This window comes from Lygodium microphyllum, chromosome 30 (genome assembly GCF_053477565.2).
Source record: "Lygodium microphyllum isolate KBCC chromosome 30, Lygodium_microphyllum_v1.1.10, whole genome shotgun sequence".
Classification (NCBI taxonomy): Eukaryota; Viridiplantae; Streptophyta; class Polypodiopsida; order Schizaeales; family Lygodiaceae; genus Lygodium; species Lygodium microphyllum.
In genome coordinates this window covers 93,704,493-93,776,581 of record NC_141164.1, presented here as the reverse complement: position 1 = coordinate 93,776,581, position 72,089 = coordinate 93,704,493, and the positions used below count along the sequence as shown (strand labels likewise).

Genomic DNA, 72,089 nt, shown 5'->3' with positions numbered 1-72,089 from the left:
GAATATTGATGAAGATGAAGCAATAGCCATACTGCTTGTAAATGTAAATAAGGATCCATATGAGAATCTTGTGTCCACCCTAAGTAATGTTCCAAGTCTCTCACTTAAAGATATTGAGCACTCACTACTTGATGGAGAAAGTAAAATTAAAAGCAAGGATACAAAGGAACACACCACCAAATATAGTCTCTTGTACACCAAGGGCACTTATGGAGCAAAAGGTTGTCATCGAGGACTTGGCACCACAACAACAAGGATCAGATTATATGTCATTACTCTGGGAATACTGGCCATACAACTACTGAATGTTTCCACAAGAAAGGAGCAAAGCAGATGCATAATGATCACCGCCCAGAACCAATTCATGAATGAAGAAGAAGAAGAATAAGAAGATGTTTCCGCTACTATCAACAACTCTGATAGATTGTTCTAAAGAATTTTCATTGTATCTTTCATATGTTTTTCCCATAGTGAATCTCTATTTTTCCCTTAGTAGATTTGATTTGTAAAAACCCTTGCCAAAGATGTAAAGTTTCAAGCTTTAACTTGACTAGGCTGCATATGAGCTAGTCTCCCCAGCCATGTCACCATGTAGGGGGGCAAAAGCCAGCAAATGTAGGGACTCATCATTTGAGGGGGGGTGTTGAGAAATAGACAAATGATGTATGCTGCAAGAAAAGGTGCTTTGTATCCCATAAGCACAGTGAGGAGAGTGGAACAGCTGGAAAGCTATATAAGCTTGTACTTGGTCCTTATTTCAATGAAAAATATCATGATACCTTTCTCTTTCAGTTATGTTATTGTCCATTATACAAGATTATGTTTATGAGTCCAAGATTCCATCTTGGAACCTAATTCACTTGTGTAACAATCAATCTAATCATTGTCTATGTCATCATTAATCTAGTCTTCATCTTTCAACCTCCATAGCTGCCATGCTCTAGATCCATGTTTTTCACATAAAGTAGTCTATCGCTACAATAATATAACACTTTCAAGTAGTCAATGAAGGGTATATTGATCCAACAAAATCGATAACCCATTTTTCAAAGGGTAACGTAACTAAAATAGGGTTTAACGTTCGCTTACAATTCTCCCTAGCATCGTATCTTTGACAGACATCATAGTTCTTAACATAGTTGAAAGCATCCTGGAGAATCGATGGCCACCAATATCCAACATAGAGAGCTTTTTGGGCGGTAATCCGTCCACCAAAATGTCCCCCACATGTTGAATCATGGCATTCCTCAAGCATGAATGGCACCCCATCAGGTACTATGCATCGGTGATAAATCTTGTCCACACCTTTCTGATACAAGACACTTGCTATAATAAAAAAGCGTAGTGCTTGCTGCTTAATCTTTTTCTTCTTAGACTTTGATAGAGCATTCCCAAATCCCCCTATAGATAGATAATGTGTTATAGCTATATACCATGAAGAGATGGAAGCTGTATCGATTTTGAATAAACCTTCAATGTTACTTTCTTCAACCAGAATTTCCTTTGGCTCCCTGAAATCAACAAGACATTCCACAATACCTTGTAGGTTCGGTGGCTTACTCCTAATCTCATAATCAAACTCCTGCAAAGTGATTAACCACTTTGCTAAACCGTCAGGCGGTTGTAACTTTTTCATCAATAGTCTAAGTCATTCTACCTTCGTAAAAAATACCAGCTTCTCTTAAAGAATATAGTGCCTAAATTTTTTTGTCTCAAAAACCATTCCAAGGCACAATTTCTCCATACAAGTATAGTTGACTTCAGATATTCCCAATTTACGATTACCAAAGGCTATTGGATGATACCACTTCTCTTCCCAAATTTGTGCTAAATAGCATTGATGCTATACATTGTTGCTACTGAAAATATATAAAAGACTTCACCTCTTTGCCTTTAAGATTGGCACTTTTGCTAATTCTTGCTTCACATCCTCAAAGGATACTTGACAAGCTTCACTCCAATTAAATAGACATTTGAAATATAACAAGTTTGTCAAGGGCAACATTCTTTCTACCAATGCATTGATAAATCTTCAATAATATCCCACTGATGATAGAAAGTTGTGTACCTCTTTTGGAGTGCATGGAGGGCTCATAGCGACAATAACCTTTATCTTTTTAGGGTCAGTCGTAATGCCAACTGAGCTAACCACATGGCCCAATAACAACCCATAGGGCACTCTAAAGACACACTTCTATGGATTAAGAGCAATGCAGAATTGCTTGTGTCGAGACCTAAAATAGGCTGACACTGGCTATAGGCACTAGCCGGGCCTCTCTAACACTCACAAGAAAACCCCACATAGCCTCACGGCCAGGAGCATCCAAGGGACACTCTACCCTAATTGCTAAAGTAGATATTGTGTTTGTAGTAGAACGTAGTCCAACAATTGCCCTTCCTTACTCCTCAGAGGGAGATCCCACACATCTTGCTGTAGTGAACCAACGTGATATAAACATAAAGGAGGTACCCCTATGAATGCCATGGGCCCACTACAGCTCTCCTACAGCCTCAAGGATTGGCCCCAAGATGCACTACTCTAACATAAAGCACATACAAACACACTCCACTCTTATATATTTCAAACATTATATGATATAAATTTCCTCACTTAACAATTTTCCAAAGATTCGATCATCTAGCCTACAGCTCGGGTTTCCTTACAACTCATCGTAGGTCGCATGTCTGGCAATCAATTGCTATGCATCTAGAAGTTACCATGTGATATGCACAATGCAATTGTGGATGGCATACCTTACAGCTTGGGTTTCCTTACAACTCATCATAGATCGCGTGTCTGGCAATCAATTGCTATGCATCTAGAAGTTACCATGTGATATGCACAATGAAATTGTGGATGGCATACCTCGTGCTCCAACATTTTATGATAAAAAATCAGCAATGTGAGATGCAAAAACAATCCTTTAATTATTTCCAAACTACTCATGATTGCGGCGTTGCTAGAGACTAGCACCGAGTTTACTCGTGATACTAGTCTCTCTTAAATTTAAACAGTGATCGACCTATATGCTATGCATAATTAAACAAATTATAATTTAAAACTATTCAGCAACCACTCATTTTTACAACCCCTTTCCCTCCTACTGTTTAGGTTTTGCATTCATTGGATAGGTGTGGTGTTCATTTTTATGTAGTTTTCCATGTAAAAATCGATAAAAACCATACTCTAACATAGAAACAAGGTTGAATTGAGGCTTATCCCTCATGATCCAGCCTTGTTATGTGTTCATGAACATAAAATTTATATTTTCCTAAAATTTTGGGTGCAAAAACTAAACTTTTTCATATTTTCCCTCATTTATTTGTTCATAAAAATGTGATATTTTCTTATTTATGTGTCTTGACTGAGCACATTGATTGAACACTAGTTTTTATCAATTTGTTATTCTATATTAACTTCATTCCCCAACCCAAAACGGAAAAAATCCTCATTTTTTCTTTTAAAAGACGCATTTCGAGTTTTAAATTATTAATTACGACCATGTATGACTACAGGTTCTACATTTTATCATATGCATCCCTCAAACATACTCCAAAAATGATTCATACAAATTTTCTTTCCATGCGCACATCATTAAAGACATCAAACATCAAAACAATAAAAGTTTCTTTGTAAAAATTGAGCATACCGCTTATTTGCATGTTGCGTGTAATAAAAAATGGTTTCGGGGCAGCCCACGGACTCATCATCAATTCCCCAATAGTGCTGGACATTGCCTCTCAGCATCCTTTTGATCTTGTAGCAATTCACGGACAAACATCCTTCATCCTCTCTTCTTCTTGATTCTCTGCATGTGATCAGCCTCTTAGAGGAGAGAGGAGGAGGAGGAGGAGAGAGAGAGAGAGAGAGAGAGAGAGAGAGAGAGAGAGAGAGAGAGAGAGAGAGAGAGAGAGATTGATTTATGTTCTTTGCAATTGGGCGGCCATTACACGAACAGAGACGAGCATTGGAGAGCGAATAAATGCAGAAGTTCATGGCTGATGTCTGATCTATGTGTTGCTTATGACTTCTCATCTCCCTCTCCTAAAAAATCGGCACCATGGGGGTAGCGCATTCTCCCTTGTGCCGATTCAAAACAGTGCCCCCCCCCCCCCCTAATCAGGTTTTGTTTTTTTTAAACTAGGGGGCCCAAGGCCTCCCCAAAAGGCCCATTTCCAAAGTTTTAAAACTTTGGCCCTTTTTTCCTTCAGCTTTCAAATCTTGCTTGTCCGTTGTTCAAATCGAGTGCCAAAAATTTCTACCAATTCGTCTTAAGGTCCTAAACTACTAATTACTTGCTCTAGCTCAATCTGACATTTGGAACAATTATGAAAAATCCACAATCGCTCTTTGAAATCACTTTCAAATCCTGTCTTTTGTAGCTCGTAAAAATTGGTAAATCCATATCTGTTGCTTCCACAACAAGGTTTAATTCCCACATTGAATTTGCACTTCTCCACTTCTTTTCTACACTTTAATAGGCTTTAAAATTTGCTCTCATTGGTGACCGTAGGATAGGGTGACTCAGCCTATCGAATCCCACGAACTTGGAATGGCCACAAGAAGCTCCCACGAAGCAAAGGCTCCCACCAGGCACAGCATCCAACCTGTGTGATGCAACCACTAAAACAGAAAACCATTAAACGTACCTGCACCAAATAGACATATGGCCCTCTTAGCCTAAAGAAATATAACATTTCTCAACCAACAAAACATGCCCTCTTGTCCTAAAGAAATATAACATGTCACAATCAATAAAACCGTCTCTCTTGGCCTAAAGAAATATAACATTTCAACTCATATACAACCCGTCTTAGAGGGGCACTGATATACAGCCAAACGCTCCATTCCAAGGAGAAATTAGGGCTCCAAGCCCTGATTTGAATGCATTAAATTGTGACCCATACCTCCTGCATATATAGCAACAGGTGTACGCATAACGTGTTGTCTGACTAGCCTATGGATCCAAGATAACAAAGGAAAATGGGTCTCAACTACTTTTTGCATTAACCATACTAACCATCGCCTACTATATAGGGCATGTTTTGATAAAAGCCCCCACAATCGACCGGGTCCTATCTCATCGTTAATAGAGATATCCACACTGGGACCACAATTGAAAAAAATGTCTTCTTCATAAGCAAAAGGTTGCTAACGAGTCCACAAACTGATTCCAAGAACGTGGAGCCACCTGAAGAGACACTCTCTCAAACCCATTGAGCAAGGTTATAGCAGTGCGATAGTACATAGAAACAATGGGATTTCATACTGTGTATGTCCCGTTTAGTTGGTTCAATACCGATTGGGAATCCCCTTTTACTAATAACTAACGGATACCATCTCTCTTAGTAGCAATGTTTAGTCCCATGATCAAAGCTTTATACTCTACCATGTTATTGGTAAATCTTACCCCGAGATAAACAGCTAATTTCATCATGACATGATGTCGAGAGTCTCTAATAACTACCCCTATACTCCCTTTCTTAGGTGGGATCCTAGTCGATGATCTGTCGAAGTACAATGTGTATGTCCACAATGGGTTCACACAACCAGCCATCGTCAACTCCTCTACTCGTAATTATGATAATCAAAATTCAACATGTTTAGAGGATGAATTGTAGGCTCCATCCCACCATCATCATTAAATGCTAGAGGGATACTCGTTAGGATCCGTAAGCAGTGGTGGCAGAAAACTTTGATCTCCCAAACGAATGATCTGTCCTCTTGCTCAATCACTTTATATCCTTTGCTCCAACAGATAAGCTTCCCCTGATGGTATCTTTGCTCTAGGTATGGATGTTCTAAATAAGGAATTAGCCGTCCCATCAACCACTTTCATCTCTTGTAGGTTTCTAATCGACCTAACATTGACCTGCAAGGCATTTATGTCCTTGGTATATTTAGAGATAGTAAGGTTTAATCTTCATACTGTGGACTTATTTTTCCCTATCTTAACGATCTTGTAGGACCCCGTCCCATTTGGGCTCAAGTTTTCCTGGAAACAACTCCCTACGCATATCATAATATAGAACTAATTGCCCTTTCTTGAAGGTATATTTCTTCGCTTTTAAATCATGCAACTGCTTCATTTGGCCGCTTCTTGATATAACAAACTCTGCAATTTGAGCTCATCCAGGTGTGCCAAAGTCATAAAGTGCTCAAAGGGTGCCTCTCCATCCCCCAAAGAATGGTTGATTGCAAATCTTAAGGTTGGAAACTTAATCTCGAGGGGTAAAACGCACTCCTCCCCGTATACTAACTTGAATGGGGTGTGGCATGTAGCTCGCTTAAAGGTCATATGATACACCCACACAGCCACATAGAGCTTCTTATCCTAGTCTTGTTTCTTCTCTGATATTATCTTTGATAGGATACCCACAAGCTTTTTATTAGTGCTTTCAACCTGCCCATTCACCTATGGATTATAAGGAGTTGTCTTATTGTGCTTAAATCACCTTGTTTAGAAAATGGGTTCCTCAGTCCGATACTAATTCCTTTGGTGGACCAAATCGACAGATGATCTGCTTAAGTAGGAAGCTAGCATCTCCTTTGCATCATCCTTCTTCGTCGCTCATGCTTCTGACCACTTTGCAAAGCAGTCAGTTGCCACTATGATATATCTCTTCTGTGTAGAAGACAATGAGGTAATAGGACCCACAAAATCAATGCTCACTTCTCAAATGGTAGTATAGCAATAATAGGAGTTAGTGGCCACTTTCTATTCTCCCTACTCTCATGTCTTTGACATATATCACATCTCTTAACATATTCAAATGAATCTTGGAGAATGGACAGCCACCAATATCCAGCTCTTAAAGCTTTTTGTGTGGTCAACCGCCCAGCAAATTGCCCTTCACAAGCGGAGTCATGGCACTCTTCCAAGATAAACGGAACCTTGTCAGGCATAACACATCAGTGATAAACATCATCAACCCCTTTCCGATATAATTTCCTTGCGATCAAGGCAAATTTCAAAGTCTGCTGTCTAATTTTCCTCTTCTCAGACTTTGGTAAAGTGGCTCCAGTCTCTCGTATAGATAAACAGTGCGTTATGGTAGCATACAAGGATGTGATGGAGGCTATATCAATTTTAAATAATGTCTCCATATCGCTTCCTTTAGCCAAAGTCTCCTTTGGCTCCTCGAAATCCACAAGACATTCAACGATGCCCTACAACTTTGATGGATTACTTCTAATCTCATAATCAAACTCCTGCAAAGTGATTAACCACTTTGCTAAATAATCAGGTGGTTGTAGCTTGTTCATCAACAATCTAAGACCTTCCACCTTCGTATAAAATACTTATTTTCAATATGCCCAACTTTCAATAGTAAAGGCAATCGGATGGTACCATTTTTCCTCCTAGATTTGGGCTAAACAGCAGCTAATACTATGCATTGTGGCAGCTAAAAATATATAAAAGGTATCACCCCTTTTTGGTGCTTTTAAAATTTGTGCTTTTACTAGCTCCTATTTTACATCATCAAAAGCTACCTTACAAGGGTCGCTCCATACAAATAGACAGCTAAAGGATAACAGATTCGTTACTCGCAACATTCTTTCTACTAGGACATGTATGAACCTCCGACAATACCCTACCGATGATGACAGAAAGTTGTGTACTTCATTTGGATGCGCGATGGACTCATAGCGACTATGACCTTGATCTTTTCAAGGTCAATCGTGATCCCTACACTGAACTAACCACGTGGCCTAGCAATAGCCCATAAGGCACCCCAAAGATGCACTTTCGTGGGTTAAGAGCTATGCAAAATTATCTGCAATGCTTAAAACACTTTCTCAGAATAATCAACTGCCTCTCTTATGGTGGTTGCCCCTAGGTCATCGATAAATACTCTCAACTCCTCTAGGGAGATGTCACCAAAGGTCTTGTCTGTTGTTCATTGCCATGAACCAGGTACATTGTATAAACCAAAGGCCATCACATGTATGCAAAGGTACCAAAGACAATATTGAAAGTTGTTTTCAGCTTATCTTCTTCTGCAATTGCCATCAAGTTGTATCCCGCAAAGTAATCCATAAATGAATATATTTATATATATATTTTCCTACCCGCTAATTGGTCCAAAATCTGATCAACTATCTGTTTATTAAGCTCTCTAAAGTTTATGCAAAGCTAGATTTCATTATTTTTCTTTTTCCTGATAACAACAGGTGAACATCATTCAGTGTACTGAACTGGGACGATTAAACCAGCTTTTCACAATACTCCTCGAATAGCTAGTCCCTCAGTTCAAAAGGCATATGCCTTACTTTTTGACACACAAGATAGCTACCTTCCTTTAGAGGAATGGTATGGACAGCCAAGCTAGGAAGAATACCTCTCAACTCATCATAACTCCAGGCAAAGATATCGTGGAATTCTTGGATTAGGGACACATAGTCCCTCCTCTCTTCTAGACTGAGCATAGCCCCTAATTTAATAGGTCGTGGATCATTCAACGTACCAAGATCTAGCTCAATCACATCCGTGTCTCTTATTCTATCTTGAGCTTCAATCGGCTCATTGAGAGTCATCTAGTATATATCCTCTGTAGTAGACCCCTCTTTTGATTCATCACTTGATGGAGTCTCATTGCCAGGTGGTTCCTCTAATACATTTAATTCTGATGAGGATAAAGGAGCTCTCTCACTTCGACGAGACTCACGATATGCATCTACTACCACACGACTGGCACCTCTTCCAAAAATCAAATGATCCGCAAAGGTATATCCACTTGACAGTCGGATCGCAAGATCCATGGCCTTTCTAACAATACTTGATAACTTGGCCGCCCTACAAATCTAATGACTCTAAAGTCCACAGTGCATTCCACACTAGCAATGGTCACATGGACTTTGGCAATACAACCTTCAGGTTGTCTTAGACTGTCATCAACCATTTGCAAAATTGTGGAGGCATCCTTTCGTATTTCCAGTCTCCCAGCCTTTCCATCAATTCCAAACTCATGATGTTGATAGAGGATCCTGTGTCTATAATAGCATGATCCACTAAAATATCCATCAACATATGTTGCTACCCTTGGACAATGCTTTTTACCATGCTCAAACCAATCTTCTCCTACTTGAGCTATTGCCAAGGGCTCAACGATATACTCAGTGCATAGAATCTTCTTAAATTCCTTGTGTACTCCTGGAGATAGCTTGATCAACTACAGGAGGTTCACATTAGGCTTTACGTTGCAAAAAGAACTCGCTAAATCAAACTCATGATAATTAGCAATAGTTCTCTTCTCCTGCCAAACCATTCTCTCCTTTGGCCTTTGAACTAACTTTGGCAACTCCTTCTTGGCTTTTACCTTCTTCTTTGGCAACTTGTTTTGAGGTTTTACTTTGCCATCAGCCGTTTTTAAAGGACCAGCTTCTACATTAGGGTTAAGAACCTGTGTTCCTTTATCATCCTATTTAGGGCTTAGCTCAACAGGTTCTACTTTATCCCTATTGCCTTCTTTAGCCTTTTTCCCTCTTGTAATGGCTCGTAAATTAGAAGCTTCAATGTTATTGACACACACAGCTTCGATAAGGCTGACACCACTACCACTATCTCCTCTACCACAACTTTCCCTCTTTGTAATATTTGCTTCGGTCCTTCATCTCGCTGGAAGTTATTCCCTTGCACTCGATGGTTCACTGGACCTGGCTATTTACTTCCTTGTTGGAGAGAACTAATCTTACTCCAACAGATACTGGCTAAATGGCCATACTTCCCACATATGTCGCATTTGACGTTTGGACAATTCCTAGGGAAAATGTTGACCACCACACCACTTACAACTAAATCTTGATGGGCCACCCTCTTCACGGCGTCAACTCCTTATAAAGTTTTGCTGCTTCTTAAGGAAATTAACATCAATGACTATTTGTCTATATTGTTCGCTAATCATATTAGTATAATGCTTCTCATCATATCCTTAACTTCGCCAAGGGCATTCAAGGCACTTGACTCATATAGCCGCAATCATCTACCTGTTGTTCCATTGGCCTAACCACTTGATTAGGGGATTGGCTGTTGATTCCGTAGAACAACAATAGGATTTATCGTTGGGGTTCCAATAGTCAGTGTAGCCATTTGTCTCAACATCGGCATGGTCCAGACTAAGAGGAGCTGGCAACATGGGCACATTTGAATTTATGCTTCCTCTCCCATTAGGGGAACTCATGGGCATCCCTTAACCTCCCTTCGTTAGCGCTGAAGCATCAAACCCTAAACTTGAATTCCAATTTGACCTAGAGGCATAAGCTGCTTGTAATCATGATTCTACCTCTTCTGCTTGTGTAATGGCCGTATCAATGTTAGCAATAGCGACACTACTCAACTATACTTGAATGTTAAAGTCTAATCCATTTAGAAAATATTGCAGTTGAGCAGCAACTGGAATGGGAATATAGGTTTGCAATTTCCAAAATACCTCCTTCAGTTTCTTCGCATACTAATGAACATTCTCACGGGATTCTTATAGCAATAGGTTGTGCCACCATGGTGACACCAGATTTGCTACAAGAGTTCAAACAACTGGAACTATAGCTCCACTTGAAGTGGACAGAGTGGTTGGAGGGGGAAGTACTAGAGCTTCCTCCCCCCTAGCGGACTATGCGCTGAGCTAGGGTTATTAAGACCCCGCCCTTGCAAAGATATTGGGCCACTCCTTTTCAGAGAATATCTTCTATTTATTTTGGCCCGCTGTCTAGCTTGCTCAGCTCTTTCTTGCTTTTGAAGCTCAGCTTGATGGTCTTGTGAGTCTAGCTCACTAATTTTTGGCATACACTATAATGAATAGGTCCCAATTGACCAAGATACAAAAATTGCCACTTATCAGTAGCTCCTGGTAAATGCACCACATGTCGGGACCTAAAATGGGCCTAACACCGGCTATAGGCACTAGCCAGGCCTCTCTAACACTCACAAGACAACCCCACACGGCCTCACCACCAAGAGCGCCCAAGGGATATATTGCCCTAATTGCTAATGTAGATATTGTGTTTGTAGTAGAACATAGTCCAACGATTGCCCTTCCTTACTCCTCAGAGGGAGATCCCACACATCTTGGTGTAGTACACCAACATGATACAAATATAAAGGAGGCGCCCCTCTAACTGAATGTTGTGGGCCCACTGCAGCTCTTCTACACCTCGGGGATTGGCCCTAAGATGCACTACTCTAACATAAAGCACATACGAACACACTCCACTCTTATATATTTCAAATGTTCTAGGATATAAATTTCCTCACTTGATAATTTTCCAAAGATTCAATCGTTTAGCCTATAGCTTGGGTTTCCTCACAACTCAGCGTAGATCACGTGTTTGGCAATCAATTGCTATGCATCCAGGAGTTACCATGTAATATGCACAATGCAATTTGGATGATACACCTCGTGCTCAAAAATTTTATGATAAAAAAATAGAAATGTGAGGTGCAAAAAAATCCTTTAATGATTTCCAAACTACTCATGATTGCGGCATTGCTAGAGACTAGCACCAAGTTTACTTGTGCTACTAGTCTCTCTTAAATTTAAACGGCGATCAACCTATATGCTATGCATAATCAAATAAATCAAAATTTAAAACATTTTCAGCAACCACTCACTTTTACAAGCTCTCTTTCCTCCTAGCATTTAGGTTTTGCATTTATTGGTAGGTGTGGCATTCATTTTTATGTAGTTTTCCATGTAAAATTCGATAAAAACCATACTCTAACATAGAAACAAGGTTGAAATGAGGCTTATCCCTCATGCTCTAGTCTTGTAATATGTTCATGAATATAATATATATTTTTTCTAAATCTTGTAGGTGCAAAAATATGTTTTTTTCTATTTTCTCTATTTTCCTCGTTTATTTATTCATAAAAATACAATATTTTCTAATATATGTGTATTGGCTGCACATATTGACTAAACGCTAGTTTTTATCAAATTTTTATCCCATACGAACTTCATTCCCCAACCCGAAACAAAAGAAAATCATTTTTCCCTTTAAAATACACATTTCGGATTTTAAATTATTAATTACGACCATGTACGCCTATGGATTCTACATTTTATCATGTGTAACCCTCAAACATACTTCAAACATGATTCATACAAATTTTCTTTCCATGCACACATCATTAAAGCCATCAAACATCAAACAATGAAATTTTCTTTGTAAAATTTGAGCATACCGCTTATTTGCATGTTGCGAGCAATTAAAAATGGTCCACAAACCCGTCATCAATTCCACAGCAGTGTTGGACATTGCCTCTCAGCATCCTTTTGATCTTGTAGCAATTCAGTCCATGCCGGAGACAAGCATCATTCATCCCCTCTTCTTCTTGATTCTCTGTGTGTGATCAACCTCTTAGAGGAGAGAGAAATACTGATTTCTATTCTCTACAACCGGGCAGCCATTACGCAAACGAAGATGGGCATTGGAGAGCGAATAAATGTAGAAGTTCATGGCTGATGTCGAATCTGTGTGTTGCTTATGACCTCTCATCTCCCTCTCCTCAAAAATTGGCCCCATGGGGGCAACACGTTCTTCCTGCTAGCGCTGATTCAAAATGGCACCCCCCCCTTAATCACAGTTTTTTTTTGTTTAAACTAGGGGGCTCAAGGGCCCCCCAAAAGGCCCATGCCCAAAGTTTTAAAACTTTGGTCCTTTTTTCCTTCTTTTGTTCGGCTTTCAAATCTTGCCCGTCCATCGTTCAAATCGAGTGCCGGAAATTTTTGCCAGATCATCTTGAGGTCCCAAACTACTAATCACTTGCTCTAGCTCGATTTGGCATCTAAAAAATTTATGAAAAATCTGCAACTACTCTTCAAAACCGCTTTAAAATCGTATTAATAGCAGCTTGTAAAAATTGGCAAATCCGTCTGTGCTACTTCCAATGAGGTTCAATTCCCGCCTTGAATTTGCACTTCTCTACTTCTTTTCCGCACTTCAACAGGCTTTAAAATCCGCTATTGGTTTGCAATGCTCAAAACATTTCCTTAAAATAATTAGTCGTCTTTCACATGTGGTGGTTGCCCCAGATCATCAATGAATACTTTTAACTCCTCTAGGGAGATGCCACCAAAGTCTTATAAGTTATATGTTGCCAAGAACGAGGTACATTGCATAACCCAAAGCCCATCACATGATACACAAAGGTACCGAATTTGCGTATACTCATGTGATAACAACTTTTTGCTATGAGAAGGCATTGTATGACCATGATCTCAAACCACCTATACCCCACAACCTAGCTCACCCCTCACGACCACAATGCATGTGACACAAGCACACCAAAAACTCTTGTTAGCTACCATCACAATGCTGTGGAGGTTGAAAGCCTATCTGCATGCTTCTTAGCATCCATCCCTTGGAGAGCCAAGTGAAGATAATCATGCCAATGCCACAAGCCATGCCACAATCTACACATCCACACATCATTGGGTCCCTAAAACCTTGCTACAGGCACAAGGCTAGTATGAGGGATGTTGTATTCTTTGGCTACCTAAACTACACATGTGCACACCTAGAGAAATAGCTCTTACACCATCCATAGTCCCCTCTAGATTGGTCCCATCTACTGCATCCTCAAATCCAATTCAAGTAGAATCCTTGTACCACACTCCTACCATAAAGCAGAGTTCCCCCTCTATCTCTTCTCTTCCTCGCCTTCCTCCATCCTCACAATCCCCCCAAAAGGCCCCAAACCATCAATCCTTGGAGTTGCCAAAACATGCCCCTCATATAAGCTTGCAAAACGATCCACTACCTTCAAAAGATGATGTCCTTTCCAACATCTATACATCTACCCCATATAGGATAAGCCATTTTGGACCTCCTCCACCACCCAACATCAAGAGACCATAACATGGCTACCGGATCACTCTACAAAATGGGTGAGGACTTGGCAATACTCTCGCTAAAAAGCCAATCACATATTGCTTTGTGCAATTGGACTAAATATTCGACACCTTTACCAAACTTTTTGCACTCACGTTGGCCAACCCTGACATGCTTTTGCTTGCATTTCGATCGCATCATACATGTGAAGGATATGAGCAGCTCTTTCACAAAAGTCTTATAATCTTGGATCAATTAGCACAAGATATCCCACAAAATAAATTAGAATATATGTCGAATACTTCCTTGCTATGTGAAAAATATAATCCTCAATGACTCTTACACTATTGAGAACTTACACCAACTACGCAACTTTACTACTCGCTTGCTAAACAAATGGTACACACTTCATCGTAAAGCTGCAACCCTCGGATACAGAATTGTCACCATAGTCAAACATCTAAAAATAATTTGTTAGATATGCTCAATAGCCCACCTTTATAAGGTACCACACCAATGATCCATGGTGCTCTAAGTTGTAAGGTCCCCATTATGAGGAGAAGCCATGTGTGAGTATGGCCAATGACCTTTTTGGATTTAGCCTTTGGGTTAGATAGATTAGTTATGTTGGTGGCAACTCAAGGCACAATGCATCAAGTTGCAAAATGTGGGACTTATCAAGGATCCCTATTTTGGGGTTTGGAAAAGATAAAGGGAGTACTCCCTAGAATATTCCTTGGCCAACTAGGGAAGGTTCATAATATAGTCAAACATGGAAACTAGACTACCTTTTCGAGCTATAAAAGGAAGACCTCTCCAAAGCCATCATTAATCTATCTTTCACCTAGTCTATGCGAAGCCATCCAAGCTTCATTGTGGAAGCTCATGGTGGACAGAGCCATCGTATCAATTTGTTTGAGATTAAAGCAATTTTTGTTCTTCTCATATTTTTTGTATATTCTCTACTCCTTGCTTAGATTCTATCTATTATGCTATGTAATTTCTACATCATTAATATCTTGAAGTATGACCTAACTCATTGCAAGACCACATCCCTCCATGCAATCATTGAGTCTCATGCACATTGACTCCACCAAAAGAGTCGCTTCACCACCCCCCCTCATTCATAAACTACTAATTGAGGAAGAACTCCACATCACAATATGTTTCAATGGACCGTCTCTCCTAGACAACCTCACATCATACCTCTGAGAGCTACTTGTCTTGCTTTGCTGACTTGGACTCTCTTTGTTGAACTAGAGTACAACCCAAACTTCTATGACTATGGACCCTTCTCCTACTGTACATAAATAAAACCACCCATTCTTTTGTATATAGCAATAACACTGTAACAATAAATTACTTTTAAAAAATATTGTTGACACTTGAGCACCTCTCCCAAACTAGGAAGCTAAACTCAATATTCCAAGAAGGAGGGAGACTAATATCAATGACCATGTTGACAAACAACCAACAAACAACTTACCAAAACCAACCAGCAAAGGCTGCTAAACAATTAACAGGATTTGTAATAAGATGGTGAGAGAGGTGGGTAAGTTATGACTTTTAATTGCACAATAATACACAAGTATAGAGTATTGGTACAAAATTATTTGACATGAAAATATGTAAGCATGCTTTGAGATTTTATAATGTAACTCATGAATACTTTCATGATTTTGCAAGAATTAGAATAGCCAAGAATCAGAAACAAGCCCATCCTCATCAAGGGCCCTCTCAATGAAGACAATAATATATTCTCAATCTTACAACATACCAAATTTAGCATTAAAGTGAGCACGTATGAAGTGGGATACTTTTGATTTTGGAGTACAAGCATTCTAGACAACCTAATAACACATCAGCAAAGCACTTCAAAAATTGATAGCAAAATGTAAATTAGGCACCTATGTCAAAGCCTCATCCAATCCCATCTATTTCACAATATGTGAATCCATAATCTACTACTACTACCTAGAAAATAAATCCTTCAAGTTGAAATTTAACACAATCTACTATTACTATCCCAAAAAGAAAGCCTTCGAGCTAAAATTTAACACAACGAACGAAGACCACTGGGAGACTTGAGAGACCATCTTCAAACTTACCCCAGAAGTAGTAGAAAAAACATTGGGCGCATAAAGAGAATTAGAAAAACATGTAACTTTACAGAAGTTGGTAGCAATACCCCAACAATGGGAGGACCAAGTTGTAACCCAAAAGGGGTGCTCCTATCTGGTGTACAATATGAGAAGTTGAAAGTCATAACATAGGTGCTCCACCACCTCTTCACATACAACAAGACCATAATCAACTAGCTCAAGATTCCCAAGTGGTTCATGGAGGACATCATGATAGAGAATATTGCAAATCAGGAATTGAATGCATTATGGCTAGAATGCATCATTGAGTCTCTTGCCAAAGCCCACAAGATATATGAGTGAGATACAACCTCTAAACTGAACTCCATGGAAGCAAAGAACACCATCATGAATTATGGTTGTGCCTTTTCTCATCTCATAGCAACCCACCTTGGCATCATTAAGCAAGAGACAACAATGGATGAGGACAAACAAGACAAGAGACTAGTAGAGAAGATCTCAAAACTCTCTAAGTTGGAATTTAACAAGTGGAAAGCTAAAAAAGAACAAGTTTCAATATAGAAGAAAGAAGATTATATGAGGACTATCAGGGAGTCTATTGAATCCTCGATGTATCAATAGATAGGCACAATCTTGGATGAAAGAGGGGAGCACAACTCTAGGAAAGAGAAGGAAAAGGTAGGGGAAGAGCATGTTACTCCAACTCTCCTACTTGATATATTAAAGTAGATGAAGCAAATACAGGCCTAGATAAAGTAAATGAGCAGCTACATGCACAGGTTTCTGAGCTTGCAAAGTGCCAATCTTCATAAGAGACCACCATTAACATGTAGAAAGAAAAGCAATAGTAAGTCGAGTCTAGCAAGACCACTCACTACTACCATCCAAAGCAACATAGTAAAGAGGGTGGATTAGAGGGCTTGTAGAAGATGTATGAGGAGCTTAAAATAGGCAAAGTCAAGGTGCTCAAAGAGAAGCAAGAGTTACATAAGAAGCTTAAAGAGACACATGAGGAGTTTAAAAACTTCATTATTCGAGTAGAGAAGTAGGCTTCAAATTTTTGGACAAAGTTAGAAGATAAGGAAATTGCACTTTAGGGAAAGGCTAAGGAACTTGACAAGAAGGAAGGAATGCTAAGAGAAGAATTTCAAAAGACGCTACAAAACAAGAAGAACTCCTTATAGGAAGAATTTCAAAGGGCATTACGGGAAAATGAGAGTGTCTAGAGGGAAGAACTCTAAAAAGAGTTGCAGAACAAGGAGAAGACTCTATGGGATCAAATCCAAGAGGCCAGCAGGAAAGATGCAACACTAATAAAAGAGCTCTAGAAGAAACTGGAAAGGAAGGAGACTACCCTATAGTAAATCATCATTAAGCCTCAAGAAGTAAGGATAGACTTGAAGAAATGTAAAATGGACAATGATATGTTGAGCAAGCAAACAATTGAGCTGAATTACTTTTTGACACACAAAGCAACCTTAAGCTTTCTCAAGAGAAGACTAAAGTACAACATAAGGAGAGAGAACATGAGCAACACCGACAAAAGAGAGAACAATAGTGTTGGGGATAAAGGCACATGTGCCTAGCCGCCTGTGTATTACTACACTGACAGTACCCGCACACCTATACACAATAGGTGGTGAGTGTCCATCATTATTACTTCAATCTTTATTCTCTCACTGGCATTTGAATAAAGAGAAGACCGATCACACATTATGATTGTTGGAATTCCCCCATCTTCTCTCTCTCTCTCTCTCTCTCTCTCTCTCTCTCTCTCTCTCTCTCTCTCTCTCTCTCTCTCTCTCTCTCTCTCTCTCTCTCTCTCTCTCTCTCTCTCTCTCTCTCTCTCTTCCCTTTCACCATAGCTCTTACTTCCTCTCATGTCCTTCCACTCCGAGCTCACTCCCTTCAACTGATACCATAGCTAACCATTCGAGGAGCTTATGCATCCTTTGCTTCGGTCTAGATTCAAAGCTTAACTTTGAGTATTTCCTTCTTCTAACTTGTTCCAAATTGCTTTGTGCTTATCGAGGAACTTCCCAAGGCTTAGTGAGCTTTATTGAGTAATTATTAAGATGAGGAGTAGCCATTTTATCCATTTTTGAGTGGATAGAAAGTATGCTATAAAAGTCATGGATAGTTATGACAACTTGACAGCATAATTGTATTTTGCCCATAACTTTTACATACAATATCAAATTTAGGCATTCTATAGCAAGAGATGGAGAGTGTGATGAGATCTACAAATTTGGGCACCCACAAAGTTGATCTTGTGTAGTTTTCATATATTTGTTTCACATAGAACATAACTATTCTAGTTTGGACAGCAAACAATAAATTTCATAATGCATGTTTGATACTTTGGGGATGCTACTTTGGTGCCCGGATGGTATGGTTATGATTTTGGGCTGATTTGAAAATACATTTGGCTCAAATTTCTCAAAGATTTCATTGTTATAATAATAGCGCTGAATGTCATTTATCTAGAAAAAGCAATATACGTATTGTCATTTGATGCTTTTGAGGCTTGGTATTGATGCTCGAATGTTAGCCTAACAGTGTGGGAGGTTGTTGGGGGTAAAGGCACATATGCCTAGGCACCCGTGTATTACTACAATAACAGTACTCCCACACCTATACATTATAGGTGGCGGCCACCCATCACTATCACTTCATTCTTTATTCTTTTAATGACATTTGAATAAAGGAAAGGCCAATCACACATTGTGACTATTGGAGTTCCCATATATTGTCTCTCTCTCTCTCTCTCTCTCTCTCTCTCTCTCTCTCTCTCTCTCTCTCTCTCTCTCTCTCTCTCTCTCTCTCTCTCTCTCTCTCTCTCTCTCTCTCTCTCTCTCTCTCTCTCTCGCTCCTTCCACTATAACTCTTGCTTCTACTCGCATCCTTCAACTTTGGGCTCACTCCCTTCAAATGGAAGAATACATTTTATACTTTGTAATAGATATTGACTATCTAATTGGCCCAAACTATGAACTCAATGGAGGGGAAAGCACAATGACTGCATAGGGAGACCCTCTTGAAGCTATCCACAATTATATAGGCATTACTCTGTATGGGGACTCCCTCTAAAAGATACAATTGGAAACTTATAAGTATATCCTCATTAAGTAGCAAGAAATCTACAGAGAGAAGAAACCCTCATAGCCTACACACCTCAGATAGAAGATCCTAATGAGCTCAAGGCACAACATGGAACCATACATAGCATCCTAAGTAGCATGGAACAACTTAAGAAAGTCAATTTAATGACAGTTGAGCCAACCAATCAGGACCTCATATGAAACCTATAGCAGAAGGGATATGAGGATCACAAGTTTGAAGCAATGGGGCACTTGTAGTAGAAGGGGTATGCGGATCACAAGTTTGTTTGAAGCAATGGGGCTTCTAGAAGATGAGTCTTCTCCTTCCAGGTCCCTATTGCTTAGGAACTACCTACTGTCATGACACTCACAATAAATATTCCTGATCTACTACCTTTTGATGATGTCACAATAAGACCCACTGTAGAGTAGATTGTCGAATAAAAAGAGGCCTACAATGCTATGATAGAAGAGCTTAAGGCACAACCCCAAAAGATATCAAATCACCCCATTTTGCTAGATCTCATAAAGAATGAAGAGGAGGGCAATACAATAGAGAAACTAGAGGAGAAAATTTAGAGTTACATGGCATAAGAAGAATCAAGCGAGGCATTAATTTTTATTTTAGGATCAATGAGATCAATAAGTTCAAGAAGTCCTTACCCCGTCGAATAGTTTGAGTACTTATCCAAGCAGTTAGAAGCATAGCAGAGAAGTGGGCCCACCAAGTGGACAATGATGCCTTCAAAGCATCCCATTAGATCAAGAGGGGCACAAGCAAATATCTCGCTATGAATTCTTGGGAAGTCTGGCTAAGCTAGCCAAAATGAAAGTATCCATTCTTGGAGTATGAGAAAGTAGCATGGAATGCATTGTCCTACTCTAGTGAGCTAAAACAAGCAATTCTACTTCTATGTTCTTATCCCCATTGGCATGGTAGGGAGTATGACAAAAAAGAGCACGAGAGGTATAACTTACCAACAAATATTCTAAACATAAGGGCCCTAGAGAAGAAGAAGATCTACCTATTCCAGTCGTTCGACCTCATTTCCTCTTTCATACATTGTGTGAAGAAATTCACAAAATCCAATTGCTCGAATCCTTCCTTCATCATGGCATACAATGATCTTTGCCTCATCATCATCTTACTCTGACTACCCATCACACCCTACAAGGAAAGGCTACCGACACTTTCTTTGACATAAATACTAGAATCAATCGAGTGGCCATGACACAACTCTGCCTCCAAACCATACTGTTGCCTAGCTATTGTATTGAGTGCTTAACATACATGGTAGACAATAGGTTTATATGTGCATAAATCTTCTCTATCCAAAGTTGTGCCTACAACTATATAGCTCACTCAAAATATATATGCTCAATAAAGAATGCCTCTAGCCAATCCTTGAGTAGAGAAAATGCCTACTATCAAAATTATCCACCAAAAAAAGAGAAAAAAAAAAGATAAGCACAATATCAACTCATAGCACCTAAGGGCTACCCTAGCCCACTCCCTTACATCACAATCTGAAGGCCCATTAAGGGTAGGATATCCCAATCTTGCTTGATAGACATGTCACCTTGGGGATAACATAGCACACTAACCTCTTGCAAATTGGGTTCTCAAGTGTGGAACAACGTTCCAAGTTTACTTAGAACTTGACCCATCTCCCAATTACACTGCACAAGTACCTCACATTACTGAGATAAGTAGTCACACCCTCAGGGAGAGCACTGTGACAAGTACACTACACAAGTACCTCACATCACCAAGATAAGTAGTCACACCCTCAAGGAGAGCACCATGACAAGTACACATAGTGCATAAAGAACCATCAACGCATCAATGGCCCATACTTCCTACGACTTCTTTTGGCTCTAGCAACCACCATTTTCCTCTTCACCACACATTGCATCTTTTTCTTATGCTGTTATAGAAACTTGGCCCTCATGGATCTCTTCATTGATTAACCCAGCATTTCTTGCCATGGGACAAGAACTACACTAGGAGGGGGCCAAGTTTGAAGACACAAAGACATGAAGAAAGAGAAGATGATGGAAGCCTCGATTTTTTTGGAAATTTTTATGCTTTGAGAAAAGAAATCATTTGTTCTAAATGAGAGCCAATGCAAGTTGTATAAAAAAAACAATTGGAAATTTTGTAATCCTACTTTTTTGTATAAAAATGTTGAAAAATAATTGAAAAGGCTATTCATGTATCTGCCAACTTTTGTTCTTGCCTTCCCTGCTTTTTCTATATATATATATATATAGATAGATAGAGAGAGAGAGAGAGAGAGAGAGAGAGAGAGAGAGAGAGAGAGAGAGAGAGAGAGAGAGAGAGAGAGAGAGAGAGAGAGAGAGAGAGAGAGAGAGAGTGTGTGTGTGTGTGTGTGTGTGTGTGTGTGTGTGTGTGTGTGCAAGATTGAGAAAGAGACTTTAAAACACACACACACACACACACACACACACACACACACAGAGTTTGCCAAGAGAGTGTGTTATCTCTCTATCTCTCCTTTCATTTCTATTTCAACACTTATTTTCTTTAAAAAATGTTGTCTTTATTTTTTAAATTAAAATACTTTCTATTAATGTATAAACAAAACAGATGTTCAAAGAAATTTGTGAGCCATACTTCTAGGTTTGAGCCAAAGGACGGAGTTTAAATGGGTTGGTTAGGGGGACTACTGAGCAAACCTTTACTATATATTATTTAAATCTTTAGTTTGGTGGTTAGTTTAGTGTCCCCAAAGTAAGGAAAAGAAACATGAGCCTCTATGGTGTAAGCATAAGAGGTATGGGCTATAAAGTTAAGTGGAGATGTTTCTCCTAAACCTAGAGAGGGCTCTCTTGATAATGCAAAGCATTAGGATGTTGCTTCTTCTTCGTCCCCCACCCGTGACGTATCTTCTCTCTCTCTCTCTCTCTCTCTCTCTCTCTCACATACACAAAGCAAGCACCATTGGATCTAGATGCGTAGTAGAAAGCTATGTTTTCAAAGTAGTAAGCGGCCAAATTTGTTGATTAAGAGCCATAGAAGCAAATATCCGATGCTGTCAAACTAGATGGGATTAACGCTTAGGAGGAGGAGGAAGGGAGGTGGCTAAGGAAAGATCATGATCACCAATAGACATCAAAATAATTACACATGTAGCAATGATTGCAAGAGGATGAACAATTTCTATCGGGACAATGGTTGACATGGCAGTGCACATCAAAGGAGCTGCATAGGCACAACCACATGGGAAGGCCGATAATGGCCATGAAGATGTTCTGCGTTACATGGTTCCTAGCATTGACATCGTTTTTGGGGCACTTAGGAGGGATTTAGCAAGGAGAGATGTAGCACTTAGGAGAGAGAGAGAGTGTGTGTGTGTAGCACTTAGGAGAGAGACAGAGAGAGTGTAGCATTGACATCGTAGGGGAGAGAGAGAGAGAGAGAGAGAGAGAGAGAGAGAGAGAGAGAGTGTGTGTGTGTGTGCGTGCGTGCGTGTGTGCGCATGTGTGTGTGTTTTCAAGGTTTAGGGTTTATTGGTGAGGTGCACAAACATATCATAGCAAGAGAGTGAGGCACTACTAGTAGTAAATTTCATGTCCCCTAGTCTCCTTATTGGTGCTATCACCAACTATGCTAACAACACCAATGTCAAGTTCCTGTACATCATCTCTATCAAGGGTGTTTTTAGCCAACAGTATCTCTGACTTGGTAAGTTTGAGAGCTTGTGCATGAAAGTCACTATTTGGAAGAGGGGCTTTGCCACTATGGGTGAAACTCCCATCTCTACTCTTTGACAATCTTATTTGGTACCAAGGGCTTACTCCAAATCATCTGTCAAATCATCAGTCCTAGGGATATCTCCATCTGCTCCCATCCCTCATATATCTCCACTCCCCTAGGTAGTGTTGATCTTGTGGCTCTCCTTGTATGATAGAGGTTCAATCCCCCTATGGGGATCCTATATAGAAGAGTTAATGTGACTAAAGTGTTGAAGAGCCATAGCTTTGTCTAAGGATCTTGAAATTATGTGCATGCGCACTAGCTCTCCATCAACCCTAGAGTTGCATAATCTCATGTCAATCTATCCTCAATTGCCCTCCTCAAAGTGAATCTCGACCCTAAAAATACAATCCCTATGTTAAAATATGCGAGATCTAGAGCATGGTAGATGCGGAAGCTATGGAGGTTGGAAGAGAAAGAGTGAGTTCATGAAGACACTGACATGACTGACTGTTACACATGCAAATTAGGTTCCAAGATGGAAGCTTAGACTGACAATGACACAAAGACTTTACTAAAGGACAAAAGTACTATGACATTGCATTATAAAAGAGAGCAAGTACAATGCTTTATAGAAAACTGGATGGTAGTACTTCTCCTACTGTGCATATGGGATTCTAGTCCTGAGCCCTCACCTGCTCCTTCCAAAGAGACTGAAGTAGGTGTGATTGCAAACATCTCAACACCCTAGGTAAACATATATTTGGACAATATCTACTGTCTCCTCTCCATACCTAAAATGGGGTACTAATTGCAAATCCACTATGTGAATGTATTAAACACCATAATTTTGGTTTTCCTAAGAATGTAGTGTATCTAGGTGGTGTTGCAATCCCTCTTATGTGTGTTGGAGATGAGGATATATCATCTACGTATAATAATATTGGTATCAATACCCCTCTTGGATTAGATCCCTCCCCTCCAAGTCTATTAATATAATCTAATATATCATCAATATAATGCCCAAGCATCGTAGGTGAAAGTGAGCATCCATGTTTCACTCCAATGGTACTGGTGATCTCCTCCCACAACCCTCTTGGTGCTCGTACCTAACTCGTATAATGCTAGTACCCCCATCTCATCTTAGTTGAAATCTCTAACTCCTGTAGCCTCTGCATGAGGCGGGAAAATCCACAAAGCAACAATATACTTGCCTCCCCTATGCCTTTGCTCTCCTCAATGATGGCTTGGAGTGTGAGGATGTGGTAAAGTGTAAAGTATCCTCTCTCGAACCTTGTTTGTCCACATGCCTTATTTTGGTGCTTCTTAGCCCATTTGGTTAGCTCGTGCTCTCAATAATGCTTGGCTAGCACACACACATCACCATTTGATAGTTCATATGAATCATGGGCTCTCCAACTTTAGGATTGGCACTGTAGTATTAGCTAATCAATTGGCCTTCATGTAGGGTGTTATTGAATAGGTGGACTAGAAGGAACGTGAGTGTTTCTCTAGCATGTGTTAGGTGCTTGGCTACTAGTCCATCATGGTCTTGGGCCTAGCTGTTCTAGAATTGGTTTGTGGGATCACAAACCAATGCGAATCATGTGGGCCCCTTCCACACCTCTTTGCTATCCTGACCTTAGGAATAGTTGGTAAGAATCATGCTTCAATCTAGATAGGTATGCCCTCTTCTTTTGGCACACTAGCTAGTGAAAGATCGTGCATGCATGGGTGCGTATGTAGGTCCTCCATGCTTTACCTTGTTGATTGTGTATGTAGGTTCCTCGTGCTTGTCCTTTTTGGAGACGAATACGGGTTTCCTTACATTCATTGTTGTACTAGCTGTGCTCAAGGACATTCTTGCTAGGAGGTGTGGAATGTGGACATGCGCAGGGGGATAATACATGGCAACTTAGGTGTGAAATGCTCTAGCAAGCTGTATCATGAACTCCTCCAAGGGTATGTGAGAATCCATCTCCTAGAGGCTCCAATAGAGATGATTTGAGTAGGCACTTGCTGTCAATTTGGTGAAGTGATATCTAGGGAATCTCTGATGGCTACTTAGTGGAGGGATTGCATTAGGTTTGTAGGTATTGGTAAATTATAGGTGAGCATCGATTGCGAGTGCCAGTGGACAAGGGGAGATTATGAAGGAGTATATGCCAAGGATGAGAGATAAGGGCCCTAGAAGATAGTCCATCCTGCTCACTCTTAGCCTTTGTATAGATATTGCAAAAGGGTCTCTTGATGTACATTTAGATGCATGTACTATTTCATAAAACAAAAAAGTCAAAGATTGTGGCTACTCCATGACCTACACAAATGGCAATTAATGGCTTGCTCCTTGAGAGAGGGAGAGATCTATAGAAGAAAATTCAAAGTTGATGGTTAAATTTTATAGCCCAAACCTTGTTCTACTTATGCCACATAGGCTCAAAGTTATTTTCCTTGCTTCAAGGTCATTGAACTAACCACCGAACTAAAGCTTGAAATAATATATAGTAAAGAGAGAATTTGAAGTCTCCCTCCCTTGGAACCAAAGCATGAGAGAGAGAGAGAGAGAGAGAGAGAGAGAGAGAGAGAGAGAGAGAGAGAGAGAGAATATTCAAAGTTCATGGCTACTCCATGACATCCACAAATTAGTGGTTGGCAAAGACTTGTTTCTTGCACACAACATATAGATAGAGTGTGAGGGATCGTCGCAATTCATCGATCATGGGTTCCTCTTTGTTACCATGCATCATAGGTTCCTCTACTTTGTTCTAGAGTATGCCCTTTGGTCAATTGACCATTAAAGCATGATGGGCTCCTCCTTGCAAACCACAGTGTGTGCCCCATAGGGATAAGAAAATAGGTAGATCAAAGAGAGAGAGAGAGAGAGAGAGAGAGGCGGTGGGGGGGGGAGAAGCAACATCCCAACCCTATGCATTATCAAGAAAGCCCTCGCTAGATTTGGCAAAAACATATCCACTTAACTTTATAGCCCAAACCTCTTCTACTCACAACACATAGGCTTAGGTTTCTTTTCCTTACTACAAGGTCAATAAATTAACCATCGAACCAAAGCTTTAAATAATATATACTAAATAGTGAATTTTTAAATAATATTAGGAAATAGAGAAGCGCGCCCCCCCCCCCCCCCCGGGCCACATGCCTCAGCCTTGGGGCGGGCAAAGAGGAGGCCTTCAACCTTGTTTTGTCCGGGGTGACAAAGGCCCCGAGACCAACATGGAAAAGGATAGTCGTCTCATGAAATGCAGCCTTCTCTGCAGGTGCCCGCTTCGAGTTATACTCTGAGGTTGGCGGGAAAGTCAAATTCAGTTGTTACTCTGAGAGCCTCCCCTCTTCGTCGTCTCCGGCTGAATCCTGTCGCCATGGGAATCAAGGTACAGAACGATAGATTGCACCGGCAGTGCGGAGATGTCTTTCAATCGTCTTATCCCTAATCCCCTCCTCTCTTTCTAACCCTTTGTTTTTGCAGGGTCTGACCAAGCTTTTGTCTGATAATGCCCCCGGATGCATGAACGAGCAGAAGTTCGAAAGCTATTTTGGTCGCAAAGTCGCCATTGACGCTAGCATGAGCATATACCAGTTTCTGGTACGGATGCATATGATTGTACAATTCTAGCTCTTATTGTGGGAATTGAACACGAGTGACTGGCAACAGGAAAAAGACCTAACCTGATCAATCACTAATAATCAAATCATCCTTTTTCATGTTTAAAATATGTGCTGGCTTCCTGACACATGAGGTTGCCTAAAAAGGGTAAGTTTGTTAGTTGTTGGGATGACTCAAACCAGTCCTGTCAAGCCATTGGCTAAGAATTCTCGCGTTATTAACTGTAAGCCATCTAACAAACATCGCAAAAACGAATTTGACCAGCCTAATCAGCCTACTCATCATTTCCCTGTGAATAAACTTGACCTTTGTTATGTCAGAAGCAGTATGACTTGTACAAAATTGCAAGCTCATTCAAGGACAGTTAGTTATTTTGAGTAACCAGAAGCAAGTACCTTTGTTTTCCTTTTTTGCAACCTAATGGCTGCTATACATAAATCTCTTCCCAAAGAACATCATTGTCTTCTCTTTTGCTTCCCAAAGAACACCATTGTGTTCTCTTTTGAAGACCCTGAAATAAGCAATAGATTGCTTATGCACAAACATAGCCTTTCAAGGAGTCATATTTGGATTAAAGGAACACCAATCTATTTCGGAGAGAACCTGATGATGATACTGATCATACTAGAACTTGAAAATAGAGAAGAATCATAGTAGCTCTCTATGTCCGTCAACAATGTTGTGTTGTAGCATAAATGACCATCTTGCCAAAAATGTTGTTGAATATATGTGACCATGGATTTCTTGCCTTTGGCCAGATTGCTAAAGTGCCCTCTCTTGTGAGATTGGACTAGGAGCTAGTCCTACTCTTTGTCAAGTAATAGTCGAAAGGTCACAATTGTCGAGTAGACACTCCATGCAATACGACCATAGAGGGTAGTTTGTCCCATCTAGCTTGTCGGATGCAGTGCAGGAGGGTAGGATTGGCACCTGTTTAGGAGGTGCCATTAATGCCAAGCGGGGACTAGAAGTCCTGGAAGAATATAACGGGAAAGAGCAATAAGATAGTGTTTGATCTTGAACCACGCGATCCCCCATAGCACACATGTCGGCCATAGATGTCCTTCAAGAAATACTTGTAAGAAAACAAAGAAGATGTTGCAATTGGAAGGTCCTCCACACGTACGGGGTCCGTCAATTTGTAAATAAAAAAAGATTGACGGAGATTGGGAGTATCTGAGATAGGAGGGATGACTCGATATGGTTGTAGTAAATACAGTTAAAGTAGGTCAATAACTTGTCGCCTAGCCAAGAATGAGGCCACCTGGCAAAGAGAGAGTGCCTAGTAAGAATTGCAGCATAAAAAATCGAGCCAGTTTGATTGTCTAGTGTGCGAATGTGTCGGTAGGCGGAAGAAGACAACCTTGTTACTGAAAACATTGACTCTGTTTGCTTGCAAATTGGCTGCCCAACACACAATAGGTTGCGCCTAGCTAAGAAAGGGACTGATTTCTTGGAAAAGCTTGCATGAGTGTTACAAATAAGGTTGCCCAGACTTGTAATAGGCTACCCAACACAATAGATTGCCCGTAAGCTAGAAACACAAAGCTGAGGTTGGTAAACTCAAGTCAGAATTTGCAGACAAAGCTGCCCAATAGTAGTAAATTGTTGCCTAGGTTGCAATGGGCTTCCCAATTGGAAAACGTAGGGTTGTTGGTGTAGATGCTCGAGAAACAAACCGTCGAGGGTGTTAGAATGCTGCCTAAGACAGAGAAAAACAGCTGGCTGTTAAATGCAAGTGTTGACACGTACTTGTTCGCTTGATGATGAGCCGTTGCACCTGAGATGAGTGTTAGACATTGGGGTTGTCTCATAGAAACAAGGGATGGGGGATGGGGGGTTGGCCAAAACCAGGGAACGGGGACCGGGGGGGAAACGACATTAAAAAAATGCATTTTCACATATAAAACAATTTTCAGCTCATCACATTGGACTCTACTGCAATGAAATGTTATGCCATGTGGCAATAGGTCATGACATCATATAGGCAGCTGGCAATTGGATACCGGGAATCATCATCATCTCTAGCAAAATGCGCATTTGCAACTCTTGAAGTGCTAGCCTCATGATCATGGGTGTTATGCATAGTCTCCATAAAACAACTATGCTTCTCCTTCTGCTCCATCTCCCACTGGGTAAATGGATCAGCTTGTGATGTAACACTTCTGCAAAGCATTCTCAAGTTGGCACTAATAAAGACCAAATCATTTGCTTTTTCTACTCCCAAGGTGATTCCTCTTCTTTGAAGCAATATGACTATAGGTGCTCCATAATTACTCCAAGCACGAGGAGCTTACTGCTTGACTTAAGATACGAACAACCAAATTCTGCAACTCTGGCCCATCTGATTCAAAATCCTCCCACCACAAAGGTACCCCAACCCTGCATTGGTCATGTAGAGCATCCGTACAGCCACAAGAGTTTTTTACTCTCCTATAGAGAGCAAGCTGATCTCTAATTTTGCGCCTAGGGTCAACATCAGGCACCATGAGCCCAAGAATTCTCTCCCAATGGAGATCGATCTCAGCATAATTTTCTTGATCCTTACCGTGAAACTCAGGGTTTAAAACAAATGCAGTTGAATGCAGAGGTGAGCTATAGGCATTCCACCTCTCAATACACAAAATCATGTATCTCCTCATATTGCTCAGCATCAAGCACCAAATCTTTTAACTTTTCAATCATCCTATCCATTGCCCCGTACACTTTGCCAATACATGGCTGCATACCATCAATGAGTCTCAACAACTGTACAATAGGCACAACCATTGCATCAATTTTTTGTACATTATCCTAAAATTCATTGCTCTTTGCATTTTCTCTACATGTTATGCCCACAGGAGTGACTGCCAATGAAGGAGTATTAAACTCATCATTGACAAACAACTGTCTCACTGCACCCATACACTCTTTGAGGTGTCCCAACATCAAAAAGTTGTAGGCAAACCGTGTATTTGAATACTTCAACATCTTTTTTGAACTTTTTGTAAACTCATAGCGAAGGTATTGGTAATTTAAAATAAAAGTAACCATTTGATTTGCATCATGTATCACAGGATGGATCCATGATAACTCACCAATATCCTTCAAAAGGTTATTCAAACAATGCGCCATGCAATAAGAAAATGTGATATGCTTATACACTCCCTGAACAATGGCACCTGTTGCTCTATTTGTGGGCTCACCATCAGCCACAAAACCAATCACCAAATGTGGCCCAACAATCTCAATGGCAGAGATCCACTCTGTTGCAGGTTGATCTGCGGACTTTCGAGTCCCTGAAGCATCATGGATGACATAAAATACATCTCCTCTCGAGAATAAGCTACAATGCCATGGATAGACCTCTTTCTCTTGACTCCACCCATCAGCGATAAGTGTGACACTATTTTTCTCCCAATCTCTCTTTATGTTTGCTGCAGCTTGCTCCACAACATGCTTTTCCTTATCGAGTAAGGTAGTGCGTAAAGTCTCAGAAGAGGGGGACACATAGTTAGGCCCATACTCTCCAACCTTCTTCAACATGACTCTAAAGTACTCCGATGACCTAGGGATATAAAATAATAAACACAATAATTATCACGATGACATGATTTTAGAACAAGTTATAAGTTTATATTATATAAGTTATAACCAAGTTATAAATTTAAAAATTATATTATTTAAGGGAAAAAAATGTAAATAGTAAAGATTCAAGTATATCAATTTGTCAAGACTCAAAACCTGTCTGTATGAAAGGCAATATGGCCGTGGTAGAAGAAACGAGCCATTGTTGAATATGTCTCCTCTTTTTTGATTGGGTCCCAACTTCCCTCGAGAGTAGTCTAGCGTTTAATGGTGGAGGATGAAGGCACTGATGGTGAATATGGACTCAATCAAACGACTCCATGTGGTGTGGATGCCACACTCGCTACTGTAGATGAAGCTCTAGGCCTATCAGCTGTTGCTGCTACCGTTGCCGCAAGTGTAGCTAGATCGACCGTCACTCCTGCATGTCTCAATGCAAATAGAGCCTCTTGTCTAGCCACATGATCTAGAAGCTCCCTTCTCTTCTCCGGCGTGACATTGGGACAAAATTGCGCTTCCAATCTTGGCTCATGCAATAAATGGGCCCTTACTTTATTTGCACCACTCGTATGCCGGTATGGACACAGCTTGTGAAACCAGCCTTCCTTCTTGGAATGGGTGGTGATAACCTGATTTAAGAGTTAATTATAGCAATAAATAAATGCACATAAAATGAAATACACACTCTACCATAATATTCTTGGACAGTAGACTCCTTGCTAGCCCCAAAACCGGCATCCCTTGTGGTATTTCTTTAGCTTTCATGCAATTGGAAGGGGTACAACTTGAGATTCTTCAATCTTCTCTTGCTAACCAATTGCTCTTGCTGTCATAAATGACCAGCAAGCCTTTTGGGTCATTTACCCCTTGATTCACCTAGGACTTCTTATCCAATTTGACCCTTGGCTGGCCAAATGCTGCCCCAAATCAATTCGGGATGGGCTGGCTCTTGAAATCCCTTGATAATCTTCAATTATTAGCTACTGATTTCAGTCCTTGAGTTTTCAATCTCTGGCACGGATCCCAAGGTGGTTGCTAAACCCTAATTTTTGTTGTAAATTAGGGTTTACTGCAAAAATTACAGATCAGCCTACCAAAAATGGCTGAGATCTCCTCTGAATGGCTAAGAATTGCTAAGAATGGCTGAGCATAGATTGAAGGAGATGAGAGAATGCTGTAGAGAGAGAAAATTTTGAGATTTGTCGCGAAGAACTGATCAAAATCAGTTGCTGCCCTGCTGTACCAGCCCCAAACGGATGCACCAACAACAATAGGAGCATCAGAGACTGTGATCTTCAGGAGAAAGTGCATCAGCAGTAATTGCCAGCTTCCCAAGGTCAAGAATATGCAATCTCCATCACCAAAATGGTCTCCAATGGCTGGGAAATGGCCCCAGAAGCTGGCAGCAACAGTCCAACACCTCTTTCCAACAACTCCAAAATGAAAAACGAGATTTTCCTCTCCTTTCAGCCCTATTTAGCCTTTCCCCCACTTGCATGGGAAAGTTTTGCCAAGTGGCAGCTTTCTTAATCCATTTTCAGCAATTTCCAGCCATTTAATTAATTTTCAGAATTAATTAATTCTGAAAATTAATTCAGCCCTTAATCCATGCCCAGAAAATTGACCTTGCCCATCCAAAAATTAATTGGCTAGGCCATTTGCAACCCAAAGTGGTCCCATGCATTAATTGACCCTTGGACAAGCATTAATTCATTAATTAATTCCTAGCCCCTAGTGTCACCACTGACACTTAATGGCCAATTAATGGTCCTAGGGACAAACTGACACCAAAATTCACCTAGAATCTAACAAGTGTAACTTGTTACAACTTTTGCCTTTGACACCCATCTTTTTCATAGGGTCCTTGGGCCTTCAATTGTAAAAAAAAAAGTAGCTTGTATCTCACATGTGCATCTTTTAATTGCACATTCGATTAATCCTTTAATCAAATGTCAATTAAACATAAGCAAAGCATCAAATTTTCACGTTCTCGTGACAGCTTGTATGACCAAGGGCGCGATTTGCCTCCACTTGATGGGCGTTCAGCATTTACCTCATTCCACCACGACCATGTGTCGGAGCGTTTGTCTCTCTCCTCGACCCGACAAGCCGGTCGTGAAGAAGCCATGTTGGTTGCTCAGGTGCTCGATGTAGGGAGGCTAGGAGCCCAAACTGCAAGGAGCAAGAAGGAAGAGAGGATGATAATGATGATAATGAAGAAGAAGAGATGGAGGAGGAGACAAGAGAGAAAGAAGAAGAAGAAGAAGACAAAGAAGACGAAGAAGGGCTCCGGGGCGGGCTGTAGGGCGGGCAGTAAGACGGGCTGTTGGGCGGGTTGCATGGCAGGCAGCAAGACGGGCTGTCGGGGGGGGGGGGGCCTGGAGCACTGAGCAAGTGTAAGAGTGGGAGCGCGAGTTATAGATGCGGGAGTTGCGCAAGAAGCAAGGAACGGTGATTGTGCGTCTCTCGAGAGTCTTGTCCCTGACAGGTAAGACGTCTCGGGGACGTGGGGACAGCCATTCCCTTGTGATGAATCTGAACGGGGACGTCCCCATTCTACCTTCGTGTCTTGCACAGGTGTCCCATTTCAGAATGGCGTCCTGGCGTCTCGGGGGCCCAAGATGGGTGTTCCCTATTACTATGGGTTGCCTTGAACAGTGTGCTTCTCTTCAAGGTCTCTAGCTTCCATGTGTGGCTTTGATACCATGTGACAATGCATAGTGGAAAGAGGAAAGTGAACATGGAGAGGAGAGAAAGAGAACGTAGGAGAGAGAAGGAACAATGTGATTGTAATGGCTGAAGGTATAAGGCTGCAATAGTTAGCCCCAACACAGCTCTATGTGTCAGTGTGGACACTAGACAGTTGTAAGGGGATGAGAGAATAAAGAGGGTTGGCTGTAAAGAAATACTCTGACACAGAAATACAAATAACAATGGTACAACAAAGCACAGACTGATAAAATAACTTAGTTAGGGTTAGGGTAACTCAGAGACAATGAACATAGAAAATAACTGGAGTGATATAATTGCTGAATATACAATGCTCATGCAGCAAATACACTATGCAATGATTGAATACTGAGTCTTGAACTCCTGTATCTCAAGGATTAGGGTAAAGGTAATGAGCTGGAGAGTGTGTCATACTTTGAATGGATCCCGAATTGCAGCAAGGCAGCCTCTGGTTGTCGAAGACCAGTAAACGCAGCAGTGAGAAGTTGGATCTGATGCAGACAGCAGTGAGGAGAGAGAAAGACTAAAAACGCAGGCAATAAGAGAGAGAAAGACTAAAAACTAAGCTTTACAGTTTGTAGGAGAGAGAAAGACTAAAAACGCAGGCAGGACAGCTTGCAAGAGAGAGAAAATTGCCAAATGCAGGCTGGATAGCCTGGCGATAGCTTGTAGAAGTCGAGCAACAGCTGGAGGAGAGAGAAAACTGCCAAATGCTGGCTGTAGATGACGTGCCAAGCAGTGCGGCAGCAGGTTTGTGCAGGAACAGCAGTCGCTTGGCTGGGATCAGCTCCAAACTGCGAGAATAAGATTGGAAATCAAGCGCCAACTAATGTAGACAGCAATGGATAGCTTTGGCTGAGATATCCTTCGCGAACAGGATATGGGTAGCAAGTTGAAACACTTGAAATGTGCAAAAACGAGATTGAGGGCTGAATGGAGGGCAATGTATGTATTTATAGAAAGTTTGGGCTCTCCTAAGTGGGTTCGTGCTTGTGGGACACAAAAACTCTCTAGGATCGCGTTTCTTTTAAATAAACTAGGTTTCTTCATTAATTAAGCAAGTTTTGGGGTTGTTTAAGTAAAGCTAATGCATTTTTAGCTCAACACCCCTCTCAGGCCCAACAAAGATGCAACGAGAAAGATCTTTTATCCAAGGCGTCCCACCCCAAAGGAGCCAGAGCATCGGACAAAGGTGCGCGTCGGCTGCCCAATGGTCTACTAAGACTACAAAGGCGATGGTAATCTTACCAAGGGAGCCCAAGTGATCACCCAGAGAGGACATGGCATTGGACAAAGGGTGCACGTCAGCTGCCCAATGGCCTACCAAGCCCTACAAAGGCTTATGGAATCAACTATCGATTGTGTTTGGTTTTTTTGTTTTTAAAGGTTTTTTTTTTTGAATTTGAATTTGATAAATTTAGCATTAAGTGTGGGTTCAAATCAGTTTTCGTCCTATCGAGTATTCATGCTCCAAATGGAAGAATGATAAAGGCTGGTCAGACCCAAGACCTTCACAAAACAAGCATACTATCCCTACCATTACTAGGTGTCAATGAAGAAGAATAAGGCTAATGTGTGGATATAGCAATCATGTGAAGTTCATTTTTACCATTTTATGATTGAAAATGAAATGATGATGATGATAATGATGCACAATGCAATGTAGAAATAGGAACTCTAAATTCATTCTGATTTTGAGAAGTAAACTGAAAAGAAGGAAGGTTAGAAAAAGAGGTACTTGGTTTTCTCTTATAATCCCTACGATGTGTGTTAGCATACAAGAATTGGTCCTCAAGAGAACCTTTTCCGTAGTCAACGGATTGTACTTTATCTTTCTCATGATTTCTATCAGTATATTGCAAAGCAGAAGAAGTAAAAGACGAAGGAACAAAAGACGAATCTAAAGTATCTTGCATCGGAGTGGATGGAAGAGGACGAAAGAATGGAACATACTCCGGATCTCTTTCTCCAACAGGGGGGCCCATCCCTGAGCGAGGTCTTAGCGGTCCTGCAATATCATCAGATTTATGTACAACATCTGAAGAGAGAAATTCATGCATACCTTCATTGAGTAGATTCTCCTGAAGGGAAATCCTTCGATTAAGCTTCTTAATCTTCTTTTGTCTGAAGTTCATGATCACATGATATTCTTCAGTGGAAAGGTTGTATAGCCTTTCTTCCGTGTTGTCAAAAGTGTCTTCCACCTCTCTCGGTTCTTGGCATAGGTTGTTTTGGAGATTGAATTGGTGTTGATGTGTTCAAAGTCATTTGAACCTACTGTTGTTCTTGCTTCTTGCGGAGAGCTTTCAGATGAAAGGCCTAGGTTTCTCAGAGAGTACTAGGCTCTGATACTATGTAAAGAAATACTCTGATAAACACAAATAACAATCATAGGATAAAGCACAGATTGATAAAAGAACTCAGTTAGGGTTAGGGTAACTCAGAGACAATGAACACAGAAAATAATTGAAGTGATATAATTGTTGAATATACAATGCTCATGTAGTAAACACAGTATGTAGTGAATGAATACTGAACCTCGAACTCCTGTATCTCAAGGATCAAGGCAGGGATAATGAGTTGGAGAGTGTGTCGTACTCTGAATGGATCCCGAATCGTGGCAAGGCAACCTTCGGATATCGAACACCAGTAAACGCAACAGTGAGAAGTTGGATTTGATGTAGACAATAGTGAGGAGAGAGAAAGACTATAAATGTATGCAACAAGAGAGGCTAAAAACACAGGCTTTATAGCTTGCAAGAGGGAGAAAGACCAAAAACACAGGTAAGACAGTCTATAGGAGAGAGAAAACTGCTAAATGCAGGCTGGACAGCCTGGCGACAACCTGCAGAAGCTGGGCAACAGGTGGAGGAGAGGGAAAACTGCCAAACGCTGGCTATAGATGACGTGCCGGGCAATACGGCAATAGATTTGTGCAAGAACAGCAGTTGCTTGGCTGGGATTAGCTCCAAACTACGAGGAGGAGGTTGGAAATAAGGCGCCAATTGATGTAGACAGCAATGGACAGCTTCGGTTGAGATGTCCTCCGCGAACGGGGTGTGTGGGCAGCAAGTTGAAACACTTGAAATCTGCAAAAACGAGATTGAGGGTTGAATGGAGGGCAATGCACGTATTTATAGAAAGTTTGGGCCCTCTCAAGTGGATTCGTGCTTGTGGGACACAGAAGCTCTCTAGGATGGTGTTTCTTTTAAATAAACTAGGTTTCTTTATTAATTAAGCAAGTTTTGGGGTTGTTTAAGTAAAACTAATGCATTTTTATCTCAACACTGGTTGGTCACGAGGGATCAATAATGGATAATGAGAGTGAGAGGGCAGGTTGCATATATATAGGTAAAAAAGAGAAAAAACCCTAAATGTGGTCCAACCACTAAAAGATAGCCAAAAGTGCACATAAAGAAATGCACTAATGTGCCCTCCATCACTACTCATGAGCTGACTAAACTGCTAACAATAGCATCACAAATTTTTGCATACTCACATAGGTCATGTGAAAGGGGTAGAGCATAGATTTTTAACAATTGTTCACTTTTTTAGAAAATTTAAGGGTGGTTGCTATACTATTGGCCCTTCATCATGAATACAAAGAAGTTCAAAATCCAATTTGGAACATAAAGGGTCTAAGAAACTTGCTTGTTGGTTTGGAAGATGTATGGTGCCCATGCCATGGACTTGCATTGTAAACTTATCATGGATGGTAATGGATCCCCCTTTGTCTTGCAAATAGTGTTACCAATCCTTGTGTAGAGTCATATAACTAGTGACTCCATTATCCACCAAGTGCTTAAGGCTTTGACGATACCAAAGGAATCTCCTCCCATTTCAAAAAACCCATGGCAGCTATGCCCCTCACTCATGCTTGTGGTTGGGCATTTGAATCAATATTGGCAGGTACTTAATTGGTTCTTTAGAGTTGCTCTTTAGTGCTGCCTATAGTGTGTATGTCTCATTTTTGCATGCATTGTGCTTTTATTGCATCAAGTTTTTCTTTACCTTGGTGACTATTTGCACCACCTTATCAAATGCCTTTCTTTTGAGATGCACTTCAAAAAGTGATGCTTCTCTTTTCAAGCCATTGTTTTATTCATCCACTGTGTTCATCTCCATCCCAATGCTGTTAGTAAGCTCTCAATTACAACTTACTGATTAGAACTTGCGTTTGGACCATAAGGATGTACAACACTTAAGGTTGATCTATGTGCTAGCAATCGTCAGCTCCCTTGCCGCATCAGCAGTGCCACGTGGTAGGAGTCGGACTGTCCGACTCCGATTGTAGTCGGCTGGATTAAATGCAGTCGACCTGCCTATTTTGGGCATTTTTCGAGGCATTATTTTCAGCCTTTTTAAAGGCTGAGTTCTAGCAGTTTTGATCACTTGTATTTGACAGATTATAGCTTGCTGGTGACAGAGAGAGCACTCGGGCTGACGGAGATCGAGGTCCTCAAGGAAGAGACATACGCAGATATTCTCTCTGCACCCTTGTATAATTTTACATTCTTATATAGCATTCTTCATTGCAGATTTTTTGCGTTTCACTCTCTTTCTCTCTCTCTCTCTCTCTCTCTCTCTCTCTCCTCTCTCCGTTCACTCTTTGTCATGGTCATTCGCTTCCGTATTGCTTCACTTTGACATGGTATCAGAGCATTGAAGGATTGGTGGACCTATTTGAAGAAGAGTTTTCAGGGTGACACAAGGCTGCGTTTTCAGCGTTCAGGTGCGAGTAGGTGGGCTGGGCATTAGAACAAGGCTTAGGTGAGCGTGGGCATGCGAGAAAATAGAAGATTTGCTGAAGCTGTTGCTGTTTTTTGCTGTTAGAGAAGGAAGAAGGCTGTGTTTTTGGCCTTCAATTGCAGATTTTACCTTTTCATCGTCTTTGGCAACTGAAGAAGGTTCAGGAATCAGAGACAAGAGCCCTAGCAGGCTGTGTTTTCACAGTCAAAGGGGGCTTCTTTTGCGTTTGTGCAGGAATTGCAGGTGAAGATATCTACAGAGACTGACGTGGAGTTCCAGGCGATCATGGACCGGAAGGTGCCTGTCCTACCAGCTCTTTCATCACATCAGAAGCTTAACGGCGACAATTACCGTATTTGGTGAGTGATGATGTTGGCCATATTGGAGTCTTATGATTTGGCAGAGCTTGTGATGGAGGAGATAACCGGCCCTCGGTGAGAGATGAGTCCAAACTCTCTTCTTGTGCTTGTGCGGAGTTGACCAAAGCCCAGTCTCATTGGGACAAATTGAATGCTAGGATTCGTTCTTTTCTTTTTGTCTTGTACTACAGCCATGATAGCTCACATCGAGCACTTGACGGTGGCTCGCGAGATATGGCTGGAGCTCGACGAGATTTACAATCGGATGACCTTGATGAAGAGGGTTTCTTTGGAGGTGCAGATGCGGACCTTGCCCGTGACTAAGTCTTCTTTGCTTCGGGAACACATCAATAAGCTTCAGCAGCTTTAGACGTTGGTTCAAAATGCGGGGAAGCCCATTTCCTCCGAAGACATGGCGATCACTTTACTGTCCCAGTTGCCGCCACGATTCGGTACTTTTTATTCCGCTCTTATTGCATCAAGGCGGGAGTTGACTCTTCGATGGGAAGAGTTGGTTCCTATGGTCTTAGACCAAGAGGAACAATTGAAGGGACAGAATGCTTACATACTACTTGTTTTTAATTGATTGGATTCTGAGCTGGCAATTTCTACCTGGCATAAAGACAGTGACTATTGACTTGCACTATAACCCTTTCTTGGTTTGCAATGAAAAATATATAGAGTATCTTCCTGGATTCTGCGATAAAAGCGTGGACTGCATTTGTGGATCATTGATGGCCCTTTTCGCTGTTACTTCATTATATAATATTGTTTTGATGCAAGTCTCTTGAATCAAATCTCTGGATGTAGTCTTTAGTTCCATAGAATTTTCTAAGTCTTTTGAGCTAAACCTGCCATGATGATGATGTACTAGGTCTGTTTTTGTAAATGCAAGTGATTGTAGTGTGCAACTTGTGTTTTCACAGATTGTTGTTGGCCGAGTAGGCACAGAGATGCTCACAAATGAGGCTGGTGAAGTGACAAGGTGAATGGAAACTAAAGACACCTCGAGATAACGTAGGGAGACAATAAATCCTGCAAATTGCAGACACACTTATTTCCTGCAGGTCTGATCTTTCATATTTTTTAATTGCAGTCACCTGCAGGGCATGTTTACAAGAACAATTAGATTGCTGGAGGCTGGCATCAAACCCGTGTAAGTTTCCAGTTAAACTTGGTGGATGTTTAGCTAAGCAATTGAAAAGACCCAGAGCATGTGTAATTGCTGTGGGTGTTCCAGGTATGTCTTCGATGGGCAGCCTCCAGAGTTGAAGAAAGCAGAGCTTTCAAAGCGGTAGTGTTCTTGCTTTCTTATATTTGTGTTCTTTTAAATGTTTGGTTTTCAAACAGTGGGAAAGTTCTCAAACAGCATACTCTTATTACTTGTTCAGCTATTCAAGGCGTGAGGATGCAGCTGCCGGTCTGGTTGATGCAGTGGAGGTGGGTTGGTCAGATCCTTGCAACCGTGCATAAGTACTTGTAATTAGAAACTGCTCTGAGGCTTGACCTTTTTCTAAAGCCATTAGGTTTTGAAATGTTTGTCAGACTGGTGACAAAGCAGAGATTGAAAAATACAGCAAGAGGACCGTTAAGGTTAGTGCATAGACTTCCTTGTGAGGTGCCCTTCACGTCTCTCTAAATGTTTGCTCAGCATGGTGAAAATTGGTGAACTGTACAGGTTACAAAACAACATAACGAGGACTGTCGAAAATTGCTGCGGCTAATGGGAGTACCTGTTATTGAGGTTACCGCTTTTGCTTCAAGAATTGGCCATTCATCCTTTAGTATACTTTCATATTTCATATGTTATTGGGATTATGTTTATAGGAATTACAGTTGAAATTTCTACTTTTTAGCACTCCACCTTCGCTTACATTTTCTTATTTGCATTTCAAGGTACATAGGTGCCAGTGGACTATTCATTACTTTTTATGAAGAAAGGCTTGCAATATCAAGCATGTGATAGTCTATATATGAAAGAATGGATCTGTAGTAGCACAGGCTAAGAGAAGAATGACTTAGGGACAACTGAAAATGATCTAATTAAGAACAATAATTTTTGTTCCATTGGCAGCAGTGCGTAGGCTATACTCTGCTGCCATTGGTCTTAGAGCGGCAAATCACAAAAGTTATCAGATAATGGAATCGGACCACATCATGTTTAGAGTGGCAAATTGCAAAAGTTATCAGATAATGGAATTGGACAACACCATGTTTATTGTAAGCTTCATATATGATCATGTAAAAACTGATATAGAAAATTTGCCATATAATGCACAGTATTTGGCTATTACTTCACATATCTTTAATCACCATGCACATTTCAAGTATCTGTTCAGAGAATGGTTTTATACTGTGTGATCATGTAAAACATTGCTCAAGAATATACCAGTGTGTGTAGCAAATATGTAGTAGAACAGTGAGCTCCGACAAAACATTCATCTAAATTCTGTACAAATCTATGAGCAATACCTGTTCTTTTAAAGTTGATTGTGATTTGGGATCTTTGCTTTCCTGCTAAGTTTCTTGTTAAGATGGTGACCTGCAGAAATTGGATCATTGTTTCTTAATTTTGAAGATTCCTTTTGTTCTCAGGCTCCTAGTGAAGCAGAAGCTGAATGTGCACAACTATGCAAGTCTGGGAAGGTCTACAACCTAGCCATCACTTCTATATAATTTTGATACTCAGAGTTGCATTAGTACTTTACTGAAACATGCTGATAGGTGGAGTAGTCTTGCAAGTGTCACTGTATCTTGATAATATAACTGCTTGAGTTTGAGTTTTAATGTTACACACACATCTTTTGTTCAGTGAAATTGTTTATCGGATCAGTATGTTTGCTCCTGGGCTACAGAAGAGTTAAAACACTCATAACTGATTAATCTGTGTTATAGGTCTATGCAGTTGCCTCTGAGGACATGGATTCTTTGACATTTGGAGCACCCAAATTTTTGAGGCATTTGATGGAGCCTACGTCACGTAAATTGCCTGTCATGGAGTTTGATATTTCTAAGGTCTTATCACATTTTATACCAGTATACTGACAATGTTAAAGTAGCGATATTTCTGTGAATTCGGCTGTAAGCTTGCTGTCAGAATATGTATTGGGTATCTATGTTTAAGGATTCAGGTTTACTGTATTCGAGACTGGCCAGTGGAATGGTTAAGTCTGGTTTTAAGTTGCTCTCAAATTAAGCTATTATGCCTAAAAGAGAATATAATCCTATGGTTACTAGTATATCGAGGCATTGATTTTTGTAAGCTTGGCCATGGTCTATTTTAGGTCTTGCAAGGCTTGGAGCTTACAATGGATCAATTTATAGATTTGTGTATCCTTTGCGGTTGCGATTATTGTGATACAATTAAAGGTAACATTCTTATTTATGACATCGGTTTTTGCAATAGAGAAGTCATGGCATAGGTGTTTTATTTCACAGTTGTACTGCTGTAATTCAGAAAGAGGAAGGGCAGGAATATGATCATTACCTTGCTTCTGTAAAAGGGGGACTATCAAGTTTTAAAAATGATTCACTATCAAGTTTATATCTAGTGGTGAATGGTGGGAATATGGTATTTCCTAAGTGATCCAAAGGGAAAAATCCCTTGAAATTAGTTCGGGATGAAACCAGCCTTTCTTCTCAAAAAGGGTGGTGAATGAACCGATTAAGCACTAATTTCAGCAATCATAAAATTCTGTAAACCAAAAATATAAATGTTACCACTTAGTCTTGGATAGTAGACTCTTGATTGGCTCCATAATTGGCGCCGTAGTCTTGGATAGTAGACTCTTGATCGGCCCCATAATTGGCGCTGTTTGCAGTTTATTTAGCTTCTATTAATATTGGATGAAGTACATTGAGATTCAGCTCCGATCTCCTTCAATTTCCAATACCTCTTGCCCTCTTGCAGTCAAAAATGACCAGCAAGCCTTCAATCTGATTTGCCTTTTGATCTAACAAGGGATTGGCCTCTAATTGTCCCTTGGCTTGGTCAAAATGAACCCCAAATCCAATTGGGATGGCTAGCTTTTTGAAATCTTGGCAATTCCTCGAATTCCAGCTGTTGATCATAACTATTAAGCCTCGGGTTTCTTGGCATGAGACTCAAGGTGATTGCTAAACCCTAATTTTTGTTGTAAATTAGGGTTTATAGTAACAAAAACAGCTGGTGCTCAGTAGGGCTTAAAAATGGTTGAAATTGGCTAAGGGATTTCTTGTAGAGGAGAGAGAAATCTTTGGTTTCTATCGCGAGAAAGTGCTCAAATTTGTTGTTGCTTTGTTGGAAGTGGTTGAATAACTGCAGCCCACCATCACCAAGAGACCCATATATAGTTGCTTGCCCTTGTAGGCCCCTAATTTTGCTATCACTTGCTTATAGATAGCCTACAGGGGCTATCATCTATCTCCAATGGTTTGGCCGATCATCACCAATGGCTGGAAAATCGTAGGAGTAGCTGTCTCCTCTTCTCCTCACTCTGAAGCAGCTTTCCTAATGGGTTTATCAGGCATTTAATCAATTTTCAGAATTAATAATTTTGAAAATTAATTTAGCCTTTGTCCTTGCGCAAAAAATTAGAAGTGCCCATCCACAATTACGTTGGTTAGGCCATTTTTGACTTCTAAGTGATCAGTATTAATCAGCCCTTGAACTAGTATTATTTAATTAATGCCTAGTTTCTAGTGTCAACATTGACACTTATTGGTCAATCAAATACCCTAGGTCAAAACAGACACTAGGCATTTCTTGTCTAGTATGACTTTGCATTTGATATCAACTAATATCTCAGGGTCCTTGGTCCATGATTGTGATTGAATTGACTTGCACAATATGTGCATGTCACATTTGCTTATTTGATAACAATTAAATCAAATGCTAAGCAAAGCATTAAAAATTCACGTCCCCGTGTCAGTGCCAATTAGAGAATAGATATTTCTCTTATTTCCTCTTCCTTCCCCCCATCTCATTACCTTCTAATACCCTATCGGGACCATCAGTCACACGCACAAGGACCTTAGTTTCATTAAACTTCTCCCCTAGCCATGACCCTAGTGTGAGGAGAAAGGACAAGCCCTGTGTAGCCAATACACAAGAAGACCAAGAAAAGATAGGGGAGGGTAGAGTACTCCTGGACCTTTCCAACTAAAAACCAAGGATACCTCCTTGATACCCACTCCAACCCAACAAATCGGAAACTTCCAATTTAGTGAAGAAGGGTTCTCTCTCTACCAGGAGGATCCCATCAGTCTACAATTATGAGACTTTGATACAGAAAGCAAAGACTTTAAGTGCCACATAAATGACCCAAGTAGATAAGTTTGGTACACAAGATTTGCACCTCTAACACTAAGCACCAATAAATCCTCGTATATGTTTATGTATCCCTATTCCAACCCTCCTTACAATCTTACTACAATTCACTATGGAAACTGTAAGCCTGTAGCTTTGAGTTGATTATTCTAGACTAAGGCCTCAAGCACTACCATACTGTTAGTAGTTGTGTATCGAGTGGTCATCTCTTGCCTGTGAGCTTTAGTTTGAATCAAATGAGGACATTAGAAGCTTTGACATTGTCTTTGTCTGTTAGTTTATGTGTTTTAGACACTTTAGATGGAGGGCACATTAGTGCATTTCTTTTTGTACACTTTTGGCCATTTTTTAGTGGACCACATTGTTGGGTATTTCACTCATGTCTCACTTACGCCTACGCTCACATAGGAGTGTCGGTGATCAGTAGGACATTGGGGCACTTTTTACTCTCGGTAGGAGAGGTTTTTTCTCCGAGACTCATGGTATTATTTTGTATGTGCTTATGACACACACTTACGGGTACTTACCGTGTTCGGGTGTGAACACCCTTCTACAACCTTAAGGTTTAAGGGTTGTACCTTGTACTTTTAGTTTACACTCTTTTAGTCTATTGCATTGGGTGTCGTGCTTCACTCTCATATTGTCTACTGATTTCTGTGCTGAGCTTTGATCTTGCCTTCATCTCACACACATTTAGGGTTTACCCTCTTTTTCGCCTATATATAGGCAGCTTGCCCTCCCATTTGATTATCCATCATTGATTCCTCGAGGTCAGCCAACCCTCCTCACTCTCTCATCCCCCTCCTATTGTTTGGCGCCCACACTGACATGTAGAGCTGCATGGTGGGGCTGATTTTTGCAGCCTTGTACCTTCAGCCATTGTAGTCACATTGTTATTTCTCTCTCTTGCATTCTCTTTGTCTCCTTCTCTTCATGTTCACTTTCCTCTTTCTGTTGCGCACTCACATGGTATCAAAGCTGCACGTGGGAGCCGGAGTTTTTGAAGAGGAGCACTTTGTTTGCGGTAGCCCTAGTGTCCAACACTCATCTCAAGTGTAGCGGCTCAGTCTTGGGTGGACAAGAACATGCCAATACTTGCCTTTGATAGCTGGCTGTTTTTCTCTATCTTGGGGCAGCATTCCCACAGCTTGGGTGGCTTGTTTCTCGGGCATTTGAATTAATGACCTTGGGTTTTCCATTTGGGAGGCCCTTTGTAACTTGGGCGGCAGTTTATTACTGTTGGATGGCTCTATCTGTAGGTTCTAACCTACGGTCACAGGCTACTAGCCTTGACTTTCCATTTTTGGCTTATTGGCAATCTATTGCACTGGGCAGCCTATTACAAGTCTAGGCAGCCTTATTTGCAGCACTCGGACGGGTTTTTCCAAGTAGTCAGTCTCTTTCTCAGCTAGGCTCAACCTATTGTGTGTTGGGTGGTGTGTTTACAAGCAATCAAAGTTTGCATTTTCAGTTATAGGGTTGTCTTCTCCCACCTGCTAACATGTTACACATCCGCACAGTGGACAGTCGGACAGACTCGATTTTTCTGCCATGATTCTTACTAGGCACTCTCTTGTTGCCAGATAGCCTTGTTCTTGGTTGGGCGACATGTTTTTAACCTCCTTTGATTGCATTTCGTGCAGCCATATTTGCGTTTTGGAGATCTATCCCTTTAGCTCGAGTCATTCCTCCTACCTCGGATACTCTCTATCTCCATCAATCTTTTCTAATTTATAGGTGAAAATAACTGAAGTGATATAACTGCTGAATATACAATGCTCATGTAGCAAACACATTATGTAGTGAATGAATACTAAACCTTGAACTCTTATATCTTAAGGATGATGGCAATGGTAATGAGCTGGAGAGTGTGTTGTACTCCGAACGGATCTCGAATCGCAGCAAGGTAGCCTCCGGATGTCGAACACTAGCAAATGTAGCAATGAGAAGTGGGATTTGATGTAGACAATAGTGAGGAGAGAGAAAGACTAAAAATGCAGGTTGCAGGACAGGTTGTAGGAGAGAGAAAGACTAAAAATGCAGGTAGGACAATTTGCAAAAACAATAGTCGCCTAGTTGGGATCAGCTCCAGACTGTGTGAAGAGGGCTGAAAATCAGGTGCCAATTGATGTAGATAGCAATGGACAGCTTCGATTGAGACGTCCTTCGCAAACGGGGTGTGGGCAGCAAGCTGAAACACCTGAAATTTGCAAAAACGAGATTGAGGGCTGAATGGAGGACAGCATACGTATTAATAGAAAGTTTGGGCCTTCCCAAGAGGGTTTGTGCTTATGGGATATAAAAACTCTCTAGGATCGCGTTTCTTTTAAATAAACTAGGTTTCTTCATTAATTAATTAAGTTTTGGGGCTGTTTAAGTAAAGCTAATGCATTTTTAGCTCAACATCTTCTCTTAGGCCTAACAACGGTGTTAGGAGAAAGATCTTTTACCCCAAGGCGTCCCATCCCAAAGCAGCCAAAGCATTGGACAAAGGGTGCGCCAGGCTTCCCAATGGCCTACTAAGACTACAGAGGCGATGGTAATCTTACCAAGGGAGTCCAAGTGATCACCCCAAAGAGAACAGGGCATCGGACAAAGGGTGCACGTCGCTTGCCCGGTGGTCTACCAAGCCCTAGAAAGACGGATGGAATCAGCTATGGTTTTTTTTTTTTTGGTTGGGAATTTGATAGTTTTAGCATTAAATGTGGGGTTCAAATCAGTTTTCGTCCTATTGAGTATTCGTGTCCCAAACGGGAGAATGATAAAGGATGGCCAACATACCCAAAACCTTTACAAAACAAGCATACTATCCCTACCATTAGTGGGTATCGATGAAGAAGAATAAGGCTAAGGTGTGGATATAGCAAATAAGTGAAGCAAGAAAGACACCCAAAGCAAGTAAGCAAGCTAAGGAAAAACTGCCTTGGAAATTGCCATGGGTAATGCTACGAATACGGTGGATCCAAAGTTGACCACTCTAAAAGACCGAAAAGGAATAAATGCACACAAATGCATGTTTACATGAATAGAATGCCAATGCATGGAGTAATGCAAAGGGTGATGCAAGATGCTATGCCCACGCAAGATGCAATGCAATGATGCCACTTGTACAATGCCCTTGCAGGGGGATTGTTCACTTGTCCAAGCTCCCTTTTACAATCATATCATCCCGACAGTGTGTATGAAGTTATAAATGTCCATAATACAATATAAAAGAAAGAATGAATGAATGTTGAAAAACTGTAAGCAATATCACTATCACTATCAAGAGTAGAAGCCGCTCCCTCTCAAATTGGAAGGGAAAGCAAGAGGGAAGCACCATCTCCCCGTTAAGATGAAGAAGTAGGGGAGGGTGTACCCAAACTGATCCTGGGTAACAGGTACTGAAGAACCGGTTGGTTGACCGCTTTGATCAAAATATCTGCAAAATTGTCGGATGTAGGCACAAACTCTAGGCGGATAGTGCCTAGCTCAACCTGCTCTCTGGAAAAATGAAAGTGGACTCCTACATGCCGCGTTCGTGGTGTAATAATTGGATTGCTCGCAAGGGCAATGGCACTTTGGTTGTCGCAATAGACAACGGTGGGAGAGTCGCATGGGAAATGAAGTGCCGCCAGTAAACTCCTCAGGTAGATAGCCTCGGTGGTGCCATCGAAGAGAGCTTGGTACTCAGCCTCGGTTGTGGAAGCTGCCACCGTCTCTTGCTTATGATTTGACCAAGAAATGGGAGCTGTGCCCAAAGTAAAGAGGTAGTTGCCATAAGAACGCCTAGTGTCAGGGTCTCTTGCCCAATCAGAATTAGTGTATCCTTGCAGACATAAACTAGAACCATAGGTCAGGCCATAAGAATAAGTACATCGTAAATAATGCAACACACGACCGTTTTTCTCACTTCTCGTAGCTTGGAGACACTCACTTGGGAGGAGCTAGTCCATTGGTACTTGAGTAGAATGCATGTCATAGAGCGAGGGAGATTCTTGTGAAGACCGTGCACATGGTCGTTCTTATGCGACTTTCTTTATAGTACAGGACAAGCCAAGCAAAAGAAAGGGAAGCAAAAGAATTTGGAGTCATCTTTTGACTCTGATTTTGTGGGGAAGCATAGAGGACATCCCATGTGTCCTCATTGTGGGAAGGAAGACCTTGTCAGAAGTGGAACGAAAATGGAAGCACAAACATAGCTGTAATAAGTTGCTGAAACACAAGACAAGAGAAAGGAAAAGAAAAAACACTGAAGAACACAATATAGATGAGAACTCAGATGTATGCTCGGAAAATGGAATCCATATATCCAACAGGAGATAGTGGCATACAAGAGTGAGTCATTGGCTGTGTGGGCACCGGCACTAGCTCCTCTTCCTAGCAGAAGATCCACAAGTAATGATGAGTGATTGATAGATTGAGGAGGAAGAGCTTGAATAAATAGGACAAAAATGTCCTAAAAATGATCAGGTCGGCTAGGAATAAATGCCCAATATGACCATAAAATGACATGAATAAAAATATGTGAATATCCTAAATAATGCGCCCATCCTGTGCATGCACAGACTCACACATGAGCTGACATATTTGTTAACACCCTCTCTCAGATCATGGGTGATTTGATACAATACAACGGTACAATGATAATGAATCATAAACCATACAACATAGAACCACCTAGTAGAACCATGGATACCCAAGTAGTGGGTGATCAAGCCACCACCAAGGTGCCTTGGAGAGAACTTAATGTCGATATGGATCATATCAACTTCTGAAAATAGAGAAGATCATAGCATATATTTATGTCTGTCCCAATGTCTCTCAATAGGATACATGACCATCCTATTGAAAATGTCTTTGGAACATACGTGACCATGGATTCCCCGCCGCCTTTGGCCAGACCACCAAAGTGTCTCCTCATGTGAGTTCATGACTAGGAACCAAACCCGTTCTCCGTCAAAGAAACAGCCCATCATGAACGTGGATGTCAATCCTAGCTACAGGATTTGAACCTGCCAGACTTCAATCAACGCGTTAGGAAAGTCCCTCTCTGGATCCTATTTATTTGTATAGATGTATAGATGAGGCATGGTTGCCCCATCTCACCATCCTCTCACACTCCCTCTCTGGCATTGGAGAGTCGTGAGGGATGTTGTCATAACCACTAGAAAACAGTTGAGGAAGGGGCCATCAATACCTTCCCGTGATCCGAAGAAGCTGATCCTTTCCATGCCTTGGACTTCTCCTTGGCCAGAGGATCGGAGTCTGAGTTTGAGGCTCATGATGACTAGTCGGAGGAGTCTACATCCCACTTCATCTTCTTCTCCTTCTTCTTCTTGGAAGCCGCTAACTCTTTGTAGTCCTATAAATGAACTTTCTTTCCACAATGGTAACATTGGGTCTTCGACGACTTCTTCGAACCCCTCTTTGAAGTTGCAAGAGCCTCACTAGAACCTGATGAAAGCCTTTCCTATAACTGCAACGATACCTCATGCTCAAGCAATATCGAGGTTATATGTGTAAAACTGATAGGAGTCGATGATGTTTGCGCCCTCAAAGCATTCACCACTCCATCGAACACCGGAGGGAGTTTGGAGAGTACGAGTCCAATAAGATGAGCCTCTGGAAGGGCATATGTGTAAAATTGATAGGAGTCGATGATGTCTACGCCCTCAAAGCATTCACCACTCCATCGAACACGGGAGGGAGTTTGGAGAGTACGAGTCCAATAAGATGAGCCTCTGGAAGGGCATATTCTTGAGGGGTCCAGTAGGGTTTACCGTATGGTACCACGTGAGTGTAAGGGAGGGGGATTATTTAAGGGAAGGAATGTACATTTTATAAGGTAAGTTCCCATAAATAGGGGGTAGATAAGGGGTATTTTCATATATTTCTTGCATGCAGGTGATGTCTCCTTATTACTACTAGTGAATCCCTCGTGGGCATATTGCATTTGCCGAAGTTGGTCTTGGATGTGGGCCACACGAAGTAGAAAAGATTGGATTGTATATTTGGCCTTGAACGAAATTTGCTAGAGCTGTCCATAAAGAGTAACTGTCCTCATGGTGGAAGGTGCTGTGTACATCAGCTGCAACTTTTTCCATACTTCAAAAGATGTACTGCAGGAGGTAACCGCCGGTAGGACTTCTTTGAAATACACCGAAGCAAGGCCGAGTAAGTACGTGCATCGTTCGAATCCCATGTAAGGATGGCTTTCTTATGGTTGTCTTTATCAAAATCAGTCGAAATAGAAGAAGGCTGCTGAGGACATTCAATAGCTCCGTAAACCATGTACCATAACCGCTCTTGTATAAACCAAGCCTTAATCACAACACTCCATGTGAGATAATTGAGTCCATGTAACTTTTCATCAGTGGTTGTGTACGGAGGAGTCATCTATATAGGATTTAGAAGAGAAGTAGAGAAAATAAGGTATTTGGAGAGGGAACATAGCCAAACCACAAGCATAAATTGCAGAAAATGAGAGTTCACATGCAATATTCACCAAAATTTGACCAAAACCAAAAGAAATCTGCCGCGAAAAGGCAAAAAATCAGCCAGAAGTTGCATGAAACAGCAAAAACGGCTTGAGAATGCAGTCACCCAAGTAGGAGGAGATGCAATGACACCAAAACACAGGTTGGAACTGACATGTAGGCAAGACAGGGGCGCATGTAGGATGTATGGATACTGGCGTTAGCAAAAATGTAGGTAAAACAGGTCACTTGGTTGGAGCAGCAGTCACTTGATTAGCAATTGTCAAAATAGTCTTGAAATCAGCAAAGAAAACACAATGAGAGCATAGAATCTGAAATCTGATACCATGTCAGAAGTGGAGCAGCAATGGAAACATAAACATATGTTGTAATAAACTGCTGAAACACAAGACAAAAGAGAAAGGGAAAGAAAGAACAGTGAAGAACACAATACAGATGAAAACTCAGATGTATGCTTGGGAAATGGAATCCATATATTCAACACGAGATAGTGGCGTACAAGAGTGAGTCACTAGCTGTGTGGGCATCGGCACTGGCTCCTCTCCCCAGCAGAAGATCCACAAGTAATGATGAGTGATTGACTGAATGAGGAGGAAGAGCTTGAATAAATAGGACAAAAATATGTCCTCAAAATGATTAAGTTGGCCAGCAATAAATGCCCAATATGACCATAAAATGACACAAATAAAAATGCCTAAATATCCTAAATAATGTGCCTAGCCTTTGCATGCATAGACTCACACATGAGCTGACATATTTGCTAACAAACCTCGCACCCCAAGGAGAAGTGTTGGAGAATATACCCTCACCTTTGTTCGGGAGCGAAGGGTGGCCCTACATCATAGTCTTTGTCGACCTCTACCTTGTCACCTGCTATTACCACCATGTCAATGTTTCTATACATTTCTTAGGTGGAGGAGCCTTCTTGGATTGTCTCGGCTTCTAAGCAGCCTTGGCCCATTGACAGTAGTGTTGTGAGTTATATGACTCCTCGAGGTGATTTGCTACAAGATCTATGTCCGTCAGAGGGTATTGTCACTACTGGTGACATTTTTTCGGTGCTTATTAGTGATGTTGGCACCTTGCCTCTATTGTCTGACCGTTCATCGCGGTTTGTTGTTGATGCCATATATGTTCTTGACTTGGGCTTTCCTCTCCTCTTAGTTCTTGGCCTTCCTAAATTGGAGATCTATGTTGTCTTCACCACGCCGGCCATCTTAGTTGAGGATTCTTTTACCGGAGCCACTTTTGTGACAGGTTGGCAAGAGAAGGGGCTATCTATGCTCCATTCCCCTTCCATTGTGCAAGGCCCTTCGAGGCAACTCTCTTTTGTTGCGCCCGTTTCCACTTGTGTACCGTTTCTCCCACAGGTTCCATCCCATCCCCCACTCTCTCCTTTGGTGGTTCCCTCCTTGTACCTCCCATTCCTTATAGAGGGGGACAATATCGGTGATGTGGCTGTGGCTTTCTTGGCCCTTTGTGTTTCAGAGGGGGACTTCCCAAGATTGTGAGGAGTTTCTTCAGGGTTTTCAATCTACTTTGGGCCTTTCTTTTATGTGGCTATCCCTTTTCTTCGTCATCGAGCAAGCATTCCTTGCTGCTCGGTCCTTGGTTCCTATTGTTTCTATGCAGCTTACGGCACCTTCAATAGTTCCTTGCTATCATCTTCTAGTTGGGTTAGAGGCTTGGCTAGCCCATTCTTGTGATTGGAGTTTTTTGGAGTGACCTATTCAAGGTTTCTTCTTTTTCTTCGCCCTTTGGTGGCCTTCCGTTTGATTGGATTTTTATATGGAGATGGGGTTTTGCTTCTTGGCTGGCTTTCTTCATTGTCAGACTTCATCGGCATTGGCACTCTTCTTGCCACCTCGGATCCACATCTCCTTTGGCTTTTCGCCACATCTGGGATGTGAGAGGGGGTTTTAGTAGTCGTGTGTCTTTTTTGGTCATCTCTTGCTTGTGAGCCTCAGTTTGAGTCAGACAAGGACATTAGATGCTCTAGCATTGTCTTTGTCTATCAGTTTATGTGTTTTAGACACTTTAGATGGAGGGCACATTAGTGCAATTCTTTTTGTGCACTTTTGGCCATTTTTTAGTGGTTTGACCACTTTTAGGGTTTTCCCTCTTTTTCACCTATATATAGGTAGCCTGCCCTCCCACTCTCATTATCCATCATTGATCCCTCGTGATCAGCCAGCCCTCTTCATTCTCTCATTCCCTTGCTACCGTCTAGCGTCCATATTGACGCATAGAGCTGTGTGGCGGGACTGACTGTTGCAGCCTTGTACCTTAGGCCATGTGAGAGTGCGCAACAGAGGAAGAAACACGAACACAAAGGGAGAGAGAGAGAGAGAGAAAGCAGAAAATGAAGGAAGAAAATTTGCACTGACTGTAATGAATGCTGAATACAAAACTGTGGACTGATCAGTCCCTGCACGTAGTCCGAAGCGTCAGTGAGGGCACCAGATCAGGCTGATGATGATGGCAGCACTGAAGACGGAGGAAGATGACGGAGTTGGAGTGTACACCTGCCAAGGAAGGAGGGAAGATGATAATACAACTGATTGCCAAGTGGGAAATAGCTATAAATAGTCAAAAAACCCAAAAACTGGCCGACCTGAAATTTGAGGCCATAAATATGTCCGACCAGCATTTAATGCTGGAAAAAATGCCAGGAATGCTCAAAAAAATCCAGGAAAAGGTGGACAATGTCGGGTAGGTGAGGCAGGCTGAAGAATGCAGAAATTGCCCTGGGAAATGCACATAAAATCTTGACTGGAGGAGAAAATGCACTGAAATGTAATAAACTGAGTGCTCTAGAATGAGCTACCTCCTCCATCAAAACAAGTGATAGACAAGTCAGAGCTCCTAAAGTCCTCGTCTGACTTAGATTGAGGCTCACAGGTAGGAGATGACAAGGCATGACAAACATGACCGCTAACACCCCCTTTCAGATCCTGGATGTGGCGGAAGGCCAAGGGAGAAACGGATCCTGGGGTGGCAAGAGGAATGCCAAGGTCGATGAAGTCCGTTGATGAAGATTGTCGATGAAGAAGCTCCCTCTAAAATAGTAGGGGCCAGGAAATCCATAGCAGCATCATCGAGATCGTCCCCCTTTGAAAGGGATGGGGGGTACGAGGGAACCACCGGAGGAGAGGGTGGAGGATGGGAAGGAACTTGTGGAAAAGAGGGTGCACAAGTGGGAACGGGTGTAGCAATAGACAACTGCCTTGGAGGTCCCTGTATAAGAGAAGGGGAATGGAGCCTATAGAGCTTGCTCTCCTGCCAACTTGTCGCAATAACAACCCCTGTAGAAGAATCCTCAATACAAACGGCCTGCTCGGTGAAGACAACCTGGGTACCAAGCCTAGTAAGGCCATAGACTGAGAGGAGTGGAAAGCCCAAGTCAGGAACATAAAGAGCCTAGGAAAGGGAGCTCGACGCACGGTCGGGAAATAAAGGCGAGGTGCCAACACCACAAATAGGCATCGAAACAATGTCACCAATAGTGATTGAACCCTCAGAAGGGTATAGATCCTACAACAAATCACCTCGGGGAGTCATATGACTAGAAGCTCCACTATGATCCAACTGGTCTCTCAGAAGATGAGGCAACCACTGAAGAAGGCTCCTCCAAGTCAACAATATGAAGGAACACTGACTCATGGGTAATTGTTGGAGTAGAGGTAGAAGGCTCGAATGTGTTAGCTCCATCCTTCGCTCTTGGACGAAGGTGAGGGTACTTCTTCCAACATTTCTCCTTTGGATGCGTCCCCTTCCCACAGTATGGGCATTTAGGCTTCTCCGAGTCGGAGTCAAGATCTGAAGAACTCTCTTGTCTTTTAGCCTGTGACTTTCCTTTCTTCTGTGTCCCCCCTCTTCTGTGTCCAAAGCGAGTAGTTGGAACCATCAAGTCGGTCTTCTTTTGGCAAAGAAGGGAGTACATGCACTTGTATAGAGGGTGCCATGGAAGGCATATGAAGGCCAGTAGAATGAGCCTTCTATGAAACATGGAGAGAACGGGGAATAGAGGGATCTCGGTCAAATGGGCTACGTGACCTCCGGTCGTCGCGTGAACTAGCACGAAAGTCTCTCCGTCTCTAAGAGGAAAGAATAGAGACCTCATCCTCTGAATCAGCAAAGAACTGGTGATAAGACATCTTCGTGTATATCTGCAATCACCAAACAATCTGCAACCAATAGACAGTCAAGATGGAGCCGCCTATGTTAGAAAAGACCCAAAAGATGTTGTCGCTTGCAAGAGGAGAGAGAAAATGCTGTCGCCTGCAAGAGGAGATAGAAAATGCTGCCACTTGGAGAGAAAAACTGCCGCCTATCCTCCAGATGATGATGCTTTCTCCTCTGCTGATGTTGACTACCTCCTATTGGCTGCGTTTGATGCAAACGTAGGCTGCAAACACCTAGAAAATTGTCGCCTACTCCTCCTGATGCTGCAAAACAACAAAATGCAGGTATGGAAGGCTGCGTTTCAGCTTGGATAGCACCGCCAAGGGCTGGAAAGGAGGGAAGAAAGGCTGCACTTGATGGTGTCCTCCTTTGCAATGGAAGCTCTCCTCTGTGCTCTCAGTTAGGCTCTGATACCATGTGAGAGTGTGCAACGGAAGAAGAAACATGAACACAGGGGGGGGGAGAGAGAGAGCAGAAAATGAAGGAAGAAAATCTGCACTGACTGTAATGAATGCTGAATACAAAACTGTGGACTGATCAGTCCCTGCATGCAGCCCGAATCGTCAGTGAGGGCACCGGATTAGGCTGATGATGACGGCAGCACCGAAGACGAAGGAAGATGACGGAGTCAGAGTGTGCACCTTCCAAGGAAGGAGGGAAGATGATAATACAACTGATTGCCAAGTGGGAAATGGCTATAAATAGCCAAAAAACCCAAAAACTGGCCGACCTGAAATTTGAGGCCATAAATATGTCCGACCAGCATTTAATGTTGGTAAAAATGCCAGGAATGCTTAGAAAAATCTTGGAAAGGGTGGGCAATGTCCGGCAGGTAAGGCAGGCTGAAGAATGCAGAAACTGCCTCGGGAAATGCACATAAAATCCCGACTGGAGGAGAAAATGCACTGAAATGCAATAAACTGAGTGCTCTAGAATGAGCTACCTCCTCCATCAAAACAAGTGATAGACAAGTTAGAGCTCCTAAAGTCCTCGTCTGACTCAGACTGAGGCTCACAGGCAGGAGATGACAAGGCATGACAAACATGACCACTAACAAGCCATTGCAGTCACATTGTTCCTTCTCTCTCCTGCATTCTCTTTGTCTCCTCTCCATGTTCACTTTCCTCTTTCCGTTGCACACTCTCACACACATATCGAACATCTCAATCATGAAGAGTGAGGTACAAAATTGATCAGATTGAGCCACATGAACCAGCTCAGGCTCAGAACATACTGTCTCTGTCTGCACCCAACTAAATTCTGGGTGTCTACATATGATACCAGTAGATTGCAAGCACTGATATATGTCACTCATCCCATACATGAATCGGATGAGGCGAACAAAATTCTGAGCAAAAAGATGATAGGATCAACTCAGAAAGATGGTTTGCAGCTGTGTGCACTGTACTGCAATTGTACTTCCCTGCTGCTACAGAAATGATACGGAAGGGTTCTCAAGCTCTGACACACATACTAGATCTCATGATCAGGCTGCCTATAGTTAAATATGGAAAAATTGCTGCTACAAAGGAGGAACAGTAATGTGACAATGCTAATCCTCTGTTGTACTTTCTGTTTCAAGCCTGCAATAAAGAAGAGCAACCTGATATTAACTGCTGCTGTTGTAAGCAATATCAACAAAGACAATAGTGTTACAGAGATGACTTAAAGAAGGAGAAAAAAAGACTGGCAGCTGACATCACAACTGCTTTTGCTGCTATAAAAGCTTGGAATGCTCACAAAATTTCTGCTAGATCTGAGAAGACAGCCCGAGAACGAGTTTGAAAATAGACAAATTATCTGTAGCACTTTACTATTAAGGGGTATTCTAATTCCAGCCTGCAACTGTAATGTTTGGAGGTGCTTAAGATAGAGTATTTGAAAGCAAGATGCCTACTAGCATCAAATATGTTACAGACTTGCTTGCATTTATTACAGTACCCTGAGCCTCTTTCTTCTGTAATACTGAGACCTACTATTAATGCCAGATGTCTCCTGCTGGTTCTTGCATAAAACATTGCTCAGGGACTTAACCTGCTATCCAACAAGTTCCAACTCCTGGATGACACAACAATTGATTCTCAATAGTAGAAATATCTCTGCGTAGTCCATGTAGCTCATGATAGCAGCTCCTTGATTAGCTTTGCCTATTCTTTCCTCTTTTTAAAGTTGCCTTGCTATCCAATTGTGGAAATGCTTTGATGGTATCAACCTTTCCCTGTGCAGTCGTTGAATTTTTAATACTTATGTCCATTGATTACTAAGGTTCTCTTTTTGGCTCATGCAAGGTCCAAAGCCACTTATTTTTAAAGTATTTTACATTTTTTAAAAGCCTTATGTATCCTAGGCCTAGTCCCAAGTCCTCAAGCATTTTTGGCATTGACTTTTAGAACTTATTATTGTGTCCACCTTAGGCTACTGGGGTTCAACATTTTCCCTATACATCGACTCTACCTCTATTGGTCATTTGGTTTCTTTTTGTACGATTGAGAGCCGAGTCTCTTGTGATCCATCAAGCAGACTCTCAACCCTTTTGGATGTGACTTATGGTCCACTTTTGGTTGTTCCAATTTGAAGATTTTCACATTTGTTTCAAGCCGTAGCTATTGGACAATTGGATTAGGAAGTTTTGTGATAGGGGTTCCTTTGAATCAAAGTCCATACATACATATGGGCACTCAAAGTTGTGGACCCTTGATTCTTGCACCTAGCGCATTGCTAGTCTCATAGATGGTTAGTTAGGCTAGTCAGTTATAGATCCTTGTCTTGCCCTTTGGTATGACATCCATGTGTATAGTACCCCTCCCTCAGCCCTCAGCCCTCAGCCCTCAGCCCTAGAACCCCTTGGAACAAGTGTTCGGCAGGTAGTCGGGATTTCATCTCCCACCTTGGACTAGATTGCCCTTAAGAAAAGAGATTAGCCAATGCCGATCAGCCCCCAAAACCTTGGTCCTCGTTGTAGTATTTCTTTTTGATTAGTTCCAGAAATTGATGAGCTACAACAAGGAATGACCAAAGCTTTGAAATTGAGGGACCATGCTATGAACTCAAAATGGCTCCAAGTTTTGTTGATTGAAATCCCTAGGAGACTAGGTTGAGAACTTGAAATCCCTCCAATTTCATTAATCGAACTCCCCTTCGATTCTAGCAAATCAAGGCTCAATCCCTCACCCAAGTACCAATTGGCACCTGTCCACCACAACTTCTGCCAACGTCCATCATTGCCCAAGCCAAGGTTTGTCTATCACCATGACTTGTATTCAACTGAATCTCACATGTTTGCAACACGTGTGCACGTCTTATTAAGGTCAAGTGGATTTAGCTAAAAATTCATGACCTTGTGACATTTTAAGTGTGGCAGGAGGTCACGTGTTTGCTAAGTTTGGTAGAGGTCAAAGATACTCGATTTTTTGTTTCATCCATTGAAGTTTCTCTTTGACACATCCGGTTGAAGCTTTTCCACATTTCTTATTCATGTATAGTTTTGGCATGGTGCTGACATTCCATCTGCTGGGCTACAAACAGTTTCAACAACCTTAATGAGGCATTGAAGCAGTTAAAATCGACCATACCATTTAGTGTTCAGGATTTTAAGTCATTGAGTGCAATGTCAGCATTTATTGCAACACATTCCAGCCCAATGCAACCTTCAACCTTTATGATAGGCATGTTCTTGAACATGCATATGCCAGGTATGTTTGGAAACAAAGATGCCTTTAGATAGACAAACAAAGTTAGTGTTTGGAAGAACTGTCACTTTCTGAGTCAACTGAAAGGCATGATTAAGTTGTCCAAGTGTTCTCATTTTAGAATGAAGTAGATGCTTGATGTCATGTTTAATCATAGCTCACCTGATCACAGTTCAATGGGCCTGAAGCTGTCTTGAGATCTTGAAAATGGCCTTCTGGATGCTCTGCAGGAATTGGTGCACAAACTGCACTGAAATTAATTCGCCAGCATGGCAATTTAGAAGCTGTCCTTGAGAACATGAACAAGGATAGGTATGCTGGCCTAATGAAGTGCAAGTTTGTTATGTGAAGTATTTGATTTTATGGGTTGAGCATCTGTCCTTCAAATTTTCAGGTATCAAATTCCAGATGCTTGGCCTTACAAAGAAGCACGGCAGCTTTTCAAAGAACCGTTGGTAGCTCCTGCAGAGAGTCAACCTGAGTTGAAATGGGTTCCACCTGATGAGGAGGTTGGGCTTGTTCCGTTATCTCCTTAAGCTAGATGGTTTGCTGTGTTAGCAGCCTCAACAAATTGTCCTGCATAACAGGGACTGCGGAAATTTCTTGTTGAAGAAAATGGATTTAATCATGACAGAATTATGAAGGTATGGCCTATCTTCTCCTGATTCTGATGCAGATAGGGTGGGAAAGAATACATCGGAATGTTATATTTAAGTTTCAAATTGCAGGCCATTGAGAAGATCAAAGCTGCCAAAAACAAATCATCTCAAGGAAGGTATGCTTATAGTTTCTTAGTGCAATGGTTTTTGCAATCAGATAGCTTTTTACAAGGCTTCATATTTCATTCTTTGCTTTAGGTTGGATTCATTCTTCAAGCCAAATCCTAACATAGAAGCATCCAAACCAAGCTCAGGTGCAGCACCAGTGAAGCGAAAGGTATTCCAGTTTAAAGCTTACATCCTAACAGAAGGTCTGGTTTTGGCACTCGTGTTAAGATGCTGCATCTCAATTCACAGGATGCTCCTGAGGCTAAAACAGTCAAAACTGCAGCAAAGAAAACAAAAGCAGCAGGTGGCACTAAAAAGAAAAAGTAAAATTTTTGGTCACCTTTCATGGTGAGAACTGCATAGCTTCCAAGATTCACAAGGAGAGGCTTTCAGGTGGTGGATGTTTCAAAGGCTTTTGTGTTAGCTTACCATCCTATACTAAACCTGTATCATAAATGAAGCTTCAACAGGTTTTGTGTTGCATCTGTATAATCAAATCTCCAAACCTTTCCTAAAAAGACCTGCCAGAAACACATTCTTTGTTGTACCTTGTCTGAAAATGCCTAGTTAGGATCTGCTGATACTAAGGACTGACATGCCAAAATTTCAGGAGGGCAGTGATATCTAAGCCATTTCCATACAAAAGTAAGATATGCGCAAATCTTTTCCCTTGTTCAAATAGATCTTGTCCCATGAATATATAACTCTGCCAATATTGTTGCATGGAGTTTTGTAAAGTGCAAAGTTGAAACACTTCATGAAATCTGGAAATGGGATTTTGAACTTAGTCTGTGACAATGGGACAATGACCAGGATTTTATGCACGTAACAACTTTCCACGTGAAGAGATCTTGACCTTCCAAGCATAACATACTATATCCTATTTATTAGGCTACTAGATACTAGCAGGAGTCAGAACATTACTGGCACCTTTACAGTTGCTTACGCATTCGCTCACTATGGTTGGTTGCAATGATGGGAGATCGGCTGCCAGTAAGGGAGCTAATAGCTCAAACAAGAATTAAGAGTTACTGCTATTTTTGGATCTCAGTGCTAGGAAAGAGGTATCTTCTGTGATCTTTAGATCTTTGAGCCTTGATAGCTAAGAGAGACTTTGTGAGTGAAAAAGGAAGCCTGGATAGGAAAAATTGTAGCTGTAGACATGATTGAAATAAGGATTCATTTTATCACCAAGAATGGTCTCTTTGCAAGTGTTGAAACGGATGCAGCTTGAAGCCTTCCCAATAGAAATATCTGTCATGGAGCATGTGTGATACCAAAGAAATGGATTGGATGCAGCCATGAAATCAACTGTCGATCTTGAAGTTGCTAGTGGCACAGGGTTCTGCCTTTGAGTCTGATTAGGCACCTGGCCCAAAAAACAAAAACAAAACAAAAATCTTGAAGTTCTGACCTTCACCTTTGCAAGCATCTCAATTGTATCTGTCTCGATGATATATTGTTGCAAGTTGTGTGTGATTATGTTGCACACTGATAATTACTCGTGAATCATTGCTTTGGCAAGAAGATTTTTTCTCACCTTTTTAGTCTTTTAGAATCTTTTCATACCACTTGCAAATGCAATGCGAGTGCTCCCAATAGTGAGTAATTAAGAAATGTTTTGGTCCACTTATGACATTGCTCAAATGCGAGTCGTGTGTGAGCCTATGTATAAGCTATTGTAGTCATTTGCTTCTGAAATTTAGAGTTGAAACATAAAATCTTATAACTTGTCCTATAATGACATGAGTCTAGTCTTTGTGGGTGCGAATTGAGTAGAAGTCCTTAAGAAAGTCACACACACACACACACACACACACATCTTGTGCTAGCCTCTCATTGTTGGGTGCATGCAACTTGTGCATATGGCTTGCCATTGCATTATGGCCCCTCTACTCCCTTAACCCCCTTCTCTTTGCCTTCTTGCTTGACCTCCCCGTTCAGCGTTGCTATTCCCTCTCGCTAGCTTGCCTCACCTTGCTAGCCTTAGCCCCTTACATCACTTTTGCTTACATGCCTCCCTCTTTGCCCTTTGGTTAGCCTCTACCCCCTAGTCCCAACCCACTTTTTGTGCTCACCTTACCCCAATTGGTCTCACCTCCTTTGCTTCCTTATAAATGGCACATAACCAACCTAATAATGTGAATACTCCACTCTACGCCTCTTTTTGCCCTTCCCTAACTTATCTTGCCTCCTCTCTTTTTGAGCCCAAATTCATGGACTTGCATACATGAAAAAAGATGAGTATTTGACTTGACAAAAAAAGGTAAAGTAGAAATGGAGGTAAAGTTGGTAAACTTGGAAAAGACCTTAAAAGCTTTGATTAATAAATAAAAAAGAACCTTGGATTGCTCAATGAGGCTTAGTGGACAAGCTTGTTAAACTTAAAAGGGATGTTGAAAAGTGAAAACGGGAAGAGCAATTGTGCACCTAGATATTAAACAAATGAGAAGAAATCATAGCCTTGAAGAGTAAGAGTTGAGAAGTGGTAGAAATACAAGAGAATACAATCAATATCATCAAAGAAGAAAAGGATGAGACAAGTAAGAGCTTGAACATGAGAGTCAATGGCACACTTGATAAAGAAAGCTCTTCACCCAAAGAGGTGTCTAACAAGGGGGTTGCTTAGAGTTTAGGGGTACATGTAACACAATGTATTAGGGCACCACACAAGACTCCAGGCAAGAGCCATAAAATTGAATATACATTATGGTGTGTGATCTTGAATCTCAATATGTATGGATTAGGGTGCTCTCACGAGATAGAATGTCATACATCACACTATGTTCCTTATTTCCAAAAGGATTAAGGTATGTTATTGGGGAGATACAACATCAAGAGAGAGGGAGATGGAGTAGATGGGGAGCCTCTCTCCATAGATCTATTACATGGGATCATACACTACTTTAGATTGGTAGAAATTCTTTTTGTAGAATATTTTAGCACTAGGATAGAGTATATGGTGTGGTACATATGACTTCGAGGATCTAGGGAGACTATAGGTGATGGAGGTAAAGGATATGGATGTAGAGGATGCAACACAAAAAAGGTATTCAGAGACGTTGGATGATCTTGTTAAAGTTAGGGTCATGACATCCTCTCGGTATCTACAATGGGAACAAAGTGCTTAGGATGAACAATTTGTTGACTCTAGAAGTGGACTACATCCTAGCTTTATGGGTTCAAGAGAGCTAACTTCCATCCTACAATTACTCTCCAAAACTTTCCATACTTTACATACACAATGGGACATACTCAGCTTGGGACCTTGCCCCAAAATAGATGGTATGATGATGAGTGCAGGGAGATGAACAAACACCTTCAGACCTAGAGAGGGCTATGATATATCACATAGAGGGAGGCCCATAGAAAGATGAGGATCGTCACTTGCCATAAAAGGCAAGCATACAAGCAAGCACAATCCTATGATTTGTACTCTCTATTCATGAACAATGATGTAGCCATAGCATGACACATATTATGAGAGCTACACCTACCCCCAACTGTAGGAGACCTAGAGACTTGACACTCCTATGGAGAGAGGTTATATGATGTACCACACGAATTGTTGATTCCACACCTCTAGAGCCTCACCTTATCTCATCCACCTTGTTCACACAAGATATGGTGAGCATCTACAACATGGACACTTGATGGATCGTACAAGGTGAGTACTTCATCTGTGTAATGTATAGTTTGGCCCATCTCCTTGCATTTATCTTTAATAGGGCATTCATAGAGGGATTTTCAAATAAATGGAGCACCATGCATACAACTGTGTCTATTTGCATGTCTAGAAATCCTCTAGACCCAAGTAGCTACAAAACCAATAGGTGAGCCACACATCGGCTAAGTTCTATGGAGCAATGATGGAGGTAGAGCTAAGCACCTTTGCAAAAGAGGGTGATTGAGAGATGTAGGACAAGCTAGATTCAGATGGGGATTCTCTACACTATACCACATCTTCACCTTGAGAGACATGATTGAGCAAGCGAAAACCAAGAAGAAGAGACTCTACTATTGCTTTGTGAACTTTCACAAAGCATTTGATATAATCTCATGAGATAGATTACAGAGGTTACGAATGCCCCTCACATATGGTTTGGGCTATCTATACATTGTACAAGAGGGCGCTAGGGTAAGTCAAATGCCCAAGAGAACTCACACATGTGGCCTTTAGCAAAATCACATGAAGCAAGGATGTTCCCTCTCCCCTAGACTCTTTGGACTCTCCATGACAATGGACCACATCACACGAGGAGGCATTAAGGGAAATTTGAACTCAAGTTTGGGCCTTGTAAGAAATTCCATCTTAGCATAAGAACATCATAAAATTCACAAATCTTGACATGATGAAACACTTACAAATTTTTATAAAGATATTTATATTATAAAATATATCCCATTAAAAAACCATTGCTTTTGAGTACAATGACAATACAATAATAGTCAAATATACTCCTCTACCCATGGCCTCGCTTCATCCTATAGTTGTTTTAATGATTGTTGCTCAATTATTGAAATTGATTTGGATCTAAGTAGACAATTTCTTTTCACATTGTGTAAGCAAATTTGGATCCATAATCTTGCACATTAAGCCAAATGATGTATACACTAAGTAGTGTTTATGGCATTATATATGGCCACTACGGCCTTGATAAAAAACTCACAGAGCTTCTTGCTTCTCCAACAATATTATCTTCTACGCATTCCATCTAATAGGATACCCTCCAAGATATCTTGATAGGGTCTTCAATGCAAAAAGAGAAAACATTGAATTGTCCCTTGAGAACTTGTGATTGAAAAACAAAAAAATTTGGAAAGGTGAGGTTTTTTGTATAATTTCTTGATGCAAAGTCCTTGCCCAAACTTCCTTTTTGTTTGCCAATAATATGACCAATAAATCCATCCTCATGTACAATAATCTGAAAAATAGCAACATACTTAGTGAATTATTGTAAAATACTAATGAAGATCCACATGCTATCCAAGTGAACATACCTTAACACAAATTTTATGCTTTTCATTTGAAACTAGCAACTCCTCACTCCATCTCTAAATGCTTGATTGACTAATTCACAAAGACTTAGGAGTCCAGTCATTATTTGATTTGCCCAAGTGAGATATATTCAGTTTCTTCTGTGTTGCTTCAAATAGTTCCTTTGAAGGATGGGTTGAGTCATATCAAAGTGCATCCTTGTAAATCATGGCCCATGTCTGTGTTACGAAGTAGTGTTTCGTATTCTTAATATTAGAATCCACTAGTGTAGAGGCAACCGCCAAGACCCACAGACCGCTTATTGTTCAAGCGTTTCAAGCGAGCACTAATGGCTACCTCTCACATAGCCGATGTGCTATTTCTCTCTACGAGTATAATAAGCTTATCTTGATACCCAATTCAGTTGCTTCCTCTCTCAAGTACTCTGATAGCTCTAGACTCATGATGCAAGCTCAAGCATCCTCAAATCTCTTCCTCCAAGCTCCATCCCTCCTCATAGCCACGCACGAGACGAGAGAAGAGAAGGGAAGAGAAGAAGAAGAGAGGATATGGTGGAGGGCTTTACCTCCAAGATCCCTCACCCTCACGCACTCACTCCCTCAAGCACTCACAAGCAAGCAAGCAAGAGAAGAGAAGGAGAGAAGAAGAGTCCACTTTGCCACACACCAAAGAATGAGCTCTCATTCACTTTTTGAACTTTATATACATTCCCTAAAATCCCATGGGCAGTCATCCCCTTATCCCCTTTTTTACATGGCCGGCCATGACCTAGGCCATTTTTTCCATTTTCTTCCTATCTTCCTAGCTTCCTTCCTACCGCCCGCCTACCTTTACAATTTGCACAGGTGAGAGCCCAACACTCTTTTACAAAATAAATCATGATACCCCTTGCACTCTTTTACAAAAGTATTGACTTGCACTTTTTCTTGTGCACCTCTTTCCTTGATTTAGGACTTCTTTGCACTTCCTGTGTTTCCAGATTTTCCTTGGTGTGCCTTTATCTTCCGTTTCACTTTTTCCTTGGCCTTGTATTCTACTTTAGATTTTCTAGATTTTCCACCTTGTTTGTATGAGAGTTTACATTACCCCCCTCCTAGACGAGTGCTAGTCCCATGGCACTAATGCGGAGTGGTTGGAAGGAGGGATGGGTGTAGCCAGGTGACTTTTTTTGAGTTTGTATACAACTGTGTGGGGGTTGGACTGGCCCTTGAAGTTGGGGTGGGTCCCTCTTTGATGCTAGCCTTGAGGAGATTTGACCTTTGAAATTGAATATTGTGTTGGACAGATCCATGCATGGAGGTAGATTGGTGGGCGGATCCATCTTGGAAATTTAAGTTGGTGTTAGAAGGATCCCTGCTTGGAGATGGCAGGTGGACGGATCCATCTTTGAAATTTAAGATGGTGTTAGATAGATTGGTCTTTTGGCCCTCTGTGGGGCTGCCTTCTCCTACGTTGTTCCAAATGGGCTTCTTCATTCACTTTTTGACTAGGGCTGCCTTGGTCTGCTTCTACCTTGGTTTGCATGTATGGGAACGCTGTCGCATAAGATGGCCCCTCTCTTAGGCGGGTGTTAGTTTTAAGACACTTGCGGTTTTGAGTTGATGAAGGTTTGATGGGAAAGGGCGGACGTGTGAGGCGATAATGACAGGGCCGTAGAGGAATTGGGCTTGGGAAGAAACGATCACCTAGTTAAGGTGGTGGAGGCCGGGAGCGCATTGCATGGATGATGGGGCCTTCGAAGTCAGGGTTTGGAGCCTTTGTTTGTACCTAAAAAGAAAAGAAGGTGCACTTCCTGGGGATGTGCCGTGTGGTGCATTGTGATCGTGCTAGTGGGACTAGGAGTTGGGTAACCATAGGCAAGCTTGGGCACTGCCCCACACTTGAGGACCCAGTTTGTGCACAAGGGAGGTGTGATGCGGGTGGCTTAGGGTGACATGTCTAACCATATGCGAGTATTACCTCTTTAGGTGTGTCTTGCCCTTGATGTGCCCTAAGTGTGAAGTGGGGAATCAAAATGAGGCTAGGCGGTTAGGGATAGAGTTGGCCGACTGAGGCCACCGGACGCACCTAACTTGAGAACCCCTAGGTGTAGGGACTGTGGCCCATGTGGGGTAGATTGCTGTTCGTTGTGATTTCTTTGCTTTTCATCTTTGATTTCTTTTTCTTTCGTACTTCCCTTCGTTCTCGTTGTTTTTTTGTGTGGAAATTACATAGGCAAGATGAGAGCTAAGCTTCGTCGTCTAAGTGGGGTGTAGAAGGGGGCATAAGGGACTTATTTAGGAATTGCCGACTTTGCAAGTACCCCTTGAGATTCAGGTGGACTTGCAGAGTGGTGGTAGAGAGAAATGGATGATTGCAATGTGTAAAGTGGCTATCATTCATATCTTCTAGAATGGATAAACAAAACAAGGGGAGAAAAGTGACACGCATTATTAGTTGAGACATGTGGTGTAGCTGTTTATGGCATTCAGATCAAAGAAAAGGGGTGGAAGGCTGTGTTTTTGTGGGGTGAGATTTTGCCTAAGTAGGATCCTAAGTAGCCTAAGGTAATTATAGGTAGTAATGAATGTGGGGTCAGGGCACGAGGAGAATTCATTGACAAAACAAACTATAGAGTCACCTTGATTTTCGGGGGTGAAGCAAAGGGCCTCCTCCGACGTGGTACAATTTGCATTGTAGATCACAGGAAAGTCGTACTGGCCGTGGAAATTGGGGTCAAAATCCACTCCCATTCTACAGGGGTATGGCATGAATATTGGGTTGTTGCGCTTGAATGGGAGGGTGTTGTAGAATGCCACCCAAATGTCTATATTTATGTCATAGAGGTGCCTTCTTCATGTAGGCTAGCACTCGTAGCCCGAGCACTGATCTCGGGACCTAAAAAATTGTCTTGCCAAAATTCTGCATCCTCTGGTTCTGCTGTCTCTCCATTAGCCATTGTCCCCTCCTGAGCATGTTGCTGCCGATGTTGATGATCTCTTCCACCAGCTCGACTGGTAAAACCCTACGCAAGTTAGCGGGGAATTGGAAGTTCAAGTTGAAGGGGTTTTTGGAGGTCTCTTGGTGTTCCCATATCACCAAATTGGCATGGAAGCTTGCTGGGATAGTATCCTGGCTCGGTGGAATAGGTGCAAGTGGTACTTATATAGGTTTGGCCTTCAGTCTTCTCCTTGCATCCTCCACCATATGCTTCCTTTTTTCCTTGAGTGTAGCTCTTTTTTCTTCGGAGGTGTCCACCTACTGTGCTAGTTGTCTAGCTCTGGTAGGGAGGGAGGTTGTGGGACTAATTCCTCTTCATGAGGTCCCATCTCGAAGTTCAATCTAGCCTCTTTCTCATGTCGGACTTCCTGCTGTGCCCCTTCGGTGAACCCTAATGCATCCACCTCTTGTGGGGTTAGGCGTGCTTGCAATAGATACTTTCTTTGTTCTTCGGGGCTTAGGTGGATTCCCACTGGTGGCACCGGCATATTAGTCCTACCTTCAGGGCACTCGGTGCAATCCCAAGCTTCTTCTTAGTTGTCTCAACGGCCTCCCCTTCCTCTGTTTGAGTGACATTGAGCAGCGTATTGAGGAAGGCACGTTGTTGGGCCTCGAAACTCATGTGGATAGCCATTGCTCTGCTTTCCGCCAATGTTTTGTCTTTCTCCACTTAAGCTAGATAGTATGCCAAGGTTTTAACTCTTTTTTCATTTTGGTTGGTCCATTCTTTTGCTCTCCTTTTCATGTCTTTGAGGCTTTCCCCCTTCCTCCAAGCTAGCACTGTTAGCCTTCATTCTTGATCTTCCATTTCTCCCCTTAGCTTCTACTACTCTTCCTATGCTTCTGAGGTAGCCTCTTGGGTTAATCTTTCCACCTCTCTTTCGTACATGCGAGCTCTTCTATGGCTTTAGTGATTTTCTCCATTTTAGCTTGCAGATCTTCATAGAGCCCCACGATCTCTTCATAGTGCCGTCATAGGCATTGTATGGCATCGGTTTCTTCATCCAATCGCACTCACCATTCAGCTTCTTTCTCTTCTTTAGCCTGTAGCTACTCCTTTAGCTCATTAACTTCCCTTTGGGCCATGGCTATTTGGTGTGTTTTCTCCAACTGGGATGCAACCATGGCCTCTTTTTCGGCTTTTAGCTCTACTATTGTGATTTTTTTCTCCTCCTTGGCTTTCTCTAGTTGATAAAGAAGCTCCTCAACATATTCATTGTATTCTATAGGTGGCCTCTCTGTTGCGGGGATGGAGGTTGTGGAGTTGCCACCTTTTTGCCTCTTTGGGTCTTGCCTCAACTCGGCGTCTGCTGCTGTTGATCTTTTGGTTCTTGCCGCTAGAGGGGTTCCTTCTCTTGCTCCCTAGCTCATTTCTTTATTCATGAAGTACTGGAACCAAGCCATTAAGTTGTTGGTGTCCAATTGGATCATAGAACTGGGTGTGGACATGGTGGCGGTGTTGGCGGACGCTAGGAGAGTGGAAATAGGGGTGATTGGGGGTTTGCCCTTGCCTTCTCACACTGCAGGTAGCATGAACTCTAGCACATGGGTGCTTGAGCTCGGCCCTTCATCTCTTAGCGGGCTCATGGCCTCCGGCTTGTCCTGCCTGGACTGTTGCTCAATGGATTTGTGCGTTGCGAGGGCTATTGCGGGGGCAATGTCTTCCTCCTTCTTTCTTCTTAACTCCTTCTCCTCCTCCTCTTCCTGCTTTCTCTTTCTTTCCTCCTCGGCCTTCTTGGACTCCCTGTGATCCTTTTGCAAGTTCACTTTCTCTTTTTTCCGTTTCTTCTCTTCTTGCTTTTCCCGTGTAATTTTCTTCTTCATCTTCTCACCAGTTAGTCTGCTCTTCATGTTCCCTGTTTTCTTCTTCCTCACTCAGCGTCCTTTCGCTTGACTATGCCTCTCCTGTTCGTGAGGTTTCGACCTGCTTGGTGTTTCATCCAGTTCTTCTCCTGCTTCTTGCCCTTGTCCCAAGGCTTCCCTGATGATGGTGGTAAGGACCCCACCGAATCCAATGGTTGAGGCCTTTGAAGATGATGCTTTCCTCTTAGCCTTGGTGGCAAGGGAGTTTCCTTTGGCGGGCTGTCCTCCTGTTGCCAAAGCCTTTGCCAAGGTGTCAATGGTCTTCCTCCACAAAACTGTTGAGGTTCACCTCATCTAGACACCATGGTGCAATGCTTTTTAACAAGGGGACATTAAAGGGAGTCTACCCATAGCCATTTTATAAGCAATGCGGTAGGCCCACAAGGCCGCCATCAACTTGTTATCCCAGTCACTGCATGAAGTAGAGATTATCTTGGTCAGGATGTTCACTAAGATCTTATTTGTGGATTCTGCTTGACCATTTGCTTAAGGGTAATAAGGCAAAGATTTTTGATGGATGATTAGGAAGGTGGATAGGAGATGAGCTATCATATCGTTGAGGAAGTGTGTGCCTTGGTCGCTAACAAGTTCGATGGGGCAGCCAAATCATGAGATCACTTGCTCCCATAGGAACTTGGCAATGGTTCTAGCATCATTTCTTCTTGTAGCTCGTGTTTCTACCCACTTCGTTAGATAGTCGGTGGTGACAATGATGTATTTAGCTTGTGAATATTGTACTGTGGGACTAATGGGTTCGATGAAGTCAATCCCCACTTCTCGAAGGGTTGTCATGCAATGATTGCGGTAAGCTCCATGTGGTCCTTATGAATAGGGACCTTCGTACGTTGGCACTCATCATAATGCTTTACGAATCGTGCTGCATCTTAGAAAAGGGTAGGCCACCATAGCTGGGATTGCATCACCTTGCGGGTTGTCGTATCTCCACTGAAGTGTCCTCCTACAATTCCACCGTGTGCCTTTGTGAGTATGTCATGCATTTCATGCTCACACACACATCTGTGCAACAATCCATCTTGCCCCAGCCTGTAGAGTTGGCCTGCTATCAACTGATAGGGTTGGATCTTCAAGATGAGTTGCCTAAGTCGCGGGCCTTTTCTATCGGTCGTTCAGGTAGTCCGTGCTGAAGCACTTGGACTATGTCATGTGTCCAATACATCGTCATATCGGCTCTAAACAAATCCCTTTCACTAGACAACAAGCTGGCGTATGGCAGTTTGTCTACAATGCCTTGCCCAATGGACTCTCCTGTGGGGATGCGAGACATATGGTTAGCCATGCAGTGCTGCTTCCCTTTACGTACCACCACGGAGAAGCCAAATTCCAAGAGTAGAAGTAACCATCGAGCAATGTGTCATGTAGTAGCGCAAGGTTTATTAATCAGATACAACAAGGCTTGGTGGTCAATAAAGAAGGTAAAAGGCGTAGCCAAGAGATAATGCCAAAATTTTTTTACAGCAAACACCATAGCCCAGGCCCTCTCTCTTCGTTGTTGAGTAATTTATTTCGGTCTCAGTGAGTTGTCTACTAGCAAAGCTCACTGGATAATCTAGGTTGTGTTCACCAGGCTGGCACAACACAGCTCCTACGGCACATTTCGAAGCATCGATGTGTGCAGATGGAATGTGAGTGTCCAATCGAAGGACTCGTAGGATTGGTGTCGTGGTTGGAGCCTTTTTCAGTTCGTCATATGTGCGTTGGCATTCCTCGGTCCATTCGAATATGATCAGTAGCTTGTATAGAGGTCTAGCAATCAATGCATAGTTCAACACAAACCGCTGATAATACCCTGTATGGCCTAAGAAGAATTGGATGCCCTTGTAATCGGTTGGGGGTGGAAGATTGACAATGACCCTAACTTTTAAGAAGTCTGTGGCAATACCGTTCTTCGACACTACATGCCCTAAGATGCATCCATGCTTCACCCAAAACTGGCACTTCAAGGGGTTCAATGAGAGACGATATAGCCGATACCATTCAAAGACTGGTCTAATTATTCCCCCTAAGCAGAGTGAACACACAGGTCGTCCACAAAGACCTCTAATTCCTTCCTAAGCATATCTTTGAATATAGTGCATACCAGTCTTTGAAAGGTAGTTGGCGAGTTAGTCAACCCAAAAGGCATGACTATGTAGGCAAAGACGCCTCATTCAGTGGCAAATGCGGTCTTGTGCCTATCATTAGGATGCACTTTCACTTGATTGTATCTAGAGAAGCCGTCCAAGAAACTGTAAGCCTCTTTGCCTGCTACTCTCTTGAGCATGTGCTCGATGTACGACAATGGATAGTTATCTCTCTTCATAGCCGTGTTTACCTTCTTGTAATTGACACACACTCTAATCTTTCCATTCTTCTTCATTACGATAACTATGGGCATGTGCTCAATTTCGTAGATGAGCCCTACCCTCATTAGCTTGTCAATTTCTTCCTTGACAATGTGGGTGTAGTTTGGATTCATGGGGTATGGTTTCTGCCTGGCTGGCATTGTGTCTGGTGTCATGGGTATGTTGTGGCACCTAATGATGCTAAACCAACCATCCCCAGGATGGAGATAAATCCCATAGGCATACCCCAGTCACCTCGACCTTTTGTAACCCATCTAGTGTTGGGCAATGCTCTAGTCCACTATGTGGAGTCGTCGAATGACGACGAGCCTTATGTGAACCCTTACGTCTTGTATGACAAAGAGGGCAATCCAATCCTCATGGATTATCGACCAGTGCTGGTGATGGCACTAGGTAGAGGTAGAGGCAAAGTCTTGGGGGGTAGACCCAAGAACTGATTTCTTATTGGATTTGCAATCACCTAGGACACATCTTCTCACACTGCCTCAAGGGTAATCGAGAAAAGATCAATTTTAGTTGCCCAGAGTGTGGAATCACTCACCTATTTGCTGAATCCCCTTGACAAAAGCCACCCTCTAGTGCGGAAAAAGAGCCATTAGTACCATTGGGGCTATTTGAAATTGAGACGTTTGACAAAGAGGACACACCTATCCCGTTACATGTCATGACTTAGGCATAGACGAAGCACATCGGCATATCACTGCCTAGACCTAGCAATCTAGACGCGGCCTCCATAGGGAAAAAGAGCCATAGGCAAAGGAAGAAGAGTACAGAGACCAAGGTCACGCTTAAAATGGAGAGTGCTATGACACCACCCATAGGAAAGAAAGTCACCGACGTAGAGACAAAGACATCTGCTCCAAGGACTGTTGAGAAGGGAAGTGCTAGGGGGGAGTACCCCAACCCAAAACACCAGCTCAAAGCCATAGAGAAGGTCAAGGAGTGGATAAAAGAGGCCCAAGAGCACCTTAAGGATGTTGAGCCCATCTTGGAGGACAAGATCGATGATCTTTTAAGCATAAGCACACCAGCTTCACCTCCATGACTGAAATCAAAAGATGCATTTGCAGCACAGGCAGTGCCGCTTAGACGGAGTTTGAACATTATGAGCCAACAAATCAGTCAAGGCCATTGGCCAAGGAACGCAAGTTGAGAAGAAGAGCAAGCAACTAGCAATCTTCTTACAATGCTAATAACCACCCCACTAACTCTAAGCTTAGGAGATCTACTTAAGCAGCATTCGACGATATGGCAAGAACTAAAGTAGTGGATTGAAGGACCAATGGAGCAAGGGGCAGTTGATCTACACGATCATGATGTAGTAACTTTGATACCTAGTCTAACATTGCACTCAGTGTCCAAGTCCTTGCACGTTGATGCTTTTTGGGAGGGCATAGAGATGCATGCAATCCCACCGATCCTAGCATTAGGAGATGCCACACAAAAAGGTATCGTGGACACGAGGGCATGAGTCAGTGTGCTTAGCCATGCAATACTCCAGACTTGGGATAACCCACCTGTCGAGAATTATTACACTAGACAATGGAATGAAACTCAGGTCATTCAGAATATTGAAGAATTGGCTGTTGAAGATTGCACATGTCTAGTTTTCTGTGAACTTCATTATCATGAAGGGAATGGATTATGACATCCTATTAGGTCAGACCTGGATGCA

The 72,089-nt window shown here is 41.9% G+C and overlaps 1 protein-coding gene across 1 annotated transcript; it reads left to right on the top strand.

Moving 5' to 3' along the window:
- The first annotated feature begins 25,934 nt into the window (after positions 1 to 25,934).
- On the top strand, positions 25,935 to 59,004 carry LOC148010132 (5'-3' exonuclease family protein). Its single transcript, XM_087672790.1, has 17 exons — positions 25,935 to 26,144; positions 26,240 to 26,356; positions 38,709 to 38,767; positions 38,879 to 38,938; positions 39,023 to 39,076; positions 39,174 to 39,222; positions 39,328 to 39,375; positions 39,461 to 39,526; positions 40,378 to 40,428; positions 40,678 to 40,797; positions 41,067 to 41,151; positions 57,674 to 57,755; positions 57,838 to 57,952; positions 58,031 to 58,087; positions 58,172 to 58,218; positions 58,301 to 58,379; positions 58,460 to 59,004. Exons 1-17 carry the CDS (start codon positions 26,013 to 26,015, stop codon positions 58,535 to 58,537), a joined length of 1,299 nt encoding a protein of 432 aa, XP_087528916.1. The 5' UTR covers positions 25,935 to 26,012; the 3' UTR covers positions 58,538 to 59,004.
- Positions 59,005 to 72,089: the final 13,085 nt, after the last annotated feature.

Excerpts from the sequence above, each read along its gene's own strand:
- LOC148010132 (XM_087672790.1), top strand. The coding sequence starts at position 26,013 with ATGCAGCCTTCTCTGCAGGTGCCCGCTTCGAGTTATACTCTGAGGTTG. Across the intron at positions 39,223-39,327 it reads GTCTGGTTGATGCAGTGGAG|ACTGGTGACAAAGCAGAGAT; the intron begins GTGGGTTGGTCA and ends AATGTTTGTCAG. Across the intron at positions 57,756-57,837 it reads GAGAACATGAACAAGGATAG|GTATCAAATTCCAGATGCTT; the intron begins GTATGCTGGCCT and ends TCAAATTTTCAG.